This window comes from Artemia franciscana, chromosome 12 (genome assembly GCF_032884065.1).
Source record: "Artemia franciscana chromosome 12, ASM3288406v1, whole genome shotgun sequence".
Lineage (NCBI taxonomy): Eukaryota > Metazoa > Arthropoda > Branchiopoda > Anostraca > Artemiidae > Artemia > Artemia franciscana.
Window position 1 is genome coordinate 25,658,175 of NC_088874.1, and position 72,089 is coordinate 25,730,263.

The window sequence follows — 72,089 nt, forward strand, 5'->3', positions numbered from 1 at the left end:
GGAAAAAACATACTGCATACGCAGACTTTTACTTGTCAAAGTAGGACATCGAGCAGAAACGAATTTATTTTGCATATAATACCAAGACTTCTGATGAAGTACCCAGTCCCAAAAGAACTCCACCACCTACAAACAAAATAAATTTTTAAATTGCATTTATTGCTTTTAAATTGCATTAAATGAGATCAAATATAGCTGTAGCAGCACATTGCAAGACCAACGCAATGACCTTCAGTAGTCAAAGACCGTCGTTAATTTGATGCAATACAATACAATTACATGATAAGAAAAAAAAAATATTTTGCTGTTTTTCCTCGTGATTCATAAACTTAAAATTGAAATTTGTAGTTGCACTTTAAATTAAACCAAAGTAACCTGCTTCGGAAACTAAACTAATAAAATTAAGATGCTTTAAATTGAATTCGTATAATTGCATTCGTTAAATTGTATTATTTTTTTTCAAAACTATAGTCTTATTGCCGTTGCTCCAAAATTTCTCGTGAATATCTTGACAGCTGCTTAAATTTACGAAAAATGTATAAGCTTTAAGAGGAAAAATGACGTCTTGATTATGTTATAAGCAAAAGATTAAAACTTAAAACCTAATAGCTAAAATGAGTTTTACGACAAACTCATTGGATACTATTATCAAAATTTAGAGCGCCATTTGGTCCAAGATGCAAGATGGTAGGACTGAACATGAAATCGCAAGTACTTTGGAAGTTTTCCTTGATGAATTATTTCAGACATTTCTTGATAAGAGGAGTTTAATAACATGGTTAGATATATGTGTTCCGCAAAATAGAAACTCCATCATGAGCTACAATATAAAGAACGAATTGTACAAAAATCCACAAGTTGAGAGAATCACTGTGAAATATTGTGAGTCAGGACACTCTCTTATTCAAAAAGTAGATAGAATACACACTGTTATTGAGAGAGCGCTTAAGAGCCAGGAAGTCAACTTCCCTCTAAACCTAGTCAAAAAATTTATCAACGTAAAGTGTCAAAATCCATATGTGACCATTAAGTTTCACAAATCATATTTTACGAATTTTCATTTTACGAAAACCTATAAAACATATTCCGAACTGTCTTTCTCAAAAGTCAAATGGCTGAAATTCCGCCAGGATTTCTGCAAAAAAAGAGTATGGTACAAATAGCGTTTTGTATATGATCAATGTAAAGTTGTCTAAATTGCTCCAAAGATAACCATTCAGAGAGTAAAAGAGCAAAGGTATGCAAGAGGTAAAGGTAGTTGAGAATATCGCGGTTCCAAAGCCTGTCATTTGGGTCATGAACTTGACCGACGGCAAGATTGAGGATATATTATCTCATGCGATTCACGCCAGTTGTCGATACAAATTACTACCGAGCCCACTGCTGCGCAGAGAATATTGAAGTGCCAACTTTTGTAATTATAACACCATGTGAAGTTTTTGTTATCCCTGTATCAGATTCGCACTCTCAATGCAAAAGTAAGCCTTTATCTAGATCAATTGAAATCGCCTCATAACAGTATCATTCTCGAGGTTGCTCTTTTACGCCCCTCTAAGCCTAATACCTTTTAACCCATCCCTGCAAAACCATCATTAGCTGTTGTCCTTGTTGTCTTCACAATCAAAAAGAAATCTAAGCTTGATTATAAAAGTAAATTGCACCTTGCTCGTTTAAATACGTGAGACAGTCCTAAGGATAAACCTTCATGGAAAAATGTAATTAATAGTGAAAAGTGTTCTCTGGATGTTGCTTGTAATTTGAGTTTACAGGATTTTTATAGTCATTATGTCTCTTTGTTTAGTGCTATTAAGAATAAATTACTGGCCGCTTTTTTGGATCAATTAAGACTGTTTTTACCGTACCACATTCGACAATCTCAAATTTGACCTGTGTCTTTAGATGATATTCGGTCTGCCTTTAAAAACGTTAAACGGTCTCCAACTATGGATAGCGATGGGATCTGTTTTCATTACTTTTCTTATGATTACATTGCTATTATTTTCCATTTACAATTACTATTCCAATCATCCCTTGCCGAATGAATTGTCCCGGATAGTTTTTTAGTGGGTTTTTTCCTCTATCCCGAAGCGAGGAAAAGACCGTAAAAATTTTAGTAATTATCGACCAAATACTGTTTTATATTTTCTTAGTAATTTGTTTGAGCATTTATTAATACCCAAAATTAATTCGTTGTGTGATTTCACATCTCTGCAGTTCGGGTTCTGCAAAGGGTTCAGCTGCTCCCAGGCTCATCATATTTTTATCTGTCTTATGAAAGATGCTATAAAGACTAAGTCTTGTTCACTGTGTTACGGTTGCTATTTTGGACACTTTTGATAATTTTGTGCACTCAAATGTATTTTATTGCTTGGCTACTTCTGGGGTTAGTATGCAATCCCAAACCTCTTGAAATAGTGTCAAAAATGAGAAGTATAATATTAAAATCGCCATTTTTGGAAACGTTGTGAAGAAAACTTATGACCCACCAGCTTGAGTAACAAGGAAAAATACTTCCTTTAAAAACTGAACGCTGATATGTCCACTTTTTTTTACTTTTGTCTTCCATAAAAAGGAAAAGGAAAGAAGAGGGCGACAAAAGCCACAAATCACTAATTTAAGGCTAATAAGAAAAGCAAGATAAAAAAAAATGACGCTACAACCCGATAAGAAAAGCTTTGAACACAAAAAAAGGGTTTAAACCCGGTACATGTGTCCACTTTCTTACTTTTTCTTCTGAAAAAAAGGAAAGAAAAGAAGAGAACAGCAAATAACATGAATCACTAATTTAAGGCTAATAAGAACAGCAAGATAAAAAAAAATGGCCATTACAACCCTAAGAAAAGCTTTGAATACAGAAAAGTGTTCAAACCCAGTATGTGTGTCTGCTTTTTTTAGTTTTTTCTTTCTTAAAAAGAAAAGAAAAGAAGAGAACAGCATAAAACACAAATCATAAATCTAAGCACAAAATGGCAGCTACAACCTAAAAAAAAAGATTCGAATAAAGAAAATGGTTCAAACTGATTCTTTGTGTCCCCTTTTTTTACTTTTACCTCCTGAAAAAGGAATGAAAAGAAGAGAGCGGCAAACAACATAAATCACAATCGCCATGACCGCCATAAATGACCGCCATGACTGCATAAAAAAGTTTTGAACACAGAAACAGGTTCGAATCCGATACGTGTGTCCACTTTTTTCTTTCGAAAAAAGGAATTGAAAATATGAAAACAGCAAAAAACATAAATCGGCAATTTAAGGCTAATAAGAAAAGCAATGAAAAGAGATGGACGCCAAGACCCGATAAAATGCATCAAACACAGAAAAGGGTTGGAGCCCAGTATGTGTGTTAGTTTTATTTTCTTTTTTTCCCAAAAAAGGAAAGAAAAGAAGAGAACGGAAAAAATATAAATCACCAATTGAAGGCTAATAAGAAAAGCGAGATGAAAAAAAAATGGATGCTTTGCTCCGATAAAAAACTTCGAACACAGAAAAGGGTTCGAACCAGGTACATGTGTCCATTTCTTTTTACTTTTTTCTCCCTAAAAAAGGAAAGAAAAGAAGAGAAGGGCAAAAACAATAAATCACTAATTTTAGGCTATAAAGGAAAGCAAGATTTAAAAAAACGGCTGCTATGACCCGATAAAAAAGCTTTGATAATAGAAAAGAGTCCAAACCCGGGACGTGTGTCCACTTTTTTTCTAACTTTATTTCTTCAAAAAAGGAATGGAAAACAAAAAACGGCAAAAAATATAAGTCACTAGTTTAAGGCTATTAAAAAAGCTATAAAAAAAGATGGTCACTAAGACGTGATAAAAAAGTTTCGAACACAAAAAAGGGTTCAAACCCAGAATGCTTGTCTACTTTTTAATTTTTTTCTTCTGAACAAAGAAAAGGAGAAGAAGATAACGACAAAAATATAAATCAATAATTTAAGGCCAATATGAAGAGCAAAATAAACAAAAGAAAGAAAAAAAAGGTGCTATTACCCGATGAAAAAAACTTCAAACACAGAAAAAGATCTGAAAAGCAAGTTTTAGTGATTAATTGGCATATTCTAATTTTGTTATATACAACAAATGTAGCCCAAATATAGATTTTTTTAAGCATCTTTTACTATTACATCTATGCAAACAAATCTTGAACAATACAGGGGTGTCAACTAGGGGAGATGGTGGAAAAATATAGGTGGTGCTGATAAGGGAGGGGGGGGTGTATTGAAAAATATAGGGGTGCCCGTAGATTTAAAAAAAAATTCTTGGTTCTATTAAATACATATTTTCTATTTTATTTTGGGTTACTGATGGTTTCGCCCCTTCTCCCTTCTACGTTTTTGTGAATTGGTACCACTGGTACCTCAAACCAATCAACTATCAGAAAGCAAATTTTCTTCCTTAAGTAGATTTACCACGAGAAACTGTTGATTAGAACTTAACCACATTATATTCAAAACACATCAGTCTACTATCCTCCCTAGCCAGCAACTTTCAAATCAACATGGTCTTAAGTGACCATTGGAAACTGGTAATCACAGTAGGGGGGAAAATATAGGGGTGCCCGTAGATTAAAAAAAAAGCTTCTTGGTTTTATTAATTGCCTATTTTCTATTTTAGTATGGATTACTGATTGTTTTACCCCCCCCCCCTCTACGTTTTTGTGAATCAATGCTACTGGTACCTCAAGCCAATTAACCATCAGAAAGCAAATTTTATACCTTAAGTAGATTTACCACGAGAAACGGGTGATTAGAATTTAACCACATTATATTTAAAACAGAGCAGTCTACTATCATCACTAACCAGCAACTTTTAAATGATTATGGTCTTAAGTGACCATTGGAAACTGATAATAACAATAGGGCTACTGCTATACATTCATCAAAAATTTGTATACGGCTTGACGAGGCTTCAAAAATAGTAAATTACTTGAAGAAAGAAATGAAAACTATTGTTCACATCTACAAAACTGGACAAAAACTCAGACAAATGAGCCAACAGTTAGAAACAAGATACTTCAATTAGAGGACACTTGCTAGCACAACATCTCTAATCACCAAGGAAAATAGTAAGCCAAAAACAAGACTGAAAGAGAGCTGACATCACAACTAGTAATCAGAAATGGGATAAAATGCTGCAACCAAGATATCTAGGACCTGCCATACATATGTATGAAACTTGGCGGCCCTAAGCTGTTCTCCAAAGGTAATAAAGAAAATCCAAGTGAAGAACTACCAAAACATGGGTATACCAATGAACTATGAAATCTTAATGCAACCTTACTACCAAAAAGGGAGGATGTGCTGGCTGGACCAAGCCTGAGGACAGACTGATATCACTTATGGCACCCTAATTACCACTGAAACCACAAGAAGATATTTTGTAATAGGCTCAGATCTAGAACAGTTTTTTTGGAGGGGGGAGGGGCAATGTTAAAAGGCTGTCAATGAGCAAAGTTTTTTTTTTGGGGGGGGGGGAATGTTACAAAGGTGCCAACAATTGATCAAATTTACCAATTTATTCTAAAAAAGACTAGCATTAAAGAAAAACCAGGGTAAGGGGGAACCAGAAAAATCTGGAGTACCCAGAGTCCTTCCCCCGAAGCCTCTGGATCCGTTGGCGTAAGTAAACGTCTAAATAAAAGGAACAGATGGGAATAGAAATACATAATATTCAGAAAATACAGTGTAGGACTAAAGTAGAAATCAAAAAGGTAATACATCCTAAGATTGGGTTAACAAAGCCATTAAAAGAATAGACAAAATTGGTACTTTTATGTATGGCCTAGAGCAAAATATGTTCCCAAAGGTGGGCTGGGTGGTTGTAGGATGGAATTATTATATTTGGAAGTTGTATTTATGAAAAGTTTTTTGTAGATCTTTTTCAATTCTTGCCCTATAGCCTACTATAAGCTCTCCATGTTCTAATTTGTGAAAGTTTACTACCAAAGTAACCCTTGATTGAAGATAGGTGCAACACTTTCTTGACTCAAGGAGCTGTGCTTAAAATTAAGTTTAGCAAAGCTTAGCAATTAAGTTTAAAATTGAAAGTCATAGAAAAAAGCTAGGAATATAGGTGAAGCTATAAGGAAGAGTTTAACTGAACATTATTATGTCCATGAATTTATGAGAAAAAATTCAATTTAAATAAAATGCTCGGTGACGGCACGCCACTGGTGTACTTAAACATTTTTTCGTTATGTCGCCAAAAACTGATTGGTGGCACGCCGTTAATTCATTGGCGTTTCTTCTATTTTTGGTTTGTTTTGCTTTTTTTAATTCCAAAGACTAAATTGACAAGGATGTATCCAGTGGGAGTGGAAAGGGAATGCTAAACCTTCCCCATATTCCCAAGTTAATTTCTGTCCAGCTAAAAAAAAAGTAACAAATTTTAATATAAATAATTTTGAAGCGTTTTTAAAGTTTTTTTAAACCTCCTATCTTTTAAACAAAATCTTGGAACCGTTTTTGTAAATTGTTATAAGTTGTTTTCGGAAGCCCTTCAAAGCAAAATTTTTTGGGGTCTATAATTTCTTTTTATCTTCGTTATCATAACCAAACATCGGACAAAATAAGGACGAAACATGAATCTTAACTTCTCTCTACCATAATTTTAATCCAAATGATTGACAATGAGACTTTAAACTACCTAAAAATTTAAATAATCTAACAAAAGCAAATTTAAAATTTACTTGAATTTTAAGTCCTAAAATCAAATTTAAAACAAATTTTTTGCCCTAACATCTGGTTTAAGAGAACTCAAGGGAATCTTTTGTATACATCTTGTTCCATGTCGGGATTTCCAGGTCTTGGAAATCCTGACATGGGATTTCTTTGACTTTGACTACCCCAAACCTTTTTTGCAATTCCTTGATATCTCCTCCCATCATTACAATACTCTAAAAAACAGTATGTCCATTTTATCGTTGTCTCCCCTTCAATGCCATCGCAACAAAAACTAAAGGTGAAGGTAAAGAATACAACAATGGACTTTATAGCTCCTACTTGCGGTGCTGATCTCCATTTCATGACCTTTGAGCTAAAAGGCGCAAAGGGAGCGGGCCTGGGGGGTAGCTACCCTTTACTCTCACACAACCTTCCTCTTTATCTTCCCAAAATTTCACCAGATACCCATTTAGAGCTGATTTAACTTTGGCTAAGCGTATAGAATCACGCCACTGGGCCCCTTTTCAAAGTAAATAACCAGCAACACCAGGATTTGGACCCATCTTCTAACTCAAAAGAGATTATACGTGTAATGCACTAATTTTGACCTAACTTTGGAAGCAAATTAGGGGATAGCTAATTGACTTAGACTTCTGAAAAGCTGTATGAAAATTGTCCTAGTCTTAAAGTTCGCTTTGCCACATCAAGCCGCACTTGCCTCCAAACACTAAGTTAAGCAGTCCAAACATAAAAGAGGGATAGTTATCCACTATTTCATTACTGAAAGGAAATTTTAGGAAAGTTGAGAATTTCATTCTTTTTTAAATTTCATTTCTTTGTGAAAAGGGATTCCGAAAACTCACAAATTTATAGTTTTTAGGGCCAAATTTAGTGAAGTGAAATACTATGTGGTGAAATGATTTATTTACAGTATATTGTTAGGCGACTTTTTGTAAATCGCATTATTTTGATAGGATCCTATTTGGTTAATATTTTTCTAAGTTTTGTTTTTGCCCTTACCCAGTCGTCTATAATAATTGGAAGTCGAACATAAACCAGTTTTGTAACTTTTCAGGAGAGTTGTTTAAAATCGAATGTTTGTGGGTATCAAGCCATGGCTAATAGTAGAAAAAGCCAACACGTAGAGTCCAATTGAGTGAGAGGCAAATCCGGCTTTAACCCCCCCCCCCCTATTAGGATTGTACAAAGTTGATATCAGGCCATTTGTTAATAGATTGGTCCATCTATTATCCGTCCATGTGTCATTCTTAAGGCAGAAGAACTAAGGTAGATAGTCATAGAACTAAGATAGTCATAGATGTGGGACATTTATAAAAAAAAACTGAAAAATTTTGTCTGTTGTGGTCGTTCTGAAAGACGAAGCAAATAGCAATACCTGATAAAAAAAAGAAACATACACCACTTAGAGACTTATGTATCGTTTTATATTAGTAAAGGTACGATATAATACTATTCTGAGCGCACTTTTCAATTGATCGTGCTTAGTTTAGCCTTGACACATAGATAACTCATTTCCGACCAAAATATCCTATGTTGCACTTTTAATTATCACAGCTGCAGTAACAATTTTTTTTTCAGTGAGTCCTCTAAAAATACAAACAAAAGAACCTGAGGCTGAAGAAAAAGTTCTAATCTCAGGTGCTCTCAATGGATCAGCTACCTTGATCGGTTGTTTGAATCTTGTCAATGTGTTTTCTCAAAGCAACTCTAAATTTCCTCAAGAGGCATGACCACAAATCAAAGAAAGGAGTCTGATTGATTTGATAACTTCAGGGCAATGAGGATGCAGATGAAGACGAAACTAATAATTTTGGCATTTAAGGCCCACCTTTAAAATGATATTAAGAGAACTGGCTTTTTAGGGGCTTTTTTTTCATTTTTAAATCATTGTAAATGCAAAAGTTAAACTTTAGCGTAAAAGCGAAAGGTGGATTAGAATGAGTGTGATAGAGAAAATGAATAGAAATGAAATATACATAAGATTTTTATGAAGCAGAAAACTACATTAGAACATAAAATAAGTATTCCATCTACATAATAAGAGGGTGGATATTTCCGAACATTTTACTATCTACCGTCTACAGTTGACTGGAAATGAAAAAAGCTAGTGCCCATTTTAATATTCAAAAGTGATTGGAAGGTAAAAAGCCCCTGACACCCATCATTTCCATAAGAACATACCTTCAAAATTTTGAGATAGCCATTTTGTTCAAGATAGTTAGACAATCCGAAAATTATGTCTTTGAGGATACACCTCCCTAGATCCCTCAGGGAAAGAGCTATAAGTTATACCTCGGTTGTATAATAGTTGTCTTATAAAAATTTTTAGTGGTCTTATAAAATTTGAAAGGGTTGTGTTCGATTGCAACTTGAAAGTTCTAGTGGCCTTTTTAATAGTTGTTAGTGATTTGAGGGCAACCTCTAATCATTAAAAACCCCGAAAACCCCATGCATATCATTCTTCCTAACCCCTCCAATGAAAATTTTGAAACAGTGATTTTCTTCAGCATAGTTTAAACGTCTTGTAACTAAGTCTTTAAGGAGGACGATCCTGTCCAAAGCTCTCAGGGAAAATATGTAAGTTATGCTCCTGGGTTTTGTAAAAACTCCATGTAAAGGGATGTCGTATACACTTCCGAAACTGCTGACAGGATTAGAAATCTAAAGTTCTAATGACATTTTAAAGATTCAAAGTGATGGAGGGTGATTAGCCCCCCCCCACGTCTAGACACCATTTTTCATAAATGCATCTGATAACAACTGGCACATCGCCATTTTGTTTGAAATAGCCCAAAGGGCATTTAACAATAACACCAGGGTTGAAATAACCCACCAGATCCCTGGGGCAAAAATTTATGTTATACCCTTTTTGCAAATAAGGCTCTTATGAAAGAAATGATTATATAAACTTCAGATCGGGAATTTCATTGGAAATCGTAAGTTCTCCTTTGTAAGAGTCAAAAATGATTTCAGGGCATTAAGTCGCTCCCCCTCTGCATCCATCATTTCCCAAAAATAACATTTTATCAAAAGTTTGAGACATCAATTTTGTCAACATTTAGTTTCAGTTAAAGATGACATTAGGGACAGTTAATTTCTTATATAGGGATTTTAGACAAAATGGTTTTAATAGTGTACTTCTTTTTTTGATTTGACTCTAGTTTCAGGAATAATGGGAGATTTTGTTTTTTACTATGGGACGAGATCGCTTTTTATTAGGTTGTTAGCAACCGCTGCGACCCAGATATCTAATTAAAACTCCAATCATTCTCTAAATTCTCTTAATTGGAATTGAAACCCCTATTATCTGCAGATAATGTCTTATTCTTTAAGTTTTTGGATTTATGTCTTAAAATATCAAAGTGTTTGTGTTAATTGACTGTAAGAATGAAGCTACAAGGCCCAATAGTAAACGAAACTCTAGAAACAAAATTTTATTATCAATGGATATGTCATCGACTGATCAGGTTGATTCCAAATATATAAGACTTTTTAGACTTAGTTTAATCCATAAATGGCTAAGAATCTGCAAAAATTTGCCTGGTTTTGAAAGAAGGAGGAAGCACGCACTAATAGTCAAAGATATTCAAATTAAAATCAAACCATTAGATCATGCGTATCAGAGAACCTTACAGTAGAGGGTTCAAGCCCCCACAAGTTTCTAAGTTTTGATTTGTAAATTCTTCCAAAACTCTTTGAAGATGTAATGTCCTTGCGTCTTTCACTTTCAATCGACATAACTGCTAAACTAATTAATCTTTCTGATTTATTGTTGATTTTAGATAGTTTTTATTTGTTTTAGATAGGAAAATGAATATTTCAGAACTTTCAAATTTTGTTTATTCTGATGGCAGCAAGGGGTCTTTACAAATGCGGAGCCCGATTGGCTCCAATCATTCCAATCGCTCTTTAGCCGACCCTGATTTTTAAAATCCTGAAGTTTGTGCTGTTTCATATATATTAGGTGAGAACACTAAGTTTCTTATGTATAAAGTTACAACTGAGCAATATATCGTGAGCACACTGAGTAAGGTAAAACATAAAAGAACAAAATCCTGAAAGGATGATTTTTATCTTGTTTTCTATCAATATTTTCATTTAAGCATTCACTATCTTAGAAATCCCTCTTAGGGTTGCCACCCCCCAGTCATCTATCACTATTTCTTGTAATTGTTTATCTTGCTGGGTGATTTTCTTCTAGCTAGTTATTTATGATTTTTGTTCTAAAACTAATTTTTTGTTCTAAAACAAAATTTTGAAAAAAAATAAAATCCTGATTTTTGTTCTAAAACTAGTGATGTCATCAAAATTGAGAAATTTTTCTCAATATAGCTCCTAGATTCATAATTCAATCGAATAAATCATACAAGAAGATAACTATTTAAGAAAATGCAAAATTGTGATTCACAACAGTTCTTAGTATATTCCAGATTTGCATTTACGCAAATATACTGCCTTTGAAACTTTTAACTTCCAACCATACATTCATAGCAGATATAGACCCCAGAGTGTTATCATCAAGATAGTAGGTGTAACTATTTAATCATTATATTGCAAAATTTTGTCTATATTTCCTATTTCACAACATTTGCTCGGGTTGAATTTTTGTCTTCGTATGAGTGTTTTTTCTCTGTAAAGTATCACTTCTAAATTAGATTTTCTTCTGTTGAAACCTTTGAAATAGGAATAATTGATGGATGAAAATACACCCTCTATATCTGCAAATAGAAGAGAATTGGAATCATTGAAATATAAGATACGATTTATACATTTAATATAATTTTCTAAATGAAAAAAGAAATCATTGAAAAAGAAAATAGCACTTGGTACTTTTTATAATAGGATTTGTAATATAATCGGATAGATTAAATCAATCGTAGTTTGACATCTAAAGCCGGTTGAGAGTAAGGAGTAGGGGCTTTCCGCCGAAAATGGTATAATTATTTTAATTTTTACCACTAATACTAAGAGACATGATCTTCTCTTACTAGGTTGCTAGCTTCCGCTAAAAACCAGATTTTTATTTTTTTTTTTCGTTTTAGTATATTTACCTCCAAATGTTATCTTTGTAAAACCAATTCTTTACTTAGAATTTTTACTTACATAGGTTAGATAAAACATTTAAATGAAAAAAAAACTGTATTATATTATTTTTTCGAAGGATAAGTGTGTCATATCATCACACATATAATGATTTATTTTTGTAAAAATTGCATTTTATTTTAATATTTCACTTAATATGGACTAGAGTTCATCTTTTGCAATAATTAGAGACAAACTTCCGAGAATCAGGCAATTAACTAAGTTGGATATGTGCCAGAGTTGGTTCTTCACTAGGTTTCAGCTATCTCTACAGCCATGATACGGATGAAACTTAGATAATCCCTATTTATTTATATATATAAAGATGTAGTGTCCGTTACATTACCATCTATATATATACAAATGTAGTTTCCGTTACATTACCGTTATTACCGTTACACGAGCTCAAAAAATTTAGGCTCTTTTTAAGTTTTGTTAAATTTCTTAAAATATAAAAACTGGTGATTGCACAAATATTTCAATATATTTTGACAATGGATTACAGCAAATCGAAAACCATAAAACAGAAAACCAAATGTTTGGAATTTAGTAGAAATTGTTGAAATTTAGAATGCTTGCTGCTCAAAGAAAATTTTAAAAGTGTCAATTAACGTCAAAAAGAAATTATTATTAAATTGCTTAAAATGTACAAAATTGCTGGGGCCCGAGTTTAATTTTGTTTGTTAATTTTTTGTTTTTTCTAGGCGTAATTGAATTGAGTCCACGGTCCTAGAACTTTGGAAGAGGGCTCATTTCAATGGAAACTAAATTTCTGGTGTCCTTTTTATTTAACCTAAACGATTGGACTGCTACAAGCCACCCCCCACCCTTCTACGTCCTTTTTTCCTCAAAAATGTTGTTAGATCAAAGGTGTCAGATAGCTGTTTTTGTAAAGCTTAGTTGAAAGGTTCCAAAACTATACCTTCAGATTTAACATGGCCCATGCTGCCCCTGAGGATAGGTTTGGGGATGAAAGTTTTCTAAGGATAATTTGCTAAGTATAATAAGGATGATGTACGATCTATGAAAACCAGCTCATTGCCACCAAGACAAATAACGGGTGACGGAATGCATTGGACTTGTTTTCTTTGGGCTATATATGTGTATATTTGGGGGCTTGCGTAAATTTTGGGTTATATTAAATTACCTCGACACCACTTAATGTGCAAATATACAGAGCAAATTATATTAGTATATAAACTAAAGTATTATATTTTCATCATATTTGGCTTATTTCATTAGGATTAACATAACTTTACTTCTTGGGTGTGTTCCTTATAAGTAACAAGTACCTCATTTTTTAAAGAAGTAACCTAACCTGTGCTTATCGAAATCTGTGAAGAGTGAGGCACATTTAATTCATGAAAATATAAAAGTGCCGTTTGCAAAATTGTCAATAGTGTCTCAATAATTATACTACCTCAAATAGAGGAAAAAAGAAAATAATTTTCGATAATTTTTGGGATAAAAACTGTGGTTTTGGGTCGATAAGAAAAAAAAATTAAAAAGCAAAATAATTATTTCGATTAGATCCCTAATAACCAATTTTCAGTGAGCGGGGTATAAGCCAAGGGTATTAGATAAGGAAAATGCAGGGAGGAAGCAGGGATTTTGTTTAAAAGATGCAAAAGGGTGCTTTTCAAAATTTCAAGGGTAATTTTCGCTTGAGAAAAAACAAAAGATATATCTAGATATTTTTCCAAACCTGGGGGTAATTTTACCCCCTTCCTGTAGATGCTTATGTATAAAATATAGTACGGATACAAAAAATCGATTAATTACAATCATAAAAAATTATAATTATAGTAATCTCTAGTCAATTATCAAGCGATTTACACGCTGGTTTAGGGATTTTTATTTTAATCTCTAGTAATTTTTTAACCCAGAGACAACCCTAATCTCCCTCGACGTGGAATGCATCCTGTTTTCAAAATGGAAGAAAGCATGGAAACTAGAATAATTAAGAAAGAAAGATTGGGAGGACTTTGGAGTTGTTTACCAGAAGAGGTTAGAGATGTGAAAAATTCTACTTTTGGCTATCTTGGAAAGGGGTTAGGCTAGGAAAATGAAACTTTCAGGGATGGGCCTACAGGGTAAGCTTGCCTATTTTGAAGTATCTAGGTTACCTCCGCTCCTTCTCCTCTAGAGGGTCCTGACCGTTGATGACATTTATAAATCTGTTATTTATAAAAACAAAACCTTGCAAAATAGATCTTTTGCTTAAATGATGTACAACATCATTGTTTTGTACTTAATTGTACATAGTTGTAAAACTTCGCTGAATTTACAGGGTTTTAATGATTACAAGGATAATTGATTACAATGATTACGTTAAACCTTTACAAGGTTAAGGCAAATGCTTTTCTTAAAATTTTTTCAAAAAACATTAATAAATTCTACTCAATTAGTAGGTAGGCTATTGCATTTTCAGAACTAGAGCCAAAGAAAAAGAAACTGCTAATTGAAAATTAAGGTAGAATGTTGTTCTTCATAATTTCAAGGTAAATTTATGACTGTCCATAGCCTATTATTGGCTTACCAATAAAGTGAACATACCACTTGATGCCTTTTTTATGCTCTTTACAAATATTATAATTGCCTCTATTGCAAATTCAAATTTAAGCACTTTATGATCTAACCTAAGCCTTATTATAAACAAATTTGTGGTAAATATTTAGTTTCATCACAAGATGTGTAAAGTGTGTATTACTACATATAGCAAGATTCTGATGATTTTATATTGTTTCTTTGTCAATATTAAAGAAGCACATCCATTTTTTAGCTTTCTAACCCCCCCCCGCCAATGAGATAAAAATGCATTAAGTGGGATTGCTTACAGGTAACATTACCTATAGAGCAAAGTGTATTAATCTAAAGCCCTGCAGGCAGTAGGACAAGGTCTATATTCTTTGTCTGTATGGTCTGTTTTCTCTGTCAAGGTCTATATCCAAAGTGATAAAATCAAAAAAAATATATTAATAAACCTCAGTAAAATTATGATAGTTCATATAACTGACATACCAATAAAGTGAACATACCACTCAAAGCCCTTTTTTATGTTCTTTACAAATATAAAAATTGCTTCTACTGAAAATTCAAATTTATGCACTTTTAACCTAACCAAAACTAACCCTTTTATAAATAATTTTAGCCCTGAGAAAATGTAGTATTATTTTTCAGAAAAGTGTATCAGAAAATACATTAATGTTTTGTAAAAAATAATTGATAACTCATAGGCTACTTTAATTGAAAATTTGTCATTTTTAAGAGTTCAAAAAATGCTTAAATTTGAATTTGCAGTAGAAGCAATTATTCTATTCTATCCATAAAGGATGAAAACGTATGTTTACAAATATTATATTTGATAATTATTTTGCTTTGGCAGTGGAGTATCTAAAGCTTTATCTTTCTTCAATTATTGTCATTTCTTTATTTAAGAGGTTTAGCACCTTTCAGATATTTGAAGTTCCTAGACTTATGTCTAAGCCAGATCCACCAGATCCCTATCTAGAGGGGAGCCATGCTAAGAATAATAATGCCATGTCTCCTTCTCAAGTCACTAAGCCTGCAAATAATGATAATGATAAAACTGAAAAGGCCACGGCTAGACAGCCATCAAGACCATCTACATCTAATGATGGCACAATGATTTCTGTGGGTTCACCTCAGTGGAGTGAACCAAACTGTCAATTACCAGATGATGAGAACCATCTGGCATGGGATGACTTCCAAGTTGTTCAAAAACTCAAGAAAAAGAATAACAAAAAGAGAAAGGTTGACGGTCCCAATCTTTCTGTACCAACAGATGAGTCAACAGCTCCAACCCCCAGTTATGAATTATCCATTCCAATGTTTGCTGTTGTAATCTCACCCATCCAGAAAAATACCAGTTTCAAACCCCAAAAATTTGAACCAAAAAAACATATTGACTTTTTGAGGATGAACATTTTCAAGAAGTTAAGAAAGGAATTTGACCTATTCAACAGAAATGGAGAAGCTGAAGTATTTGCCAATGATGCAGCTTATCTGATCTCTCTGCTGGACTTGACATATATTGGTAATATGGAAGTAACTTGTAAGCCAAAAGAACAACTAATTCAAAAAGAAACTAGACTGGTCATTTATAATATACCCAGTTTATATACAGACAATGACATCCAAGAAGGTCTTACTGATAGTTCCCTTTTATCTTACCCTCTGAAATCAATAACAAAACTAAAAAACAAGAAATGAAAACAATCTGTTAGTAGCAAGTAACTCTGTTCTTTGTGCATTTGAAGGAGATTATTCACCAGAAAAGTTATTCTTGTTTGGTGGATGAGTTGCCTTTAGACTCTAACATCAAACCTCCAACACCCACAATCTTAGTTGGTAATCAACTAAGAAACTTGACAAAATTTATTATTACCCAGGAGCTTATTTGATCATCAAATTATGACACACAAATGAAAAACGAACTATGTGAGAAAACACTAGTAAAGCACTTTCCAGAGTCATTGCTGAAAGAAGTTACAGATGAATTTAAGGAACTAATTGCTATTGTTGCAGCCAAAAATATTCAAGTTCCCAATGATTATAAAACAAACCCCCCAACTAATTAACAATGTTAGTGATATAGATAAACTGATAGTGTTACAGTGGAACGTATTTTCACTTAATAATACAAAAATGATGGAACTTGGCTTGTATATTAATGAAGAAAAAGTGGATGTAATTTGTCTCCAAGAAACACATTTAAATAATCTGAAAAAAGTGTCCATACCAGGATACAAATGCTATCGAAAAGATAGAGATTCTGGCAGAAAAGGGGGTAAAGTGCTCATTTTTATAGCTGAGAAAATAGTTCACTATCCATTACCATTAAAGCAACATGACCAGGAAATAGATGTGGTAGGAGTTTCAATCACTTTAAGCTCAGGAGACACTTTAATAATTAAATCTATGTATAACCCAAAGGGGGATACTGATATATATAATATTTTATCAACAGAAGCAGAGGGTCACAAGTCCTTTATTTTTGGTGACCTAAATGCTTATAGCCCTCATTGGGAAGACATTGAACAATCAAACTGAGCTGGGAAAAATGTTGAAAGATTACTGTTAGAAAATAATCATATAGCAGTTCTAACACCATATAATTTGCATACATATTATAATATAAAAAATAAAAAAATTTCAACCATTGATATTCAACTAGGTCCTGCTGCTGTTGTTGACCAGGTTTCATTTAGTAGAGTAACAGATCTACAAAGTGACCATTGTGCTATTAAGACTACAATCTCTAATATGACTCACCAAACTAAACCTGGAAAAAGGAAGTTTATCAACAAGAAAGGTAATTGGCCAATGTTCTGACAAATCCTGCAAGAAGCCAATTATAATTTACTTGAAGATTTTTCCCAAATTTATGATAAAGTAAAAATAGCCTACTTATCAAAATTATGATGTATGCTGCTCACAAAGCAATTCCCAAGACAAGCCCCAACACTTGGGCTCCGACTGGCAATAAGAGAATTAAAAATTGGTGGAATGAACTATGCTCTACTGCAGTGGAAGCTAAGAACATAGCAAAAAAGGCATTTCAAAGACATCCATCAGTGAGCACTGCAATTGAATATAAACGTAGCTCAGCAAAAGTAAAAAAAAACATGTTTACAGGCAAAAAGAGAGGCATGGGAAAAATTTATGACAAACATAGATCATCAAACTGCAGTATCTAAGATTCACCAATACGTAAACAAGATGAACGGCAAGAGAATGACACTTGACGATTGCAAATATGATATAAAACACCAGGGTCAACTAGTAACTTCTGATTTTCTAAAAGCTGATATTTTTGCAAATACATTCATGAAAAAACCTCTAGACACTGTTTTGCCAAATCCACCTGTATGTCCTCCCTTCCATAGTACAACATAAGAAGTTGTTAATATTACCTTTTTTGTTATCTGAGTTACAGACAGCTATTGAAAAATGCAACTTAAATTCAGCCCCAGGATATGATGAGATACACATCAAGTGGTTGATTGAAACACCTGACATTTTTCGAGCTAAACTCCTGGAAGTATGTAATAACGCATGGAGAGAAGGGAAATTTCCTACCCCTGGAAAATTGCACTTATTAACCCAATCGTCAAACCTGGAAAACCACCAGAAGATCCTGTATCTTACAGACCAATATCAGTTCTCCCCACAATGGGCAAAATATTTGAGCAAATGATTTTAAGGAGATTAGAATGGTTTGCAGAGGTAAATCAAATAATACCCCAATCTCAGACATGTTTTAGAAAGAGTCATAGTGCAATGGACAACATAACCAGAATAGATACAGATATGACAGATGCTTTACAGGAGGGCGAAGTTGGTATTGCTGTATTGTTTGATTGGACAGATGCATATGGGAATGTAAAATGCAAAAAGCTACGAGAAATTATGCATAATAAAAATTTTCCACCTCTGGTGATCTCAATTATAAAGGATTTATTATATGATTGTTCTTTTCAAATACAGATTAATGAAACACTGTCTGTAAGAAAGCAAGTTGAAGATGGTCTCCCACAAGGAACTGTCATAAGCCCTCTTTTATTTACATTATATATTTCTGAACTAAAACTTAGAAGCCAGTCAAAACATGGAGAATTTGCTGACGATCTTCTTGTGTGGAACAGACATAAGAATATAACTTTACTCCAAAACATCATACAGGAAGACATATATGATGTCTGCTTGTTTTTTAAAGCTTTTGGACTGCCCATTTCTATACCAAAAACAAAAGCAATTGTGTTCCATAAACGACAAGTAACCCCTCCCAAACCCTTAAGGATAGAGGAGAGTGAGATAGTCTATGAGCCATCAGTTTGGCTACTGGGCATGATTCTTGTTTAAAATGGCAACCATATTTAATGATGTTGAGAGTAACAATTTTAAAGCAGCTAACCATCCTAAAACAACTTGCAGGATCTAAATGGGGATCTTCACCAAAATTAATTATTGACTTTTACAAAACGTATATTCGATCTAAATTGGAATATGGTATTCAATTTCTTACAAACATTCCGGTTACTTTGTTTAATACCCTTGAGACACTCCAAAATTCAGCCATCAGAATTGCTTTGGGGCTCCACAAATTTACTGCAGTGGTTAAGCTCAAAGAACTTTCTGGACTACCTGCTCTGAAAGACAGGGCTACTATGCAGAGAAACTGCTACTTCACAAAAATACAAACATATGGCAAAATTCATGCAGTTTTTCCCTCCACTTTTGGAAATCCTGTTAAGCCCCAACACCTACTATCTTATTTTAGCCATTATCTAAAAGATTACCCAAATTGGAAAAGTGAACATGTGGATAGTTACCCTTTTCCAAAACCTCCACCATGGGAAATGGTGGCTCCTGAATGTCATCTTCAGTTAATTTCTAAAGACAAGTCACATTATTCAGATCAGTATGTCTGTCAAATCTTTGCTAATAAGATATCCTCACTCTCTCCTGAACATATTCTAGCCTTCACGGATGGTTCAGTAAAAGGATCAAGAGCAGGAGCAGGGGTGTGTATTCCTCATGTTTCCTTGAATATATCAGCAACTCTTCCATCCCACACTTCAATTCTATCATCAGAGTGATTTGCTATATATAAAGCACTAGAAACTATGGCCAGACAAAACCTTTCGTCAAAGAAAGTGTTAATCCTTACAGATTCAAATTCTGCAATTCAATTAATAAGAAAAATAAATTATGAGGCTGTTGATTCAGATTTAAAATTAATAAGAGATGATCTACAAAGATTAAATAAATGTGGTGTTTTTGTTTCGTTCCTGCATATTCCTATTCATAAAGGACTGATTCATAACGTGACTGCTGATAGGCTAGCAAATGAAGCAGCAAATATTTACCCCCAACCAGAATCAAGATTGGGGAACCTACGAGATAATATGAAATGCCGTGGACAAATAAAGTGTCTACCATTTCGAAATTCCCCATTTCGTTCTAGAGAAGACACAGTATGGTACTAATGACTGAAATCAGGATATCTTTTTCTGAATTCTGTCCAATTTCAATGGAATTTATATCATTCACCACTGTGCAGGTGGTGTTTAACAACAGAGGAAACTCCCCAACACATATTTTTTGATTGCCATATACTTGCACTCGAAACTAATAAGATTAAGATAATTAAAAAAAACTAAAGATTGAAGAAATGTTTGTCTCCATCATCAGCTTACAACTACCTCCTAATACTGAAAGGCAGATTTATATGGTGATGATCCAAATTATGAAAAAGACAATGGAAAACGAGCTAATTTATCAATGAAGATCTACTGTGCAGAAGAGAGTGAGAGTGAGTAGGAAGAGCCGTATTGGTACCAGCCAGCCTCTTGGCCTTAAACTGCTGGGGACAGGTAGCTCAAGTACTCGCACTTCCCACAAACCAAATAGAAGGGAACAGAGTATGAAAAAGAAGGATTGCTAGTGCCATCTCGAAGTCAAAGGGGTGAAAGGACTGTATGCAGTCTGTATACCCTCATACAAATTCTGGAATTGGAATTCTATTCATAAAGAACATAAAAAAGGTAAAAAGTGGTATATTCAGTTTATTGGTTGGCCAGTTATATGAACTGTCATAATTTTACCAAAACCTCAAACAAGGTTTATTAAATAAATATAGAATACAGACCTCACCCTGCTGCCTGCAGGGCTCATGGACTAATACAATTTGCTCTATAGGTGATATTACCTGTAAGAAAGTCCACTAAATACATTTTTAGTTTGCCCCATGGAGGAGGAGGGTCAACCAGAAATGGATGTGCTGCTAGATTTATAAGCATTTATATGTACTAGAGTATAGAAACTATGCTACTTTGCAGCATAGTTTCCAGTTTAGACAGCTTGTGACAAAACTTGACAAAAGTTAGCTCTACACTCTAGTTTATATTAATACTGTACTAATTATTGTGTTTCACAGCACTTGTCTTAGAATAAGTGCATCCAATGTCAACTGTGTCTGTCATTAGGGTATGTTGTTCTAATTGTAAGATCCTGTGTCAAAGATTAGACTACATTTTCAAAGATTTGTTTCAGATTTAAATGTGCAGCCAAGATTAGGCTCCTGTGTTGATACAATATTCAAGCTAATCACATACTTAATTTTTTTTTTACACCTCTAATGGTAGAACAATCCACTTTCTAAGTGTAATGATTAAGCTATGATTTAGCTAGTAAAGAGAAGATTAGCTAGCTGACCATTGGGTATCTTACCCTTATTAGCTTTTAACCAACTCTTTAACTATTAAATGTAAAAATCTAAAACTAAAAACTAATCTAAAAACTATCTAAAAACTAAAGTTACCTTTTGAGGCTTATATTTAGGCTGTATGTTCAGGTTTAGTTTATTTAGGCTGTATATTCATCCAACAACTACAAAAGTGAAACATGAGGAAATAGGTTTTTGCTCAGATAAATAACCTGATAAAAGTATGAAGTTGCCAAGTTACTGTACTAAAAGCACACTATTACCAGGCTGCAAAACAAATTCTCCAATCAGGTAGTCAGCCTATAGAATTCCCTTATTAAAGAGAGCACCCTGGGAAAAGAGATCATCTTCTGCTCAGATGTTCTCTTGAAGGAGGCAGGCAAAAAGGAATGGTTTAATTTGTGATAATTTTGTTCTCATTTTCCTGATGGTGCAATATCATATATAGTCATACAATATAGGCATATAGTCAATCAAACTAAAAACAAGACATTTTTAGTTTATGATATACAACATCTTTGAGTCAATTTGATTATAGTATTTTTATTATTATTTGCATTATTGACAATTTTAAGATATTGTTTTTTTCTAATCCAAATTTTAAGCATAATTACTCAGGTTAAAATGTATATCTTGGGTCTACATAGAATAATTGGTTTTATGTCAGAACAAAGCTATTGGTTCTATCAACCAACAGAACAGAAAACAAGCATATGTTATTAGGACTGCAAATGTCCAAAATGACTTCTTTGGAAAGAAGCGTACACTAAAAATCTAATGGTTTTATTTTTATTGTAAACAATAAGTAAAGTAAACATAATTTTTGTTACAGAAAATGATTGAAAAATAGAGTAACAAAACCATAAATGCTAACATTTTTATAGGCAGACCTGTTCCTAGGGTTGGTTGTGTGTTGGGCAAAATTAGTCGCAACAACTCCCACCCAATTTAAATAGATACAAAGAAAGCCAAATCAAATAGGACAGCCCCCTGAGTGACAGCATTCAGGGCAGCTGACCCAGTTGCCCCCCTACCCTTGGAACAGCCCTGCCCATAGGTCTATTTTATTCTGAGCAATAAAGCGCTTTTTAGCTACATTCCCATAGACCTGGCAGTGGTATATTCCCTTAGACCTGTCTCATGACAAAGAACAATAGCACTTCTTAGAAAAGTATAAAAAATTGCAATTAATAAAAGAAACAGTAAATAAACTAACAGGTATTGAAAATCTGAATGTTGATTGGAACCATAAACAATAAATTTCACAAGCTTATAATATAACAAAAACAAACAGATACATCATGATTAGCAATAAAGATACTCTTAGCAGTCCCCTTAAGGGGTACTAAGTAAAGAACACCTCTCTAAGATCATATATATTCTAGTTTTCCTTTTGAAAAGAGGTTTTAACCACAGCTGTTTTAAAAGCTGTAATATTGTTTGTTAAAACAGGATTGTTTAGCGACATATCCAATGATTTAGCCTTTTTGTCAGATTTCATGTTGCTACCAACACATCCCAATAATGCTATCAACTAGCCCAAGAACTAAGAATAATTGTTCTAATAATAATAGAATAATAATAATAATAATAATAGCAGAATAATAAGCAACATCTCTAAGAATAATAAGCAGCATCTTAGAATAATAGCTTTGTTGGGATGCTTGAACATGTACTGAATCACCTACTGCAAGTGGAGACAGTGCTTTAGCCTATCTGTCATAGTGAGACTTCTGCTGCTGCTGCCTCTCTGCATGGGAGTTCAGAAATTCCTTTTCTGGGACTACTTCCCTTTGTAAATGGTTGGTTGTGTGTGGTAGGATTGATTGTAGCTGGCGGTTCATCAGGAGTTGAGCTGGTGCAGCTAGGCCATCTACAGGTATGTTCCTGTACTCTAAGAGTCCCAGATAGGGGTTGTCACCATTTTCGGATGTCTTGTACATCAGGCTCTTGGCTGTCTGTACTGATTTCTTGATGTCTGTTAGATTGCGGATAGATTGAAATTGATGTGAGGTGCCTGAATCCCCATGCCTTTGCAAGTCCCTGGAATTCCGTTGAGGCATCCTGTCTACCATTATCAGATATGAATACCACTGGTATTCCATATTGAGCGAAAGGTTTTCAGTTTGGTAATCACTGCCTTTGACGTGAGGGTACTCAGTTTATCAAATTTGAAAAATTGACTGGGATAATCTGCAGTGATCAAAAAATTGGTTCTATTCCACTTGAAGAGGTCAGATGCAACCTTTTGCTATGTCAGAGGTGGGACAGAATGGTTGATCATGGGCTCTTTTTGGTTTAAAGGCATGTTTTTGGCAAAAGTTCTGCACTTCCAGACATACTACTTAATGTCTCTATTCAGACTTTGGCAGTAGACAAGCATGCATGTCCATTGCTTGGTTGTATCCACACCAAGGTGGGCAGCATGTAGTTGCGTCAGTATCTCAGGTTTTAAAGCTTGGGGTATCACAAGTCTCTCTCCTTTAAAGTGTTTATGCTGGATGCTCCAAAACATGACAATATTTGACTTGCATCTTTTCCTGCAGCTTGACCATCCATTTTCTATAGCCTCGAGGAATCCTTCAGTTAGGGGTCTTTGTTGGTTTCATCCTTGATTGCTGTTAACCTGCTATCACTCACAGGTGTGTTTGCTGATTTGGTGCACATAAATATGAAGTTCTTTATGTAGTTTTTCATCTATATTAGGTAGGTGCAGCCTGAACAGACCATCAGCCACAGGAATTTCTGATCCAGGTCAAAACTGCAAGTGGAGATTATAAGGCTGAAGGTGCAGCATGAATCTGGACTTGAGGAGGGGCTTCATCGACTGGCTTGGCAACTATTGTCTCCATTGGCTGAAGATTTGTTATGACTGTAACACGTCTTCCATACAAATAGTGTTGAAAATGTTTACAACCGTATACAACTCCTTTTCAAGTTGTGAGTATTTTTGTTCTGTCTTGTTCAGTGCCCGTGATGCATATGCTACCACTTCCCCATCAACATATTTGGTGTGTATTTTGCCAGGTAGTTCAGCATGTCTTAGAGAGTGAGGAGCTCTTTGTTTGTTTGGGGACTGGGCATTTGATGAATGGCTTTCTGTTTTTCCAGATCTGGCTTTATGCCTTTTGCTCCAGTGATGTGTCCAAAGTAGCAAACATTGTTAACACCAAACTGGCACTTGTCTCTGTTAAATCTCACCCCCTTTTGCAGCACTCACTCTAGGAGTGCTTTCTGACTCTCATTGTGCTCTTCCATGGTTCTACCAAATTCCAGAATGACCATTTTTCAACATGACCATTGAGTTAACCCACTCAGTAGGTTCAGTTACTTTTTTGATTATTCCATCCTTCTCCATCATATTATTAGCTCCTGTAAGAGTTTATTCTTTAATGCTTCAGGTACTCTTCTAGCAGGGTAGGTGGTAAGTACTAACCCATCCTTCAGATGAATATTGCACTCACCTTCCAGTCGACTGATTCCATCAAAGACTTATTTGCACTGATCTTGTATACACGCCTGGGGTTCTCCTGAGTTCACATTGAGGATCAGCTTAATTAAGTCCAAACTGATGCTAGATTGGTAGCTTATGATGGGAGCAGATGGTGAGTCAACAATATAGAATTTTTGCTTCACTGCAGAGCTGGTTTTGTGGCTACATTTTAGGTCACAGGTTCCAAGAACTGGTATCTCGGCACCACAGTAGCTAGTGAGTCTTTGGTTAGTTGACTAGAGTTTGGGTTTTGGGTTGAGCTGATCAAAGACTGATTTGGGAATGATGTTAGCTTGGGCCTCTGTATCCAGTTTTGAAGCCAACTGGAAGCTGATTGTTTAATATGAAAGTATGAATGGCTTTGTCTTTTCCATTGTCCTGATTGACGACGTCCAGGAATACTGTCTCATCTTCTTCTGGAGTTGCTACTGTTTGCTTGTTTTCTTCATCTATTACACTCACAGTCCTGCTTTAACAAAAAGTTTAGCAAAACGATTTAACTTCCTAAACTGTGAGCATATTTTACCTTTTGCTGGGCAAACATGTTTGGGCGTAGTATGCCCCACCTTAAAAGTAGCATTCTTTACTTTTTGGAACATTACTTACCAACTCTCTCTGACTTCAAAAGTTATTTTGAGGTGAGCTGCGTGTAACTGGATCTATTTCCTGCTTAAGTGGTATGAAGTCGCTTCCACCAAATGATTTTAACTAAGCCTGGGTCATCTCGTGGGTTCTGCATCTTGCAACAGCATTTTTTTAGTGTCAATGAGTCACCTTCAGCCAGTAGTTTCTCCCTGACTGCCTGGTTTTTGATTCCACAGACAATTCTATCCCGGATCATCTCATCGTGTTCCTTATGCATACATGGTTTAGCTAATGTCTAAGTCTGTAATGTACTTTTCGACACTTTAACCTTCCAACTGGTCCTGTTTTTGGAAGAGGAACCCTGCAAAGAAATTATTTTTCTTTGGACTGGCGTATTTCCAGAAGTGTTCTAGGAGAGGTTCTGTTTTGTGAGCTTTGACATCCTTAAGATCAAAGGTATTGTATATTTCTCTGTCATTTTCCCCAGTCCAGATCAGAAGATAAGCACACATGGAATTCTCAGTTCTTTCTGTAAGGGGTCTAATGAACATCAGCTGGACATGCTGTTCAAAGTGACTCCATTCTTCAGTAAGGGAGCCATCTTCCCAGTTTATGGTTGGTTGCTGGACCTCCATGGTGATTTATGGATCCCACTTCTGACACCATGCTATGCTTGTATTAATAAGGTTTATTGACCGAGGCTGACTATGAAATAAAGCAACGGATAAGAACAGCACAAGCATTACGTAAGCGAAGCATAGTATAGGCAAAGCAGGAAATAAAGAAGTAACATAGCAGAAATCAACCAACAGAAGAAATCATTTGAAGCCATTACTACCAGAAGTCTTGATTGTTCAGTTGTGGTGTATTGAAGTTTAAAAATATATATGCTAGGTTATGTGTTTCTGTGAAAGCTCCTACCCACAATGATTTTGTTATCTAAAAAACTTAAGTACCAGTTTGAAAGGAATCTGTCAGAGTGGGGTAATCCCCCCCCTCAAAAAAAAAGAAGAAAAAAAATATTGATTGATTTATGTAAAAGAAATGTATTTTCATTTACATTTTTAGGTTTTTGTTGGTTATATATTAAAGAAAAGCTACCAAAGGGATGGATGGGTAACAAAAATTGAATTATGCAGGAATTCTTTTCCTTCTGATTACCGCTGCTGATTTCGTTTTAAAATGAAAATGAATGTTCATTGAAAATCTTTTAGTAAATTATCTCTTTCATGTCAAATCCTCTATGTCTCTATTGAAAGTCTGTTCACCTGTTTGAGAAACATTGGTGAACCTGGGGTGAAGTATGTCCTTTTAAAATAGAAATCTCTTGAGTCTTAAAGTTAAAATGACAATTTTTATTATTATTGATTGACTGCCCTCTCCACTTTTGAATGCTAGTATCATTTATTTATTTTTGAGAGGGAGGTCTAAGTGTCCATAGTAAATACAAAGTTGGTGTCCATTTAAAAAAAAATACCTAAAATCTCTCTTTAAATTATGATGTCAGTGGCAGTACATTGATATTATTGCTGTTATGACTAGTATAATGAAGAAAATGATTTCAATTGTTATGATCACTGTTGGGGTTTATTTTTACTCACAGCCTCTCCCCCAAGCCAAAATTTGAGGTTGACTTGACCCCTCAACAGCTCACTAAAGTTTCAGCTTGATCTCCCTAGCTGTTCCTTTGATGCTGCTGATATTTTAGTTGGTGGATACCCTTGACTGAAGGATTTTTGGGTATTCATTGCAAGCAAATATAAAAAAACCCTTTGAATTTCAAGCCAAGGGGAGACCCAAGATGGAACCTTATCTTTTTATCCTATCAAAATCTTCAAATTTTACCCAGTCAAATGAGCCCTCTTTGATGTTTCTAGGGTCACCTTTTCCAGATAAATTGGGCAAAAGGAAAAATATATAAAAAGAAAACATCTAAAAGGTATATAGCTCTTTACTGTAAAAGTACTTAAAGAGGAATGAATGTACTGCTAGCAATAACACCACTTGTTGTGTTATTGCTAAATAGTGTATATAATATATGATTAAAATATGTGACGTTTTCAAATGTAAGTGGTAGGTGGCATAGATCGCTCACCTTTCTGAGGGCTAATTGTTAACATTCATTCAACAAAAAAAGTAAAGCGCCCATTGCATCCAAATTCTTTGTTGTAATATATACCATTCTAGGTTATATGCACATTCTATGAATACCTAAACTTCAGAGATGTACAAGCCGCCAGTCAGACATGTAGAAGCTGGTATGCAGCATTTATCAACAACAGTAAGATTCATAACAATGTTGAATTTGTAATCCACCAAAACCATAGTCAGGCTCTTGTGGCCTTATCAAGATATCCTAGTCGCTGCAAAAGGATTACAATTGAGGTAAAGTACTTTAATTGGAAGTTTTACTGGACATATAACACAGGACAATAGTGGAGTAATCCCCTTTAAGGATTGGCCAAAAATCCTTCTCTCCTAAACTCTAGAACTGGTTCAGGACAGAAACTTATGCTGTTTTACACTATATGCAGTTTTTTGTAGTAAACCTACTAAAAAAGGTGTTTTTTGAAATTAAGAGGGGTTGGGTAACCTCTATTTGTGCTCTTTCAAATAAGTTTGAATATTTTTATATGCAAGTTTGATGTAGAAATCTGAAAATAAAGCACTATATTTCAAACTGAGCTTGCTTGAGTTTATTGGAGAATAAAATTGTATTGTATAATCTATTGATATCATGGCTCGTCAATGATATTAGTTTCATTTTCTCAGGTTACCTAAGAATTTTTCCTGCTCCTAATCCTGTTTTGCTGTCAGTTCAGAATTCGACTAACTTAGGAAAATATCGACTCAGTTTATTTGAAACATATTTTCAAAAACTGGTTGCATAAACTGCTAAGCAGTTATTTTTGTTCGTCGTAAGTTTCAAATTTGCTCTTTACTTCCCTCAGAAAAACTAGGTTAAAAAAAGTTTTTTCACGTAAAAAAAAGCACAAAATTAGCCACTATAAAAAGATCCTTTCCCACCTGACGAGCCGTTTTCGTTGCTCTACAAATTCTTGTATACCATAGTTAGTTTTAAAATGTTCCCCGTTTGTTATATGCTTAGTGATTAATGATTTATGAAAAAATAATAATGATAGAGGATTAATGATTAAAAAAAAAATTGGTTTACAGGGGAAAATTACCAAAGGAGGATTGTTCATCGGACTCTAAGGGCGTTCGACCCTGGAGACGACGATGGTATCCGATTTTTTCTTCCTACCTTATCTACCTCTGACAAAATACCCAAAGTACATGTTTTGGGTTCCATGTGAGACATTGAGATGGTGTTATCCCATCATTAGGTTAAATTTTAAAAATAAGATGCAATAAAATTTGTGGTCAAATAATCCCTTAAATAGCTCTCAATGATGTTCCAGTACCCCACGAGCAGTGACGAAAAAGAGGGCACATGACTTCCCTCAGTAAAGTGATTTTCAATGTTGTTCAAGGTGGGGAACTGTAATTTACCTATATTGAGTTTTGCTCAATGGCAATTCTAGTGCTGCACTTTTCAATCCATAGTTTTTGATGGGTTTCAGGCTCTTTTAATATTCATGTGAAGTTGTTTTCAAAATAACATTTTGCTATTCAAAAATAATCCAAGTAATAGCTATCACGTCTGAATCAGCTACAAATGAAAACAGTTATTTTGTAGTAAACCTACTAAAAAGGGTGTTCTTTGATATTAAGAGGGGTTAGGTACATTCCCCCTACTAATTGAGACCACTAGCTCTAGAAGACTGCAGACAAAATATCAAATTCATTGGAAAACTTACAGTTTTACGCTAAAATTGGTATGGAAAATACGTAAATAAAAAGAAAATTTAGGGTTCAAAATTTAACTGTGGCCTATTCTATTCTTGGAAAAAGTAAATAATTCAAGGAAATTTCTCAATTGTCATATTAACTTTGATTTATGTTCATTTTGTATAACCCCTTCTTGTGCAACTTGTCTTAAAAGCCATAGCAAGTCATATAAGTTAATTTAAAATTTACTATGCCAGAAAGAGGGAAGGAGGGGTTCAACTCACAGAACCAAGTTTAAGGTTTACTTGAAAATGAAAAAAAAAAAAAAAAAGAAAATGTAATGATAGTTTTGATACAACCACCCTCTGAAAAATAAAAATTCTTTTTAAAGTTTTGACCTGCTTAGATCGTTTTGTGGCCAAAAATGTCAATATACCAATTTTAAGAAAAAAAAAAAAAAAAACAATTATGTAGCCAATTTCGAGGCTGGACCCTGACACTTGGCAAGTTGCAGGCTTGCATATATTGATTCTTGTTAAAAGTAGCGATCTCCAATCAAATCACATTTATTTGCTACTCTTTCCTTGGGAAAATGGAGGGCTTGCTAGGGAATACATATAAGGTTGAAGGTTCCCAATGACTTTCAATCAAAAGTTGCGTAATTTATGGTATATTTATAGGTTTGTGCTAGGTTTTACGCCACGTTTTGTTGGCGTTGAAGATTTTGACAGTGTTGTTCTTCTAACGTATTATTTTTTCTCACTTTTATTTTTCGCTTGTTCTGATTTTCGTTGTTGCTTGTCTTCTAACAGCACAACTCTAAGTTCTTCACTTCACTTTTATAACGTTCTGATCCTTGCTTTCTTGCTATCGCTTGTTATACTGGCTGCCACTTATCTTCTATTCTCATATTTCTTTGTTCTTGCTGTGGCATATCTTTTTAGGCGCCTATTTGTTTGTTCTTCACTTTCATTTTTAATTCTCTCTACTCCTTGTTGTTGCATGTCTTGTAACCGCATATTTCTTTGTACTTCACTTTTGTTTTTGAATCGTGTTAGTTCTTGCTGCTGTTTATCTTTGAACCGAATTGTTCTTGCTGCCGCAAGTATTCTGACTGTATAATTCTTTGTTCATCATTTTCGTTTGTCATTACTTTATTGACGTTTTTTCATACTATTTACCTTTGCTACTCATAAATATGACTTTAATCTTACGGTTTTTCTTGTCAATCATATGTATCTTGTGTTATTTTGCCTGAATCATAGACACTAAAAAAGATACAACCACTACAGAGGCAAAGGCTCTTAACGAATCTCCTTAAACTCGTTACTTAAATATATCGTTTTTTTAGGCCAGTATATCCAAAATTGTCAATTTTTTTATAAATACCCAATTATTGCTCGTTTAACGAGATAAAATATATATAGATATTTTGAATAATATCAGATATATAGTAATAATTTTGAATTCACCAAGTTAAAAAGAGAAATTTTTTAAAATAAATTTTGTTTTCAGTATATTGCTAATTATACTCTTGTTTTAAGAAGACGTGGGGGGCGTCTGTACTTCTTGTCTTAGTTTTTGTTCGTTTTTAGTTTGACTCGGTTATTTATTGTAATTTCTCTTCCTTTTGGCTTTATTTGTTATGTAATTTGTGTTAGTTTTACGCTTGGAAAATTATTTTACTTTATTACAGGGCTTTTTTGTAAGGTTCCTCTTGACGTTTTTTTGAAAAACATCATCTATTGAACATATTTTGAAATTATTTTCTGTTCATTTTTTATTGACGTAGTCTTTTTTATTGCTTAAAAACCTATTCTAAACCTTTTTGTTGTTTCTTTTCTTTAAGAATCCATATTTTGGCATATTTTGGCTTACTATTTGGACAACTATTTTTGACAATTATCAGTAATATCCGCCATTTAAAAATCTGGAGTCACATAATATCCTTTGATTTAGTCTTACATTTTGAGTTTCCATGAAAAATGAAACATAATACCCTTTCTAAAATGTTGTATCCATGGTATTTCAACCTGGATGCACTTTCATGATTTGATTTAGTGCAATCGTAAGAGCAGAAGTAGTAATAGTTGTACACTTGAGAGTTTCAACTTAATACCCTCAGTCGCTCTTGAGACATTGGTGAGGCATCTTAGTGATAACCAGAATACACATATTGCTTTTTGATTCACTTTTAAAGCACATAAACTTTCTTTGAAAGTTTCAACTTTATACTCTATACAGCTCCTAAGATATCTCGCCTGTATATCTTGACAATGAGGAATGCACTTCGCCCTCACTGTTCTCTGACAGTTTAAATAATACCTTTAGCATTAGCAATGATAGTACGTATAGTAGCAGAAGTTATATTTAGAGCAATAGGAGTAGTATTAGAGATACCAGTGGTAGTGTCAGTAGTAAGCAGTAATAGTGTTTGTTTGTGCCCTTGGGTGTAGGTCAACATTCCTCCCTCATCTCTTGATAGTTTCAACTTAACAATTTAAGCCTCTCTTGTAATGGTACTTTTACTTCCTGTTTTTTTTTTTATCTAGTTCAATATCCTCTCAAAATTCCCTGAAAGTTCTATATTAATACCATTAGGCCAATATCAGCTTCCCCCTTATTATTTCATGAAACTTTTACCATAATATCCACAGTATAAGCTGTAGTCGCAATAGAATTAGTTGTTGTTTTATCAGTCAGAAGGGCTCTTACTGATGCATGGGGCTTTTCCTTCTCAGTACCCATTTCGCATGTAATTTGTTTTGCGGTAATAAGAGCTGAAGGAAAGCCATTGTCCTGATATTTCTTAAGCTAAGTAAATAACCATTCAACTTGCTATGCTGCTATGTCAAGCTGTATGTCAGCGGCTTTAACGTTTTGCTGATGGTATTTACAGCAAACAGGATGTCATACCAAACAACTGTAGCCAGAATAAACTCAATATTCCCTTGGTTATTGTTAGCTAACGAGTCCGCTTTGCTTCTTACTTTGGAAGGTTTTTTCTCGTCAGCCACTGTCAAAAGTGCTTCTTTCATATTATTTGGTTGATATTTTAGTGCCTTTACGCTTTCCACGCGCTAACGTGTTGTAACCAAATTATACAGAATAACCGATCTAAGAACTCTCCGCAGACAAAAGTTAAAAATCATCTTATCACCCTAGCTGACCGTTCCACGGTTTTTTCTGTAAAGCCCCTTGCGGAGTCCCAAAATCACTCACGTGATTGTAATTCGTAACATTTTTGGCGCTGTCAGCGCGGGACCCCGATAGACCTGGGACCAGTCGCGGTCCCACCACCTGTCACTCCCAGAGATTAGCTTTGGTAGAAGCAGTAGTTGTTATAGCAGTACTAGTAGTAGTGGCAGTAGAATTAGTACGAGTAGCAGTAGTAGCTTGCACCTATTGCCAGTTGTATTGGTTCAACACATCCGGACGTCGCCTCTTATTGCTGCCATCTACGTTCCTTTAGTCAATTTGTTTACTATGTTCCTCCCAGTGCCTCTACATGTCTCTTTACCCCCTATATTTAGCCAATACAGGTGCTACAATCGCTCCATTTCTCAATTTGTCATTTCCGGCAGATGCTACTGGTGCAATTTAAAAAAAGACCTCTAATATTTTTTCTTTACGAAATATTTGACTGCCTTAGGATTGATATCTGAGTCCCACTCATAAATAGATGAGACGCTAACTAGAATAGCTGTCAATCCGTTGTTATGGAATTGCTCTAAGTAATAAATTTCAAAGGTTTTTAAAAGTTTTAGCATAGAATTATGCAAGATCGGATTACATCTACGATTATTTTTCCAAGTAAAGTGCAGTTTAGTTTCAGTTTTTAAATTAATAAATTGTAGAGGCTGTCCTTTGCAAGCTTTTTTTCTTATATGTATAATGTCAGGTCAATCATTTTAGATTCAACTAGTCTAAAATAAATGGAAGGAAAATTGAATTTTCTATGTTACTGTAAATTTTTGCTAACCGTAATTTGTTCGGACTGTTTTGAATTGAACCTTCTCTGTTAGATGTTTTTCATCTTCAGTGTCCTACCTTGTCTAATTTTTTCTCTATGTGTAGGACTTCGGTCTGGATACTACAGAAACAGAATGGGAACAAGTATTGGATTGTTGGAAGCTTTTTTCAGATCACGTAAATCATCTAAGGTTCTACAAGTGTAAAATAACTGAAAGACAAATTGAGAGTTTCCTTTGTTCCTGTATTTCCTTAGTGAGCCTCACTGTGGATTGTTGTGATCGTGTTGATAGTGACACGGATTCAGATTGTGATTTAATAAACTTGGTAAGCGTAACTCATCTAGAAATAAAGGATACTGATAATGAGTATAGTCCTTATTCCACTGATAAATCACTAATAAAATTGACCAATTTCATGACAAACCTAGTTCACCTTTCTCTGTCTTTGACGGGCGGTGATAGCGTACCTGAATATGACGTAGAAGGTCGACTGCTACCTAGACCCAAATACAACCTAGTACGACGTATAGTTGAACCGAAATTTGCCACCATCGTTTCACTTTGTGTTGATCAAAACTGTATTAGCAAAGATCAATTGGTTTGTTTGTTAAAAGTACCAGATTTGCGACTAACATCATTGAACCTATATCAGTATGGCCTTGTTGATGACGCTGTAATCAACGCAATCGCTACTCACCAAACCGAAATAGTCCATCTATTTATTAACATCTGGTATATTTCTACTGAACATTTCGACTTGCTCTGTCGTCACTTGGAAAAATTAGTAACAATCCATTTCTATGGTTCCTATGACAGAGAAGTCTTTTTTCCTTTCCCCATGTAGTACTACTGAGATTTCTAGTATTATTTCTCAACTTCCAAGTAGTTGTTCAGTTGATAGTTTTGGTTTGAGTAATAATGTCCTTAAAAAAATCAGTCAGTTCGTTTCTCATCCCATCTCACACATAACTAACCTCTCTCTTTCTTCTGGTGTTTTTCCTCATTTATTTAAAGTTGCTACCATTGTACCCTTGCATAAAAAAGGTGATTCTTCTCTAATTTCAAATTACAGACCTATTTCTCTTCTTCCCGTCATCTCAAAGGTTGTTGAAAAAGTAGTGTATCGTCGACTCTCTTCATTTGTATTTAGTACTAATTCGACTGCTGGAAATCCTCTCATCACTAACCATCAGTATGGTTTTCGTCCCTCATTCTCTACCTTGCACGCACTTTCTGATGCAACTGAGTTTGTGCGTGTTAATCTGGACAAGGGCTTGTGTGTTTTGGGTCTATTTCTCGACTTTTCTAAGGCCTTTGATATGGTTGACCACAATGTTCTTCTGTCTAAACTATCTTTATTTGGAGTGCATGGAGTCCCACTAGAATGGTTTAGGTCCTACCTCTCAGAGAGATCTCAGTATGTTTTGGTTAACTGTACTTCTTCCTCTACTTTGCCTGTATTGAAAGGTGTCCCACAAGGCTCTGTGCTTGGACCACTTTTATTTCTAATTTACATCAATGATCTTGTTGATGGTCTTCATCCCCATGTTCACCCTGTTCTTTTTGCTGATGACAGTAACTTTTTCATTGCTGCGGTGGACCTGCCATCTGCCACTTCTATGGCTCAAGGTCTTCTTGATAAAGTAAAGGATTGGTGCTGGTCAAATGGTATGGCTCTTAACAGCCGAAAGAGTGCCATTGTCAACTTCAGGACCCCTTACCGTATGCGAGACGTACAGGAGCCAATCACCCTGACTTTTGGGAATGATATTATACCACAAGCTACTGTGGTGAAATTTCTTGGTGTGTATCTTGACTGTTTTCTTTCTTTCAAACCGCATATAACTCACACCCGTTCCTTAATCCTCCGCCAGTCTTCAATGTTGCACCGGATTAACTCATTTCTTCCTCCTGATATTATGGTTTCTCTTTATTATGCTTTTATTTATCCTTACCTTTCTTATTGCTGCTCTGTCTGGGGTAATACTAATAAATCTCTTCTCTGCTCACTTCAAAGAGCCCAAAATAGGGCAGTGAAGGCTACTTTTCTTCTCCCTCGGCTTTACCCTTCCTCTGATCTTTATAATGATACTGGAATAGCTCCGCTGGATCATATTATAGGTAAAAGTACTCTTTATTTTGCGCATTCTGCTTTTCTAGGTACTCTCCCACCGCCCCTACAGCAGTTTTTCTCACGGACAGGCTCAGGTAGGTACTTTTCTTCTTTACGTAATTCTCCTCGACGATTTATTTTACCAAAACGATCTTCTACAGCAGGCCAGAGGTCTCCAGTATATCAATCAATTCTATTATGGAACTCCATCCCTTCGGATGTCCGTCTTTTTCTTTCTGCAAAGGCATTATTTCGTCGGGTATTTCCAATTCAATAATTTTTCTCTCTTTATTAATCCTTTCCTAATTTGTATGTCTCTTCTCTTCTTTTAAAATCATTTTCAGCTATTTGTTAAATCTCCTTCTAAATCTTCTATCTGTTAAATATCCTATCTATTCAATGTCCTTGTCTTGTTCCAGTGTTTTTTTTTTTTTTTTTTTTTTTTTTTTTTTTTTTTTTTTTTTTTTTTTTTTTTTGTTCTTTTGTTTTTTTTTTGTATGTATTTTATAATAGTGTTTTATTCTTGTTCTCTGTGGTCCATTACAAGCAAAGCTTCTTGGGCCTAGTAACCACTTTACTTTTGTAATAGTTTTTTCTTTTAGTATCAATAAATTGATTGATTGATTGATTGATTGATGGTACATTATCGGATTCTTGTTGGCTAGAGTCTTTAACGTACTTCAAGGAACTTAGAACTCTTATAATAAAAGATTATTATTTACATGATTTCAGCAATTTTCCAGAGCCAACAATTTTACAAAGATTGTTAGACAAACCACGGGATATACAGTTGACACATTTAGACATAGACTTTGGTTTTCTTGATGACCTCTCCCAACCCACTCTAAACATTGCCAAGATGTGCCTCCGATTTGTTGCCTCACGACTCCTAAAATTGACATTTCTTCGTTTATCGTTGTGCCCTTTGGATGAAAACTTGTTTAGAGAAATAACTACTAAACTGATCAATTTGGTTGTTCTAAGAGTGGAAAACTGTGATATAAGTGACGATGCCTTAACCGGACTCAAAAATATAGAAATTGACGCCTCCAGACCTCCGCTTCGCCATTTGAAAAGTACGTATATTCATTTTTTATTGTAGTTTAGCGAAAGTGAGTGCAGATCATATGCAGGTTTTTTGTCTGTCATGCCGAAGCAACATTCACGGTAAAGTCACGTCGATTGCCTTATACCCTGACCAATGAAGCTATTGGTTTTTTTTACGATCATCTATCTAAATTAGGAAAAGAGATAAGAGCTACAAACAATTATCTTATCAGTTAAAGTCAAAGCATGGGTATTAACTCAAAAAAGAGCCAAGTGCTAATTACAGTTTGTTCTGGACATATCGTATTGAAAAGTTTGCTGTAGAAACATCTGTAGCGGGTACATTTGATTTGAATTGAAATTGTTAGTATCCCTTGGCAGCTGAGTTCCCTTACCCCTGTGCTACCCATTGCAGTAGGCCAACATGTACCGATTCTTGTTTTTCTCAGAATAGAGAAAAACTATTATATATATATTTTTAACTGTATATTTTTATGTATACTATAGGTATATATATATATATATATATATATATATATATATATATATATATATATATATATATATATATATATATATATATATATATATATATATATATACATATATATATATATAAAACTGTATATTTTGTTTTTCTCATAAATTCTACAATTTTTCTTTAAAAAAAAATGATTTAATCGAAAAAGACCGCTACGTTTAAATTTTATTGGCTTGAATTTTTCAAGGATTGCTCTTTAGCACACAAGTAGATCATATTTTATTAAGGCAGGAATAACTTTATGAAGGCCCATAATAGTTAAAAACAAAGCTTTATCTCTAATCAGTGTGAAACTTAGAACCAAGACACCTTTGCACAAACTAGTCCTATTGAACATCAGGCAAAACTCTCTATTTATTTCGTGCGAAAGAACCAGGACGAAACCTCTTTTTTAATTATTGTAAAATTTAAATCATTATGTTTCCGAGTCAAGAGGGTCTGGAACAAATTGAAAAAAGATGGTTTCTGCGGAAACGGACGTGAAAGAGGTCCACACAAACAACTTTTTCTTTGCGAACAGCATGAAAGAAAGTTTCAAAACCACTTGATGCTTAGAACATTCGACTTATTGAAAGGAAAACCATAATACCAGTATTGATATAACTTAGGACCCCAAAGAAGATGGGCTTAAAACCTGTATCTTTAAATCTAGGGATTCCAATGCCAGAAAAAGAAAATCTAAGCATCATGTGTATTGCAATAGTGCCGCATATGAGAAAAGGGGTAAGATTATGAAAAGAGGGGTCAATATGCTGTTATTTGTTTTCCCAGGCTACTTCGTATGATTTGCCAATGACACTTCAAAGAGGGCTTATTAAATGGAAATCAATGAAGTTGTAGCTCCCATTTTAAGAGTTGAAAGCGTTTGGAGGACAGTAACCCTATTTCCACCCCCTTTTTAGCTGCGGTCTCCTGAAAAGACCTTTTATCAAAATTTTGAGATAATAGTTTTTTTCCGGCTTTGTTAAAGGTCAATAGTGACGAAGACCGCACTGCTTTTCCATATCAAAAACCATATTGTTTTAAAAAGTTTGTTTCTTAATTTTAAGTTTTAATTTACATTTTGATATAAGTTCTTATAAATATTTTTTTCTGGTGTTGTGCTGAAGATGGCCTTTGGACATAAGGCCGAAATATCCACTGAATTCAATACCACTGTCTGGAAAAAAAAAATACCTATTATTTCTAAGTTGTTGTTTTTTGGTTAACCATTCCTAATAACTATATTTCTAATAAGCCGTCGTAAACTTAAAAGTGAAAGTATGTGAAATCTAATTAGTTATTTTCAAGTGATCACCATCAATCAGAATTCATCAGAGAAATACATTCTTGCCCTTATGGGTTTTTCAGTTTAAAATTCCTGACCCAAAGTGGCGCGCTTACCAAAAGCTTTTGAATATACAATCGCTGTGATAGGTTAATCTCGTGAAATATATGCATGCAAAAGGAGATTTGATGAATCCCTGTTAGGAGCCAACTAATGCATGAGCCCAAAAAACTTTTTAGAATAGACCTATGTTCAACAAACCCAGGATGGCTTAAAAGATAAATTGATTTATTAGTTCTTGAAACTCTTGTAATTGAAACTCTTTACAATGGATATAGGTTGTTTTTGCCTTGAGTAATAGCTTGGATTACTAATGAGTAATAGCCGAAAGTTTGCTTTTTAGTCTGTGCTTTGCCTGACTTAGTCTGACTAGCTGTGCTTTTTATACGAAGTCAAGACAGTTCTTGTTTTTTCAACTGTTTTTCTGAGGTGCCACTCCTTGGATTATTTTGCGGTTGTTTTTTTCTCCCAAGTCAGGGCTTACCTCATTTTTGCTGCGACTCAGGCTTTTTTATTTGAGAATTAGCTTAATTTGTTTTCGCTTAGACATACATACTTTTTGCGTGTAATCAGGGTTTAGCCTTTTTTGCCCAATCGGTTAGCTAAAAAGTTTTCTTGTTTTTGTGCCAAATTTACAGAAAAACGATAATATGCTTTTTCTGTGTGAACAAGTTTACTTTTTCATATAGTCTGGACTTTGTTTGTTTCTGTGCCAAAAATAGAAAAAAAAAAACAAGCTTTCTACTAAAAGGGAAAATATCAAAACTGAAAATGAACAGAAATTTGTACGTCTTTTAGGGGGGTTGCCCCCTCTTTAACACATCAGTTTTCATGCTTAAGTTTTTTGTTCTTTTATAGAAGCTTCTAATTGAGTAACCCTTGTCTTTCAGGAGTTGTTTTAAAAAAATTAGGACATACTTCAAACTAGCAAAAGAGTGAGGAAAGAAATAGGAAGAAAAGAGTTGTCGAAGAAAATAAGAAATTGTTGGATTAACTGTAAAGATATCTAAATTTTGAGGGTGGCATATTGTGTTGAAGCAGCATAGCTCCTCTTTTTTCATATCTGAAGCGCTGGAACATCGTCGGAACCTTTTTTTTCAAATTACAATTTACTCTACATGTTTTTAGGCAATTTTTCCAGTAAAAAAAAAAATAAAAAATTACATAATTTTTTATAGCTTTAGTTGTTTTTGTATGACTCTCTTTGTTGGTGTGTTTTTTGTCTTTTTTTAAAATCTATTTCTTTTCTCTTTGCAGGGCTGACTGAGTTAGACCTCAGTAATTGCTTTAAAGTGACTGACGTATCTTTGGAGTCAGCATTTACGTCCTGTTCTTTAAAGAAACTTTCCTTAAGAAACTGCTCTCAGGTTTGTAATTCTCTATTTGCGTAGATACATAATGCATACATATTGATTACATATACTCTCAAAACCTCAAAAAATTTATTATTTTGCTAAACATTCATCTAGACCGCTCAAATCCTTAGTATAATTTAAGTCTAGGATAGTTCAACTTTTTCATTTAGTTCCCTGCTTCTCTGTAGCTTTTGCTCTGTTCTTTAGGATAAAGTTCATCAAAATTATCTATATAAATGGGGATAGAACGCACCGCTGCTCAGCTCCTGTTCAGTTCAAAACTAGCCACTAGTGGCCTTGCCAGTGGCCTTGCTTAACCTTTGCAATTTTATTTTTGGAAATATCTTTTATCAGTTTTGCACTTATCACTTTAATATTTATATTTGGTATTCCATGCAGGGATAGAACCTTCTTTAAAGATCTTCTGGTGGCTGAAGTAAACGCTTGCTCATAGTATAATAAACTGATGACTAAAGAGGTTTGATAACACAGACACCTCTCGCTCATTAATATAAAGCGGACATTTGGCCTTTGGGACATGGCCTCTTCCTAAAGCGACGCTGTTTTTCTCTTAAAGCTTTATCCCAGAACTTTTAGTCACAATGGCATCATCATGTGGCAGATCTTTACTTGCGATTCATTTTTCCTATATAGGCGTTTAGTTGAAGTTTTCTAAAATTGCTATTTACTTTCCTGTTTTCAAAAAAAAAATGTCACTATGTTCAGTAATTTATCTGTAGCTTTGCAACCACCATATTCAAAAGACTCATTTACTAGACTAACAGTGCCATATTGATTATTGTTTTAATTCTCTAAGTAATGTGTTTAATCCTTCTTCACAAAATAATTCTCCTTTCACTTCCATTGTGTCAAATACTTTAGCAGGATGTGCTGTTCTGACAAATAGCGAAAGCTTCCAAAAGGCATAAAAAAGGAACTTGATCACTATATACTTCAATGTATAGAATTTATTTATCAGATTATATAATGATAAATGATGATAAAATATCATCTTTTGAACTGTTTATTGTTTTCTGTCGGTCTTTTATATTATTACATAGTATATGAGTTTTGTTAAAAGTACATAGGGCAGAAATACCCTATAATTTACTGTGTAAAGAACAATAAACCTTTTTTAATCTATTCTTACGCATTCTTTTCATTTTCTGTAATTTAATTTTGACCGGTTTTAGATATAAATTCATTGATGATGTTTGAATTTTTTCGAAATTTCTTCTAATTCTAGATTACTGACTGTGGTCTTGTGAACCTTGCAGCTCAACCAGAATCATTCAAGCGATCTATAGAAGAATTGAATTTGAGTGGCTGCTACAAAGTTACTGACTGGGGTTTGTCTAAACTCCTTCCGGAATTAAAAAGACTACGCGTCCTCAACTTGAAGGTAATTTTTAGTTGGTTGTTCCCATTTTTCAGGATTTTTTTTCAATAGATTGTATCTTCGACATTGATGCATTATTTTATAGGTAGCCTTTACTTATTTAAAACTTCTGTTTATTTACTTTTTATAACTTTTATCTAGTTATAGAGAACAAAGACAGAGTACCAAATAGAGAAAAAGACTTAAAACGGGGAATATCAAAAAAGACATCATAGTATTTGTCAAACCGTTGATGAAGGTCACATATTAAACTCTGAACAACTGTTGCATACATAACACTTTAAATATCACTGTATAAGAAGAGTGTGCCACAAATGAAACTGACTTCATGAAACTTTTATACTGTTTAGCAAGGATTATTTTGTTGAAACTTTTTTATTTTATTTCGATACTTAAGACAGACAATGCTTTCTTTCAAGATGGGAAATAAGAAGCAAACAGGTTTTTTTTTCATCGTCTAATGGAATGTCCAAGGTAAAGATGTTGTTGTACTGGCTTTATGAAAGAAACACCCCATATGGACCAACGAAGTGGGACGAATGGTTCTTTTGACCAATTGGTGACCATTTGTTGACCAATTTGACCGAATTGTTCATTGACCAACGAAGCGGGACAAATTCGAAGTGGGACGAATTCGAATTGTTCAACGAATTGTTCCATTTTAAAGGAAGAAGCTCAGATTTTCCACAGTTAAACTCACTACCCAATTTAAAATATTCATTCTCGAGTAAAATTTTAGTTTAGAAATTTTAGAATGCTCTACAAATAATAATAATAATAATAATAATTTATTACAAACCCGCTTATAAAAAAGAAGCATGAAAAAGCGGAGCAAAACAAAAGAAAAGAGAAAATAAAGACGAAAACAAATCAACCGAACATAATAATCTACTAAATACAAACAAATCACACTTCAACTATCAAGCAAGAAAGTCGCTGGGAAATCAAATAATAGTGCCCTGTGTTTCACGAGAGCTTGTTTTTCAAAATTCGGCATGAACTCAACAGGATCAGGTATATGATACTTTTCTAGCAGACCAGTGTTACGGAGGTAAAGTGGCAGACCAAGCAGAAACTTTAAATATTTGCAAAAGCCTGAACGGATTCGCAACATATCCGAATTCGATAGCCAATGCCAAACGGGTGAGATGTAGTGAGCAAAGGGAAGAGCGACGGCACGATACAACCTAGCAAGGATATGCTTATTAAATTTAAACTTCAGAGCTGCAAGTTTAGCATACCCAGACCGAAAACCCGACAGAACCTGGTCAACAAAAAGAGCACGCGAGCTTCTGAGGTCGCTTCCATATGTGATACCTAGGTACTTCAACTTGCGGCTTGGAAGTACTACTTGCCCTGCAACGGTAACACAGGTAGCCTCGCGACGGGCAACTTCAGACGGCGCACGCGGGGGTTCAAATACAAGAAATTCTGTTTTAGCAGGGTTAATAACCAGACCAATATTAGTATAACCTCGACTTAGGAGATCGATATTAGCTTGAAGGTTACAAAGCGATGTGCTCACCAGTAGTATGTCGTCGGCGTAGCACAGTAGGCTCACATCCATACATTCAGTGTTAAAACCACCGTTAATCTTTTTTGTTACCGACGAGGTTAGTGAATTGAAGAGTACAGGGCTTAAAACCGACCCTTGACGCAGTCCCCGGTGAAGCTTAATCGGTTTCGACAGGAGTTCACTACTCAACTTAACACGGATAAGGCTACTCGAATACCAGTGCCATAGGACGGCCGCTACATGTGGGTTCACACCTTGGTGCAGCAGGTTCAAAATTAACTTTGAATGAATTACCGAATCGAACGCCGCGGACACATCTACTGCACAAATTAAAAGAGTCCGTGATTGATTCTGAGCTTTCGATACTATACGCGTAAGAAGGCGATGTGCAAATGCACAACCGAGGTGGCGACGGAACCCGAATTGTCGATTGTCAATTTTACACTTTCGTAACAGCTCAGGTAACAGAAGTCTCTCTAACACTTTGCTTAATGTACTAGAAACTGTTATAGGCCTATAGCTAGAGCAGAGGTTACGATTCTTTCCCTTCTTCAAGACGTTAGACACAATACCTAGGGCAAACGACTTAGGGACTGCACCAGAATCAAGGCACATTTGATATAGCAGCGTCAAGTGCTCAATGAGCAGAGGTGAGCCACAGCGGAGGTGTTCAGTCACAATTCCGTCGTGCCCGGGAGCCTTGCCCTTTCTCAGCTGCTTAATAACCTGGAGCACTTCGCCTATTGAGACGGTAAAATAGTTCCGTTGGCTCAAGAGGGACGCAAAAGCTCGTGAGAGCTCACTATCACTTTCGGTTGTTAGTTGGGCATGTTTGATCCCAAAAACTTCACTATAGTGTTTTACCCACTGCTCCTCAGGTATGTTACTAGCAGGGTTTGTCACTGGTTTAGACTGTCTAAAAGACTTCCACATAGATACAGGATTATTTGCTGCTTCTTGGGAAGCAAGTTCGGCTTCGGCAGCTTTAAGATCACTTACAGACTTATTATAAGTTTTTTTCGTGTTGCGGAACTGCTCAAACACTACACCTGACCTAGGCCTCTCGCAATCGCGCCATAATCTCAGCCAAAACTTAGCACGAGCTTTGGCTTGCCTTACTTTAGGAGAGCGACTCCAGCCATGCTTGCTGATTCCAGGTTTAAAACGGCGAGTGGGTACAGAAGCCTGCTCAGCCGTTTTCATTGCATGTATAATCTCAGTACAATAAATGTCTAGTGCTACCAAATCACTCGAGCCATGCATCAAGAGCTGAAAGGGAACTTTTATCTTTCCGAGAATCTCATCACATGTCTGTTTATACTGGTCGGCGTTTATTTTATTCCACTCAGTCTTGGTAGCATAAATTTGGGGCTTATTCGGCCTACACGGGAAGAAGTTAGCCTTAAAGCACAAGCCAAGGTGATCACTTACTGTGTGCTCAGAGTCCACGGTGACTGGAGCACCTAGAGAGAAGTTACATAGCACATGGTCAATGTTTGTCGTTGAACCGGAATTATGGATGTACGTATATGCGTCAGTCTTTTCACAGAGATCATACCCAGCTGGGATTACTGAGAAGAAGATTTCGGAGAGCTTATTTGATGGGTTCGTTAAGTCGCACTGAAAGTCACCGCAGACTAGCACTCTTCGATTGCCCAGCCTAATAAGTAAGCGCGAGAGGCGGCCACAAGCTTCCGAGAACCGTTTTTCGGAAGAGAGGGTGTTTAGGTTTGTTGGTAGATAAACCGTGATCAGAACAAAACCCCCGGGGCCAGGAAAATCTACAGCGAGGAAGAACTCACACGATTCCAGCTTTTGACATTCAAGCGAACTGTCCGTTATGATAGCAGTGCCCCCACTAGGTCGACCGCGGACTGAGGACCTTTTTGCTTCATGCATGAACACAGTTTTTTGATTCAACTGTTCGAAAAGACCAAAATTTTCGGAGGTGAGTAAATGTTCTTGTAAGCACACAACATTAAATTGACGGCATAGTTCTTTAACGTAGTCTAGTTTGACTGAATTGTGCCCATAGATATTTCGGCAAATGATGGAGAGAGAAGTCATTTCGTTGTAGTAGGCTTTTTCATAGCATTTCTAACTAGTGGGCATCTCATGCTGTATGAGGGGTGGGTGTTGTGGCCTTCTGGGCATAGAGCACATTTAACTGTGGTGGACGTGCATGGGGACGTCCGTGATGCGACGTGGGCACCGGCGCACTTAGAGCACTTCGGAGCGTTGCTGCAGGCACTAGAGAGGTGCTCGAAAGATTGACAGTTAAAACATCTCTTGGGGAGCTCTTTATAGGCCTCAACCCGGAAGTGGGTGTAGTCTACAAATATTCCGCGTTTAATTGTCTGATCTCGCGCGAACGAGTCTTTAAATACAAGTTTCACTGTGCCAGAGGTGCCGAACCGGTGGACTTCCGTAACTTCGGAATTCGCAGCAATAATTTCTTCCTCTGTGGTTGCCGGAGGAACGAATCTTGCCACCGCTAAAAACTTTGGTTTCCGGTAAGAAACCTTGACATCACGGACATTTTCTTTCAACATGTCTGCGAGGATTTGAGCTGAATCCGCCGTATCGAGAAAGGCAACTAACCCACCTTTTCGTTGAGTGATCTGGCGAATATGTCCTTTTCCACCGTTCTTTTCGATAAATTCCTTCTGTTTGGCACATGATTCAAGGCTTTCCGCCGGCACATTCGCTATCACTACAGGATTCTCAAGTCTTTCTGGTTTCGGTAGCGGGGGCCAGACAGTAGGGCCTGACGGAAGGTAGATCTTACACTGATCGATTAGTCCCTCTATTTTCTCTGTGCACTCGTTAACTCTAATTGAAAGAGAAGTCAGCACATCTTGCGGTATTCTAGGCACTTCGCCAATTTTCCAGATAGTAAATCTATAGGTGAAATTGGCTGAGTTTTCTGCATTCTTGATAGCATCGTATAAATCACCCATGAAAACATCACTCTGCAAACCAGCTCGGCGGTCCTTCATTACATATTCATCTCCAAGTTGCCGCAAAATATCGTTCAGTTTGCAATGCGCAGCGTACAGAATGTCTTTTCCGTAAAATTTACTTCCCGTAGCAACCACCGCGTCACGGGAAATATCGGCATATCGCAAACTTGTCTGAGCGAAATTCAGGACAGGCGCGTATATATATTCGTAAATAGTCTCTTGTGTCATACCAACGAACTTCACTGCTCGAGAGCTGAAAGTAGTCCAGAATCTTGAACGTTTTATTTTCTTTCGCACACAATACACCTTCACGCGTCGAGCGCTGAATGAACGCCTACTGAAATCACCCAGGAACAAGGGAAGCGTAAGTACCCCCTCACCTTTTCCCCGCAATTTTCGGGTAACTGAATACCAGCGGGTACAGTACGGCGCTTGCGGGGGGTTCCTTCCCCTCTTCTGCTTGCTCCCAGTAGAAATCAGCACCTTAATGATATGGGAGAAATTGTCTTTATAGATGGCGCCCCAATCAACTTATGAAAAAAGATGGCGCTGGTGAGGATGTCCGAAAAGAAAGACCTATTCTAGGGATTGGAGAATATCACTCAATTTAACTTAACTGTAAAATTGTCTATTAAAGGGTACAAATCAATATGAAAACAACCTCAAAGTAGTGCAATAACTTTATCCCATTAACAGCAAACAAGCAAACTCAGGCACATACAATCTGGAAATAATACAGATGGCGATGCTAAGAGACACTATCCTGTCTCTTAGCATTTCGTCTTTGTCTGCGTAACCGCATGGTTTCACTAAGATTTTCAAATCGGTAATGTATTTGTCCATGCTCTCCTGCTTTTGGAAGATGTATCATGAGAAGATTTGATTTTTCTTTGGGGCTGCATATTCTCTGAATTTTGTGAAGTGTGTATCAACGTCTTCCTTTTCAGTGTCAGTTTAGTCAAATGTGCTGAAAATTTCTTGCCCTTGTTTGCCTGCCCAGATGAGAAGGTATGCAGATCGCTGTTTTGCTACAGTTGTAGTATTAGTACTAGTAGTAATTGTATTGGTATTAACAATATTAGAAACTTGTACTAGTAGCAGCAGTTGTATTAACATATTGCCTTTTGGTCAGTTGAACATATCCTTCATGAAGTACTGGAAGTTTCTACTTAATACAATTAGCCATTGCTATGACGCTGCTGATATATATTCTTCTCAAAACTTCCATCTTAATGCTCTTAACCTTACATGCAGTTGCAATAGAAGTAGTAGTTGGATTAATAGTAGTAGTAGAACTACTAAATGTAGCAGTGGTAGTAGTATTGCTAGTAGTGTGAGAGTTTGAGAGTACTCTTTTGACAATCTCAATTTTAATTTTAGTATTTAATTTAGTTCAAATTTGCTCTCAATATTCTCTAATATTTTCACCTCCATAGACTTAGCCTTAGTAGTACTAGTAACGCAGTAGATATGGTGCCTGTAGGAAAAGTTGTAGCTGTAGTAGTGTATTATTATTAGTCTTAATTATAGTAGTAGCAGTAGTATCAACAGGAGTAGTAGCATGAATGTGTTGCCTTTTGGTCAGTTGAATATCCCCTTCATAATGCCCCGAAATTTTCACTTTGATGCGGTAAGCCCATCGAAAAACATTGCTGATGTGCCCTTTGGACTCAATTAAATATTTTTTTGACTTGAATATTCAAAGGCTTACAAGTTGTTGCAATGGAAGTAGTGGCTTGAGTAGTTTAGTAGCAGTAATATCAGTAAAAGTAGCAGTGTTAGTAGTGGGCATGCACATGTTTGTGAAATGATTTTACCATAAAAGTAATCTCTATAGTTTAATATCCAAGTTAAGACTCCATCAAATACGCTTTATTACAAACATGCATGCACATTGTGTGTATTGATTTTGTTCAAATTTCCCTCTTAATATGCATAGCCTTAATTTTACTAGTGTCATAGCAGTAATGGTAGTAGTAGGAACAGTAGTAGCAGCAGCATTAATAGCAGTATTAGCAGACACACGTTGCCTTTCGGTCAGTTGAACATCCCACCCATGATGCCCCAGAAGTGTCGTATGGATACGGTAAGCCGTTCCAAAAATATTGCTAATACGATTGTATCAGCAATATGTATCCTCAAAGCATGTTTTGATTTAGTTAAACTTTGCCTTCAATATTCTCCTAGCCTTAAATTTTCTCCTAGTATTTTCTCATATCCTTAATTGTACAGTATCATAGTAGGGGTGGTAATAGTAGGAACAGCTGTGGCAGTACTACTACTACTGCTAACTACTCACCACAGCACCAATCCACCTAAGGCCAATACAGCTACGAACGCTCCTCTTCCACCCTAATCTACGCAAAGCCTCCCTCTTTACACCCTCCCTTGAAGTTCCAATTTCTCTTAAATCTTTCTTTACGACATCTTCCTACTCAAACTGTGGATGACCTGCTTTTCCGTTTGGCCGAACAGGAAGATCTTTGGCAATTTGTAATAGTGTATTATTAGTAGTAAGAGTAACTGTAATGGCAGCAATAGTAGGTGTACGTTGTGTTTTGGTCCGTTGAATATCCCACTCATAATGCTCCAAAATTTCCTCTTGATACCGTAAGCTGTTACAAAAATACTGATCATACGCCCGTATCAGCCATCGGTATGCAGATAGTATGTTTTGATTTAATGCAACTTTCCCCTCAACCATCCCTAAAATGTTTATTTCGATATCCATAGCCTTTGTAGTTCTTTCTTCAGAAGCAGTAGTTTCAGTGAGCAGTACTAGTAGTAGCATTGAATTTACCTGTTGAAGTAGTGGTATTTGTAGTTGTAATAGCGTATAAACGTTGCCTTTTTGGTGAATTGATCATCTTGCTTATCATCTCCTGTAAGTTTCAAATTAGTATACTAAGGCATTCTTTAGTTACGCCCTTTTGACAACCCGTATGCACATAGCGTGTATTAATGTTGCTCAAAATCTTCCTCGATATTCTCTGAAAGTCACTGGAATGCCTTTTGTCTTTTGAAAGGAAAGATCAAATATGCCCACATTTCTCAATAACATATTCATATGTAAACAATTAACGATTTCCCTAACTTACAGCCCTTGTCCTGATAGCTGTGCGGGTTTTGACATCTCCAAATGCATAATTACTGAATCTTTCAACAATGTTGAACATCATAGTTGTCTCTAAATTTTGATTGAATATGTTTTGAGAAATGATGAGCGGGGATGGTGTTTGGGGCTTATTGCCTTCCAATCACTTTTAATACTTATACAGGGCAATATAATTTCAATTTTTCTAGTCAAATGAGCCCTACTTGAGGTTTATACGACCACCCATAAACTTTTTATGCCAGGGTTGGATCTAGAAAAAATATCTGATGGGGCCACTGAACCAAGGGTGCCGTTGTGATTCTAAATTTTTGGTTCAACCTGCCTAAGACCATAGGTAGGCGTGCCTTGTTTACCTCTCATCCCAGGTAATCTAAAGGTCCTAGGTCAATTTAAATTCTTGGTCAACCTGCCTGAGACTCTAGGCGGGCGTGCCTTTCAAAAAGCTAACAAACAAGTATTGGTCCAATAAGAGAGTCATACTTACTCCCGCTGTGCCCTGCAAAGTTTAATTGTCTCCTCAGTGCTTGTAAATAATTCACGGTTTTGGTGTATTTGTTTAATTCTTTCAGAGTTCAAGGCATTCCTGACATCTTGATCCTCTGGCTTGAATGAAGCTAAAAACGCTTCAGCTCTACACGGGTAATTCATATAATACTGTGACTTGGCATATTGTGTAAGTGCACCATCTTTACCCCAAGAAATAGCCAACTACCCTCCGCCGCTATTGGAGGTTCTTATTATGACACAAACACTACACCAAAGACCCTCGTGTTCTTGGTGACGGCTCACCACATCCAGGGAAACCGGGCAAGAAGCTCAGTGTTAAGTCGACGAGTAACTTCATCCCACTTTCGTCTTTGTATTGAAGTCAGAACTTCGCCTTGGTTCTTTGCCTTCCATATTTTGTTAAGAAAAAACGTAATATCCAGATATTAGTTGGTTTGTTTCTTTTAGAATCACTGTGAAACCGAAGTCAGAGTTTCGGCGTGATGCCGGTGTGGAGCGAGGAGAGTGTACTGCTACTTGGGTGTGTCTCTCCATCTGCTGCATCTTGGTTTTTGTATCATCTCTCGATCCTTCTGGTAGCTGATCAGAATGTTTCACTTCAATGTTTGTGTCGGAATCTTGGGAAAAAGTCGGCGGTGACAGTTCGTTATCCTTGGCCAAGTTGGTAGGCAGTGTCTCTGTAGTCAACTCTGTGTGAGAATTAGAGGCAACGGGTAACGGCAAACTTGAAGTTGTCGTCAGAGTCTTTGAATTTAATGAGCATCCTGAACTGAAGGAAACAACAGACTTGTGGCATCTGAAAGAAATTTTGCGACTCAAAATAATCGATATTTTTCTCAACAATCGTCGACCGTAAATCCACAGTGTCTAAGTAAATTTGTTTTTTTGAGTTCGCTTTTTTCTAAACGAATTTATTAGGCTTCATTAATTCTGTCTGATCAGTATATTGACCTCTAGTGCTCAATCAAGTCCTTAATTATCAATCTGAGCATTCCTCTTGTTACAACCACCGAGGTAATTTTTTCTTTGTAAAATTCCCCGTGAAGCAGTAAAAAATAAGAAAAATATTCTCAAAAATGCACCCTAAGTAGAGATACAGAATTTTCTTATGATGATATTGTTCACTTCAGAAATGGATGGTCTTGGATTGTTTGTTTTGTCGAAACACGGTCAAAACGCTGTTTTTACACGTGTATTAATAATTTACATCTTAACTCATTAGTGCCCAACTGGGAACACCTTACTTTAAAAATTTTATGACTAACACGGTAGCATCTAGGGCAAATTTTAAGCGTCCCTTAAACTTCCATAAAAATCAGAGAAGTTCTCAAATTTTTTTGGACTTGGATTTGGTTTAGTTTCGTTCTCTGGATTTTTTTTTTTAAATATGGGAAAAAGTATGTCTTTGAAAGCTATCGGTTTCTAATGGAGTACCAGGGAATGCAAGTGGTTGAAACCTCTTGTTTTAGCGTTTTGTTCTTCTATAATTACCACTCTTCGAATCTATGAAATTATTGCACCAAAATATCTACAAATGGAGAATGCATTTAACGGAATGTACTCCCACCTGGTAAAGTTGGGTGTTTCGCAGACCTAAAATTTTTCACCTGCTTCTTTGCAGGCCATGACTTTTGTTTTGCCGATGGGTCCCAACAAATGTACTTCTATCAAAGAAGCTTTATGGTAATAATACAAAATATGGGGGTTTTATCAGGGTAGTCAATGACGAAAGGAAGGGAGACAAGGGCAACAAAAAAAATCTGATTAGTCTCCCAAGTTGTCTTGCAGGGACGATAGAGCTTGAGATAATTGATCCTTGTAAATCAGCCAGTCTACGTCGACCTTGTCAATTTGGTTAGTTTCCAACTTTCAAATTATGTTAAGATGACACAGACGACGTTCCAATAGGACTTCGTCGTAGGATGATGGTATTCTATCCTGTATCTTACTACAGTAAGGAAACTCAATGAGATAGAGCATGTGAATTAACTCTCCCAAATCCCACTCGGCAAACTGAAATATCCAACACCTTTTCCAAAACCCTGTTTATAATGCGTCTCCTCTCCTGGGATCCATCCTCACACCTCTATCAATAACTCCCGGAAACCGTACCCTAACGGGCTCTTCAGAAAGAGAATCGAAAAAAATGTGCCAAAAAATAAAAAATAAAACACAATCTGAAGTTGAAGATCTGCCCTCAGAATCAGTACTTCAACTTGCAAGCAAGTTTAATTCTATGAATAATTTTCCTCGAAAACGAGGTTTTTCTTATAATTTTATGACGAAATGATTCGTAAACTGATTGTTCGAGTTGTTTCATGTCCAAATCTCTAACAGATAAAGCGCAAAATCTTGGGTGAGGGGGCCACTGGACCAAGGGTGCCAATGTGACTCGAGGTGGGCACTAAGTTGACAAGTTTATATTATAAAAGATTTAAAAAAGAAAAAAGAACGGAATAAGAGTACCAGAAATATCTTGGGGGAGGGTCGCCCCCTCTGACCCCGTGGAACTGTTCAAATTGCTTTTAACTCTTTCATTCATCTAAATTCAACCAAATTAGCTATGTAATTAAAATAAATAGATGGATAGATTTATTCACACGAAAGCCCTATTAGGCCATGCGCTATTTAATTAGTCACAAAACTTAAATTAAGGATTTATTTGAGGAGGGAGGGGGTTTATTATAGCCAAAACTTACCTTTCGATTTCCGGATATTTTATTAAAATGTCCGGAAATATCCTTCGATCCCCTTGCACATTCAGCCATCAGTCTTCGTCTGTTATCCGTTCTATGCTCCTATCCAGATTGTTTCTTTTTATCCATTTTGAAATCTTGGGGGTCCAGGCCCTCCCCCTGGCCCCCTGGATCCACCCTTCGTATATGCCTCCGGAGCATAAACTTAAAAACCCTTGCCCCTGAGCCCTGGAGGATTTTGTCAACCTTGAAGGCACTGCTATATGTTCTTTGAACTTACTTTCGATACTTATATCTCCAAGAATCAATCAGATGCGTTTAGGTAAAAGAGAAATTCGGGGGAGGGGACGTTGGTTGGCTTCTATCTCTTTTGACTCTTAAAAAGGGAACCAGAACCTTTAGTTTCTAATCAAATGAGCATACTCTAAAGTTTATGCGACCACCCCTTCCACAGAAATCTTATATGCCCCTGGGCATGATTTACAACCATTTCTCCCATTCTCTGGGGTTTTCTAAACCACGAAGACCTTGTTATATGATCTAATGGCTATCTCAAAATTTCTATTTCATATATTTTGGTAAAAGAGGACAATGGGGCACTAGTTAGCCTCCGATAACTTTTAACTCTCAAAAAGGGCCTTAGAACTTCTTATTTCCAATCGAGCTTGTCCCTTCACCTGTTCCGCCAAAACCTTATATGTTGAGAATGGGCAACTAGTATAACTTATAGCCCCTGCCCTTGAGGGCTTAGGGGGTGGAGAAAGTTCTCAACCTCAAAGACTTAATTCCAAAAAGCCCAAAGACCTGTCAACCATGTTGAACAAAATGGCGATCTCAAAATTTTGTTTCGATATGTATGGGGAAATAGTGATCATGAGGGGGGGTTGATTGCCCTCAAATCGCTTTGACTCTAAAACAGAGCACATGAAGTTTCAATTTCAATCGAATGAGCGCCTTTCGAAGATTATATGACAATCCCTACTCTACGCTGTGCTTTGGTCAGAAGAAAAGATTACATTGTCCTAACATCGTTCTTTACTGAGGCAGGGCAATTGCTCTGCTGTAATTTTCGCTACTATTGATTTACTAATGGGAATAGTCAATTAACACTTAACATATCTTCAAAGGCATTGAAAAATGGAAAAACAAAGTTTTGAATATTGATTGTCAAATAAAAGAGTAAATGTGGTAAAAAATTAAAAATGAATACTTCATATTCCTGCTGTTAATTTTTTTACATATTATTTTACAATTTAATTGTTTTACATTTTCCACAAAAAAAAGAAAAGATAAAAAAGGTGAAAGCATTGAGAAGCATTTTAAATTAATGTCGATTTTGTTTAATTGCCATATAATTTTTGTCTCTTTTTTTGAAATCATGAGCTTAATTTTCTCTCCTTCTTTCCAGGGTTGTCATGAAGTGACTAGCAAAACGCTCGAAACTGTGAAGACATATTGTCCAAAGCTTCGATACCTAGGTATGTCAAATTTATCTGACTATATAGGCCTTTTTTCGCGTCAACCAGCTGGTTTAACCAATGACAGCTTTGGTTTAACCAGCTTGAATGTTTAACGCGAAAACGGAAAAAATTACATATGGTTGAGCTCAAACAAAACTGGTTCACGAAAACACATCTTTTTACTTGTCGGTTTGGGCAAAAAATTTCAAACATAAAACATCCGTATAGTGTTAAGAGTGTCATTCTATTATAATTAAATGATTTAGCACTGGCTTAATTTCCTCCGGATTTGACATATTTCACATTAGTTTGAGGTCAGAGAGAATTGAAAAATGATCTAGCATACTCTCTGGTATATTTGAAGAGATAGGAAGGGTCTGAATTAGTGGAATCTTTGGTTAAATTGTTCAGGTAATATATTGGAAAATGTTGTATTCATACTGTAAAAGCAAAATTATCTATAAAAAAGTCCTAAATGATAAGACTTTAGCTTTGTTGAGCTACCCTAAACAGAGGATAAAATTCTAGTTTAACTTCTTTTTGTTTTGATTTGGAATTCTACTAGCCTACCAGGCTATAGATTAAATTTCCACTCAAATTCCAGTTTAGCTACTTTTTGCTATCTTTGATTGGGGTTATGTTAGGTGAATGAAACTTTCAGTGATTAATCCATAGCTAAAAACATACTCTGAGAAGCTATTGCTAAGCTTATGTGATAACCCTCTTCTGTTTTTAAATCTGGGAATTTTGCATACTGGACTGGTCTGTAACTATTAAAATTTTGGTAAAACAACATCTTACCTTAATTTTCAGCAAGCAGTTTCTGTTTCTCTGGCTTTAGCTCTGAAAATGCAATTCTTGTTATTTGAGTAGAATTTTAAGCCATATCAGTGTTTTGTATTTAAATATAGGGAAATGTATATCCTGAAAGTTCCCAAATCTTGGAAACTTCATAAATTGAAATTGAGCAAAGTTATGACACTAAAAACGCTTTTTTCTTGTCATTTAAGTAGAAGATTTATTTTGCAAGGGTTTCACTTTTATAACACAAGCATTTTTAAGGGTGTGGACCAAATATTGAGATTTCCAACTGTCATCATCACTAACCAGCAATTCTACAGGATTTAATCTTTATTTCATTAGACAATGTGATTTAAGGTAATTTAAGGCAAACATTTTTAAGAGAGAGAAAGAGTAGAGTTGGATGCTCCAAAATACTTTCCCATGATATAGTTTCATCTCTAGACCCATCCCTAAAAGTTTCATTTTCCCAACCTAAACCTTTTTCAAGATAATACAAATTTATCTAAACTAGAATTTTACCAAACAGAAGTTTAACCTAATAATTTGTAATAACATATTGTTAAGGCTAGCCTTTGCAATCCCTACAAATTTTGACTCTTCACAATAAAGCACTATTACAGGCTTAGCCTAACAAAAGAAAATAGCAAACTGCTTAATCTTAATAAAAAAAAATCCAAAGGACTTTATATTTCTTCAATACAAAATATATATTAATTTTTGTTTTCAGTAGAATACTAGTTAAGTATAAACCAGCAAATGTTTAAGAATTTTTTGAGGGGGGACAGCTGCCTAAAATTAACAAAATATTTCTGATAAGCACAAAAATATAACAAATTAAGCTAAACTAGGAAAATAGTTTTTTTCTCACTGACAGTTACCATAACACATAATGTGTTGTAAGATTTTTGCAGTACTTGTGCATTATAGCCACCACATTCAAGTTCTATTGAGAAGTTTAGTTTGGCTAATGTTAATGACATAAAATAAAAAATGATGAATATATAAAACTTTATCAACAAAATTATGAAAACCACAACAAAGAATCCTGGAATTTGTAAATCAGCATCATATCTAAATATACTGTATCTTACATTGTGATAGATTGTTTTAACGCCCTACTGTACAGGGGTAAATATTTAAATTATGTATCATAGGCAATTATCTGAAGAGTAATCTATTAAAAGTCTCCTGAGCTAACTAGGGAAGTTTTTTCTTTCTTTTTTACTTGCTTTAGCCTGTATCCAGTTCCTGATTGCCATTTAAATTCCATATTCATAGTTAAATAACATAAGCCTTTGTATATAGACTATACCTTGTTGCTAATTTTTCTGGGCATAGAATGTTTGATTTGGTAAAGCCCTAGAGAAGGACCTGAAGAGAAAGAAACATAATAAAAAAAAAATTCATGCTTCATAATTTTTAGAATAATAGCTGGTAACACATTTTATATTCAACTTTGCTCTACTTTACCCCTCAATCCTCCCAATATAAAAATGTATTGCTGAAATTTCCTATTTTCCATTTGTTTTGTCAATCTGTCTCTCTAACTTCATCCCATGTAGCTGTAAATTAAACAAATGTGACAAACAATAACTAGAAAAACAGGTGACAGGAGGTTAAATGCATTGAAAATATGAAATTTGAGCCATATTTCTGCACATTGGGAGGGGGATTGAGATAAAGCATAGCCTAACTTAATGATTTTCTCTTGCTATGTAGGGTAATTGGAAGGTCACTTGTATATCATGCTGTCCTTTTCAGTTTTAGTTGGATAGAAAAAATCCAAAGAAAGTCCCCTTTGAAAAGATAGGAGCCACAAAGTGAGATTGTATTTGTCAAAGCTTGGAGGTTTGTCCCTTCTGTCTGTTTAAACAAAATAGAATCTTAATTGAAGCTTTGTTCATTTCTATCTTAAGGGTGCACAACAATTATGATATAAGGTACTTTTCTTTATTCAATTGTCTTCTTTGTTGTCTAAAAGACTTTTTTTTAATCTAGATGTTTCATAAATTGCTCATTTTTACCACAAGTTCATTTGACCTACTTTGAAATCCCTGGTCTTAAAATTACATTTGACTTTGTTAAAGCTAGGAGACATAGACCTTGTGTTTGTTTAAAGAAAGTGAATAAACATTAGTAATTTGTATTGCACTAAAGCCCTAGGGCCATCACAATTCCAAACAAAAAAGAAACTTCACTTTAGAATATTCAACATTGTCTAACATAACAGAAACAAAGAAGAAAAATTATAAAATTTTACTTCTGCACTCTACTGTCAACATGAGAAATTGTCCAAAATTTTAAAATCTTGCAAAACATTCATCCCTCATCACATTCACCAGCCATCTCTCATCAAACCTACACTTCATTTCTCATCTCACTCAATCCTACAAATGCATCAAATGACCCACTCTCTCATTAGTGCTTCCATAGATATGGTCAAAGTAAGAGCCATCTTGCTTACATTTTATTATATCTAGAAGTTTTCTGTAGCTAAGTCAGTACTTAAATATTTCATACACCTTTGTAAACAACCTTAAGATGGTAAAATAGGTTGGATTATCCAAATTTTTAGTTACCACAATATATTTCAATCATTATTGTAATATAAAGGGCAGCCAATAGTAAAGGACCTGAATAAATATTTTAAGGTAATTAAAAAGGTTTATTACTCAAAAACTTGATAAAACTAAAAGGGACTTCTTAATGATTGATTACTTTAAAATATCTACATTATACACAACAATAAACCTTTGCTATAAAGGAAAAGTCAGTAAGGCCCAAAAACTATTTGATACTAATTGTGGTTTGAGACAATTTGCTGAATGTCTAAATGATTTTAGATAGTAATGAAGATAAAATGTGGGCAAACTCAACACCAATATGCAAGTAAGTAAATATGGCAGCACTGACACATCAAGGTCTAAACTGGCAGTTCTAATTTCCACTTTGTGACCCTTTGGCCAAGAATTGCAATTAAGGGCTGGGGGCCAGAAATCTTGTGCTTTTGTACACCCTCCCTGCTTACCTTTTGCATATTTCTCCATTTGCCTATTTAGAGCTGGTTTAGATCTGTCTAACATCACTGACCCCCATTTAAATAAAATAAACAGACAATACTTGGAATCAAACCTGTACCCCATGGACAAATGATTTCTTACTAAGAGTGCTTTCCACTTAGCCAAGAACATTATTACAACCAGAGTAGAACAACTATTAAAAAAAAAAAATATTGAAAAAAAAAAAACAAGATGGATTTGCAGCCATTTTCACTAATCTTCAATACACATTGTATTTTACTTAGACAAGTTATTGTAAGGCAGGTGTCAACAAAGCTCCAGCAGGGATTGCTTTACTTAAGATGCAAACTAGCATGGTGAATACTTAGCTGGTAAAACCAAATACACTAGCAATGCCAGGAATTAAACCTGTACCCCTTGGACAAAGGATTCCCAAACCAGAGTGCCAACAACTTAGCAAGGAACACAAATGTGACCAGAGAACTATTATTTGAAAAAAGAAATATTGAAAAAAACTCAATTCATGGTTGTTGCCATTTTCTCTACTGTCCCATAAACAATATATTTTATTTAGACAAATTAATTTTAAGACAGGTATCAACAAAACTCCATCAGGGATTGTATTTACTTAAGATACAACAAGCAATGTGATTGCATAGCTTTGTGATATTCTAGTCTTAAATAATGATAAAAAAGCAAATTTACATTTGCTATTTGTTTTCCAAATCATTTTAAGCAAAACCATTTGCAACAGCAATACATCCATGGTTAGATTAGTGTCTATCTAAAATGCTTTACAACAGAAGGGACACATTTCTTGCAAAGCAAATACTCAGCTTTAATGCTATTCTGTGTCATCTCTAAAAAATTAAACTGTATCAGGTGTATTTTGATATAAGATACTTCTAAGACTCTTAGCAAGGGGGCAGGCATTTCTTCACAATTTATACAATGTGTAAAAGAGCACCAGGGGGTGAGAATCAAAAAAAACTTTCAGGGATGGGTCTAAAGGCTAGAGTATGTTCTGGGAAGGTCTGCTTACATGGAGTACAAAGAAACTGTTTCACAGCTTTCCTCAATCCACTTTATAAGGTTTTAAAGATATGCAAAGACATTTCCTAAATTTTGAAAAAAAAATATTGATATGGCTTAAAATGCTACTTAAATAAAAGGAATTGCATTTTAAAATGCTACTTAAATAAAAGGAATTGCATTTTAAGAGCTAAAGCCAGAGTAAAAGAAAGTGATAATTAAAAATTAAGGTAAATCTTGTTTTGTCAAAATTTCAATAGTATAGGTATAGACCTTTTGAGTAAGCAATTATCTAAGACTTAGAAATCAGAAAAGGGTTGACATAGAAGCCTGGCAGCACCTTCCCAGAGTGTTTTTGACCCTGGATTAATTACTGAGTTTCATTCTTGTAACCTATTCCCTTTCCAAGATAATGAAAATTAGCTAAACTAGAATTTTACGTATTTTTTGCTTTGGATTCATTATTGGAAGTTCTATTTTCCTGACTTAACCCATTTCTAAGATAGCAAACAGTAGCCAAACTAGAGTTTGACCTGAAAATTTATCCATGGCCCTATAGGGTAAGGCTGAAATGTAAAAAGTTCTGACAAAGATGCAACACATCTTGAAGCATCTAGTAAGAATAGTAATTGGATTAACAATGCTTTATAACCACTAGGGTCTTGCTTCATCAAGGTTTTATCTCTGAAGCCAAATTACCAAGCTAAGGTCAAGCCTAGGGCATCAAAAGGATGAAACAAAGATTTCCAAGTATCTACATAAGTTTTCAAAAGCATATTCAAACTCTTGACTTCCTGTCTTAAGGCCTATGTTAATCAAATTGCAGGATATAACCCAACATTTATCCAAATAGCCCTAATACGAAAAAAAAAACAAAATTAAACCTTACTTTTGCGAGGCTAGAATTCTATTTGTCAGCTTATAATTCTTATTTTATATAGACTTATTTATAGCCTACGAATTCTTCTTTTCGAAATCTACGCCTGAAAAGGTCAACCAACAATTATGAATGGTAGAACCCTACGGTTAAAAACAATGACAGTTCTGGTTAAATTAGAGTTCAACCAGTCAATTGTTTCACGCAAAATCACTTTTCATGACAACCTGGTTTGTCACTGTTTCACGCAAAAACAGCGGTTGAGCTCAACCACACCGAGTGGTTGAGCTCAAACAGTCTCTTTGGTTGACGCGAAAAAAGGCCTTATGTTAGATAAACCCAATTTATTGGATACTCTGCCGTTACTGAAATTGGATTCCGACCTTGATGATCCACTTTTTGAATCAATTTTGAGTCAATTGGGATACTATTTATCTTGATGATGAATATTTATCTTATTAAATTTATCTTATTGGGATAAACACAATTTATTGGATACTCTGCCGTTACTGAAATTACGTTACTGTTAACTATATGTTAGATAAACCCAATTTATTGGATACTCTGCCGTTACTGAAATTGGATTCCGACCTTGATGATGACTATTACAGTAATTACAGTGATGGTAATTCCTGGAACTCCGGCGATTCCTAAGATTACTGCAATATTATTACTCTGATGATGAAGATTACTTCAATATTTTTTTTTCTTGTAATTTTTTGTTGTCCAATAGCACTGTCTCGCAAGCTATGCTTTTGCTGTGCTATCAGTATGATATTTCATTGTTTTGATAATAAAATTTGCTCTACTGCTACTAATCAATAACCTGTATTATTTTTACTATATTCATTGTAACTTTAGCAGTGAAGGTAGTTTTTAGTTAAACGGTCTTTCAAGCTGATTCTGTCTTATTTGATTTTTATTCAACAATAAGTTGTAGCTGATCGTTTTATATAACTATCTTCTAAATTAATGTATGTTGTCCTTTTTTGTTTACATCACTACAAAAGAAAGTTGTGAATACGAGTAAATTGTTCGAATCATCAAAACTTTCTACAGTTTCCTGAAAAACCAAATAGAATTAAGATGCCTTAAGAAGCTACATAGGAAGTATTTTAATATAGAAAAAAAAAATCGAAACTCATCTCCTACAATCTGAAAAAAAAAATTGTTCAATAGCAGCCTTGCAGACAAAGGGTTTCCTGTGGTTGGTGTTGCCTGAAAAAATTTATTCTAGTGCCCCTTCCTGACTCAAGTATAAAGCAAAATTAAAGACAAAAATTTGATCAAAATGGGTAATCCTCCAGCCCCTCAAGTCACAGTGCACGGAGCAAATGTCCAGGTTTCCCCTTCCTCCACTTTTTGAACTGCTTGCAGATTATTCAAAATTACGAGTTACTGGAATAGTATCAGGGTGTATCAAATATATGTCAGTTTAGGAAATAAATTGTCAAATTGAAGACAACCATAAGTATATAAATGAATACCAAAATAAATTCTTATAAATAACTTATAAATAAATCAGATGTAGATCATCAGTTAACTTATGCACCAATCACTAAACAAGCCACAGGGGAAGTCAAATCTTCCTCTTCGTTTTGCTCGTTTATAGTTTCTGCTCCAGTTTTATTGTTGTTCCTCTTCGTTTTGGGTCTTATTTATTTGGTCATAATGATTTATGGCAGTTTTAAGCTTGAAAAATTATTTGACTATTTCTGCTCATCTTCGGATGAATTTAGTTCTTTAATTTGCTCTGAAAAAATTTGTGTTATGGATTTCAAAATTAACAAGTTTTGGTAATGGAGTCTTTTCTTTATTCAAATAATATTTTAAATCTTTTCTGTTTTTTCTATAAGAATCCGAATTTTTGCCTGCTATATTTGTGACTGACGAAAATTAAAAAAAAAATTCTAATAATATATGCCCCATAGAAAATTTGGATGACTTACTTGACTTAAGTCCCATCGGGCCTTGGTGGTCGTCTCAGGGCCTCTCTCCTCACAAGCGAATGTATTTGTCGCCTATACTGCTAGTGCCCCAAATCCTTTCAACACCAGTTACTGGAAGATAGGTTTTTGAGAGACCAATGATGTCCCATTTATATTGTTGATTTCTCTTACGAGTAGATCCTTCTTTCCTTCCTTAGCCAGGGTCCTTACATATAGAGTTCCTATTGCCCAAGTTGTTAAAGGGGTGGAGGGGGGGGGGGGTTGTCCGATTCAGGATTTGTTACGTTGGAAATTGTAGCTGCGGTGTAGCCGGTCGTCGGGCTATCAATAATCTTTCCAGCGGAGCCGGTCGTCACCTCGTCAGCTACTCCAGATGCGGTAACTGGTTCGTCGGTTTCCCGGACGCGGTAGAAGGTTCGTTGGTAGCCCCGGAAACGGTAGATGGTATCGCATGGTCGTCGGATGAAACCCCGGACGCGGTAGCATTGGTTCTTATATGTTTTCTTGTCTTCATCATTATATAATTCGAGAGCAATATCTAAGAAGAAAAATGCTCTGTGAAGAAAGGTGCCAGGTGCCTGAGGGAAGGTTTCCAGGAATCTGAACGAACATAGTATGTTTTTGTACAGTTTGACATCTCATTTTTCGCTGAAAAAAAAAGAAGAACAAAAAAAAAACTTTATTGAAGCCTAAAGTTTAACCTAAATGTGCATAGTGTGATTTGGTGTAGCGCAGCCACCTCCTCAAAATGCCCAGAAAGCCTCGGCTTCTCTAAATGTCCTTTAAATTGCTTGTGGGGGGTGTTGAATAAAATCAAAACGCTATATACTTGCAGATAGTCATAAGAATTTTTCAATAATGTCTCGGGAACAGCCTAATAAGTTATTAAGTTAAAACTTTTCAAGTATGTTGAGGGAGGTGTTAAAGTACTGTAAAAGTCATATGTACGCTACAGCTATTGCTAGTACTTCTACTAAATTTTCTTCTCTTCTCTTTTCTCCTCTTTTTCTGCGGATGCTCTTATTGAAACTAGAGGTATTAAGCTGAAACTTTTAGGCATTGTTTGGGGGGACGTTAAACTAAACCGAGACACATTATGTGTAGGCAGGTTATCAAAAAGGAACACCAGCAATATTCGAGGTTCACCTTAGGCTATTAAGTCAAAACTTCTGGAGGAAAGGGTGGGGGGTTGAACAAACCAAAGACATTGTTTGTATGCTACTGATACGACCTATTATTACTATTGTTTCTGCCAAGTGTAAGAGCGCCAGCATTATAGGTTATGAATATAGCGTTTCAAAAACATATTCTGTGTATTAGGTTGAAATTTTCAGTACATGTTGAGGGGAATGCTGAATTAATTAATAGGCACTATGTGTATACTGTTAATTGTACTATTACTTTTACAAAGGCGTAGGTTACAAAGGTTGCAACTTTCATTAAATCCTATAGTGATTGAACTAGATCAAAACTCAGGTTATCAATAGAACATAATAGTAATATCTTCAGAATGTTAACTTGTAACTTTCAGGACATGGTCAAGGGGAATATTGAAATAATCAAAAGGTAATATATGCATTCTATTGCTAATGCTACTACTGTTACTACTACTGTTACTAAGGCTAAAGTTACAAATGTGAAACTTTCATGAAACTCTGAGGTGGGTGTTTAGCTTAATAAAAACACTATGTTTATGCAGGCTATATTTAGAGTATACCATCAATATCGTATGAGCGACTTGGAGTGTTAGATGGAAACTGTTAGGATCTATTGATGGGGAATCGAGGTAACATAACAACAATAGCTTATGTGAATAATATTGCTACTACTACTGACTCTATTAGTACAACTGTAACTACTTTCGATATGGCTAATGGTAAAGGGGTAGAATTGCCAGGGATGTTCCAAAATTTGCTTACTCCTACTATTGCCACCACTACTACTCAATGGATATTAAGCCAATCAAAAGAGACTATGTGCATGCTGCTATTAGTAAGTAAGATAAGCATATTATTACTTCTGCTACGACTACTATTGAGGGTAAGGCTATAGGGGTGAAACATTCGGAGAATTTTGAGGATGATGGTAAAATAAATCAAATCACACCGGCATGCTGTTTGTCAAAATTGTGCATCAGCAATATCCATGAAACGGCTTAAGATATAAAGTTGAAGCTTTCAGACCCTGTTGAGAGGGATGTTGAACTAAACAAAAAATACTATTTGTAAGCTACTACTGCAACTACTAACTTCAACTACTGTCACCTCGACAACTTATAACTTTAATTACTCGCGACTGCGACTACTTGTGACTGTGACTGAATATTTGCAACAGCAACAACTTGTGACTAAGAATTTCACTACCTGTGTCTACGATTACTAAAAAGTTTGATTATATGCGACTACTAGTACATAATTATTTGCAGCTAAGAAATACACTATAGAATCGCAGAGCGTCTGACGATGAAACTAAGCTCATCACTCGTATAGTGGACTTGGAACCCCCTTTCACATTCTCTAGACGTCATTAGATCGTTTGAATAATTCGAGCGGCTAGATAATAATTACTCTACTGGCCAGTGGTTCAATTCTGGCATTAAATATCTTGTGTTTCATATTATTCGTCTTGGCTCTTTTCCTCACATTTCAAACGAAATTAAGTTCACTATGTGTTACTTGATAACGTGGCCTAACTTCATCTTAAAACATTTAAAAATGAGATTTTGTTTAGAAGCCAATGTAATTAATCGTACTATGGAGCGATATATCATGCTCTTATTAGGTATAAGCTTAAAAATTGTGTTATATTATTAAGAGTGAAGTTTAACATATTTTCGACAAACTATTGCGAAAAAATTGGCTCGTGATTTGTCTAGTTTTTAGAATTTGTAACACTAGCTTTTTGTGAAATACATGAAATTGATGCAACAGACCAATATTGTGATGAGAGAAAATTCCATAAATAGCAGTAAACAAAATTTTAGATAATTTATGAAGGTTTCAGCAGCCTTTTACCAGCCTTAAGAAAGAAAGAGAGAGAGAGAGAGAGATTTTATATGAGAGAGAGATAGGTTTATGTTAGGGTCAAATTTGATTATAATTTTACTTTCAATTTTCCATTTGCATGACTTTGATGACATAAAATAGTGGTAATCAGCCAAATAATACACGCAAAAACAAAATGAAGTTAAAATGAGAGAAACAGCATGACAATAAAAGAGCAGGGAATATTTTTGAAATAATGCATGTTTTGATTTTGGCTCTCAGCACATAAATAATTTAAACACAATTTGTATATTAATTTTTTTCGGCTAAATGGCTTTCTCAGAGTTTTAATCGGAAGATTCTGGGAAAAAAAGGAGTGGGGGAGGGGGTCTGGTTGCCCTCCAATTTTTGATTACTTAAAAAGGCGACTAAAACTTTGAATTTTTTACAAACGTTTTCATTAGTAAAAAATATAAATAACTTGCGTAACGAACTTATATTCGTATGTCTTTATTACGTATATGACGGGGCTCACCCCCTCGTCAATGTCTCGCTCTTTGCGCTAAAGCTTAAATGTTGTCCCAATTCTTGAAGAATGACCCCTGAATCACAAAAGCCGTAGAAAAAAAAAGTTGAAATTACAAAAAATGCTTTAGCGTCAAGTGCAAGGTATTACAAGGAGGTGAACCCCTCATATGTGTGATATTTTCAGTTCGTTTAAAGTTTTAATGCTGCTCCTTACTTTCAGTTAAAAAAAACTTTTCATATTTATTTTTTCATTGTATTTTTTAAATAATGCTAGAAAATCCTGCGCTACCTTCATTGAAGTTCTCTTCCCCCATGGCAAATTCCTCCATAGAAAGATCCTCCCACGTACCCAGCCCCCTCAACCCCCCCCCCAAACCAAAAAAATGATTATATGTAAACACTGGTCTAAGTTTGTATCTGTTAGCCCCTCCCACGGGGACTTTTGGGGAATAAGTCGTGCTCAATTTCATTGTTTTTAGGTTTTTTGACTATGGTGAATAAAATGGCTATCTCAGAATTTTGATTTGATGACCTTGGGAAAAAATGAGTGTGGTAAGGGGCCTAGGTGCCCTCAAATATATTTGGTCACTCAAAAAGGGTACTAGAACTTTTAATTCCCGCTAGAATGAGCCCTCTTGCAATATTCTACGACCACTGGGTCGATAGGACTACCCCTGGAAAAAAGAAGAAAAAATAAGCTGAATGCGATGGTGTGAATTTTATTAAGATTGTATGACTTTTAGGGGGTGTGTCCCCCTATTTTCTAAAACAAGAAAAATTTTCTTGGGCTTGTAACTTTTGATGGGTAAGACTAAACTTGAGGAAACTTATATATTCAAAATCAGCATTAAAATAAAATTCTTTTAATGTAACTATTGGTATCAAAATTCCATTTTTTAGAGTTTGGGTTACTAGTGAGCCGGGTCGCTCCTTCCTACAGTCCGTTACCACGAACTGTTTGACAGTTGCATAAGTTAACAAACAATCCTTATTCCGTCAAAAAACACCTAAATATTGAAGAAAACATTTGCAAAATAAACAGACATTTCCCATTACGTGACATACAGGTGTACTATAACATTACGTAAGAGCCACGTTTTCAGGGTTTTCCTTAAGGTTCACCCATTAAGGTGTTGTGGAATAGATTGGGCCTCCACTACTGCCAACAGACCATCGTTGGTTTATTGGGTTGCTGATTAAATGTTTACATCTACAGATTTGTCTTTTATTTTGGATATTTGTCAAAGGTAAGGAGCATTCTTTCCATAAAATACGTTTGAGCGAAATTATAAAAGACTATTGAAAAGATTTTATTTCAGTTTAATTATTTTGATACAATTATAAAAAGTATTATCTTTCTAGTAATACACGCAAGTAGTGTTTAGCTATATTCTAGGAGTCAATGGTCAGACTCTGGAGTAGTGCTCTTATTTGTGTTTTTTATTCAACAGAATCTATTTTATTGGCTTTTCTTTGTGCGTTAGTTTTTCAAAACATTACCGAATAATCAAAATAAGTCATATAATAATTAAGATAATTCGAAAGAACTTATAAAATAAACCACACACTTAATTTATAATCATAGAAGTTCTTGAAAATCACAGCAATTCAGCACTGTATTTAACTGAATTTTAAGTTTCAATATTGTAAATATAAAAATAAAATTGTTTTCTGTAACTCGCAAATGACAATGACCTTAGGCTTTCAAACTTATGGTAAGAGAAAAGGACAGCAGCCAAACACCTGTTTATGCTAATTTTCGTTCATTTTAAGCTTGGCTTGATTATTCATTTTAACTGGTTTATAATTTATTTATTCATCTTGTCACTAAATCTATTTATTTGATAAAATAAAAAAATAACTTAGAATTCCGTTTAGCCAAAAATAATCAAAAATAAAGTCAAATAATTTTCAAGCGTAAAACCACCACAATTTACCATTAATTAATAAAGAAAATCAAAATTAACAAACATTACAATAAATATCCGAGTCAAACTGAAAACTAGCAATAATTACATTGGTAGGGTTTACAAGCCCCATGCCTTCTCAAGATTGGAACATAATTTGTGCTTTACTGAAGAAAAAATAATAAAAGTATATTCTTATTACGTATATGAGGGGGTTTGCCCCCTCTTTAATACCTTGCTCTTTACACTAAAGCTTTAATTTTGTCCCAATTCTTTAAGAATGACCCCTGAATCACAAAGGCCGTAGAAGAAATAGATGAAATTACTAAAAATACTTTAGCGTAAAGAGTATGTATTTAGGAGGAGACAGACTCCTAATATGCGTAATAATTTCTGTTTGGTTTGTTTTAATGCTGCTCATTACAATTAGTTGAAAACACTTTCTCATATTTATCTTTCCATTGTTTTTTTTTTGTTTTAAATAACATTAGAAAATCCTGCGCCCCCTTCATGGAAATTCTCTCCTCCCATGAAAAATTCCTTCGTGGAAAGATCATCCCTTGTAACCCCCTCCCCTCAACTCCCTCTCTATCCCAGAAAAAACTCCTCTGAAAACTTCTGTACACTTCCCAATAGCCCTTACTATATGTAAACACTGGTCAAAGTTTGTAACTTGTAGCCCCTCCAATAGGGACTGAAAGGGAGTAAGTTGTCCCCACAGACATAATCATTAGGTTATTCGACTATGCTGAATAAAATGACTATCTCAGAATTTCGACCCATTGACTTTGGGAAAAGAATGAGCGTGGGAGGGGGTCTAGGTGCCTTCAAATATTTTTGGTCACTTAAAAGGCACTAGAACTTTTAATGTCTGTTAGAATGAACCCTCTCGTAACATTTTAGGAGCATTGGGTCGATACGATCACCCCTGGGGAAAAAAATTCGCACCCGTAGACAGAAGGAGAAAAGGAAGACTGTTTTCCTACATTAGTGATTAATATAGATCAGCCCTCTAATGAGGCCTTAACCCTACTCATCCATACAATCACATAGGTCAAACATCATAACCATGCACAATCAACCATAAAGAATAATCCATGGACAGGCAGTCATGTCGTCAGTAAGTATAAGTCGTCATTTACCAAACATTAAAAACAGTAAAAAAAATAAATAAAAAATTAAAAATAAAGGCAAATAATTCAGTGGCAACAACCCAAAACAAGGGCTCATCATAGAATACACACTTGCCTATAGGATTTCGGCACTTTAAATTCTCTACCCAGGCAAGTAGCATGCCTACCACAAATTCCCTATGGTATCCCCGTGTTAGGTATCACCCCCAAAATATATGCCTATGAAAAAACTGTAGAACAGCCAAGTAACACCAAAACAAGCTAATCCTACCTTAGTTCTGGCTCTCATGTATTTAAGTTACCAATTCACAATCTATATTAAAACTAAACAATTATTCAAAGTTTTTCACTATGTCAAAATGTCTCTATTAATGTAAAGATGACCTAGATAAAAATCAAGGAAATAAATGTAAAAAAGACCATTTAAAACGACAATATATATAAAATCCTCCGGAAATCTACTGTCAAAAATTAGGGACATGCCAAACTCAGTAACAAGGAAAATCAAAATTAACCAAAGATTTCGCTAAGTATTTGAAGATAATTCTTTTAGTATTTATTTTAAAAGTTCGTTATAATGAAAACAAATTTTTTAAATTGCGACTTAAGATATAAGTTAATTTATTTGCAGAAAAACCTCTTAAAATCAAATTTTGGCTTAAAATTTTACATCTATTTTTAAAATCAATATAATTGCTACAAATCCTTGCATATCTAAGTAACTGTGAGGAAAATGCCGAATATGTGATATTTGAGTGTATATTACTTTCAGGAAACGGGAAATTAATCACTTCAAAATCGAAATCATCCGTTTTATTATACATTTTAAAACTTAATTTATTATTATCAGAAATATTAATATTCAAATCTAAGAAATGATCTTCTAGACCAGTGCCATGACTAGATTCAAAAGTAAGCTCTGATGGATATATATTTTTAGAAATATCAATGAATTCCTTACAATTTAAAACCAAAAGTTCATCTAAATATCTTTTATTATTTGACAAAACATGTTTTAAATTACTTGGATTATTCTTATCTATCATATATTTATATTCGAGTTGACTTAAAAACAAGTCAGCTATAAAGGGGCTGGCATTCCCCCCCCCCATGGGAATTCCCACAATTTGCTTGTACAAATTACCATTAAATCTTATATAAGCATTATATAAAACAAATTCTAATAAATCAAAAGTCATACTTAAGCTGTAACATCTCGAGTTAACTGTAGTCTTAAAGCAGTTTGTCCATATAGCTTTCCTGTTATAAGTGTCTATATTTAAGAACCTCTTACTAGATAAGAGGAAAGATTTCTTGATAACCGTTTTTAAATTATTAAATTATTAGTATCTATTAGTATTAAAATCCCATTTTTTAGAGTTTCGTTTACTAGTGAGCCGGATCGGTCCTTACTACAGTTCGTTACCACGAACTGTTTGATTTTGGCAACCCTCTAGGCCTGGTAAAAAAAAATGACACTTTTGCTCTACCGATGCAAAAAAGTGATTTTCCTTCTTGCTGAAGGTGGAGAACTGTAGCTCCTTTATGCATGATTTTTTACATTGACAATGGTACACTCCTCATATTTATATAACACCATTTTTGGAGGTTTTTTAACCTGTTCTTTAAATCAATTTAAATATCTTTTTTCGTAATAAACTTTTACTTTTAAGATGAACCAAAGTAATAATTGCCGTTTCTGAATCACCATTATACGGCATTTTTATCATAAGGTAGCTTTTTTAACACATTTAATAACTCGTAGTCAGCATTGGCTATGATTACAGACAAAAGACTTTTGTAAATCTTAATAATAATTTTTGCTGGGGTATTTTAGAATAACGTTGTAACAATGGGGAAAACGTGATGCGGCCCTAACAGTAAAAAATTTTGAAAAGTACACTGCTCTAAGCCAATTAGCATAAAACACACTTTCTCTCTTCGTACCAACTGTAACTAACGACACTAAGTGTCGTTGAAAGAATTTCAAAGATTAAAAGTTTATAAATAAGGAATTCAGACGGATTTTCACACCAAAGTCATGCGTAAACGGTCTTGTAGAAAAGCTTTATTGATTTTTTTCCCATTTGGTTAATTAATCATCACGAAATTCCGGTTTCTTACTACTATTTTGATTTTTCCATACGACAAACTTATATAGGCTAGGGTAAAATTTAATGCAGAGCAAGAGTCTACCTAGCACTGCCAAATTTACCGACCGATTTTTTTTACGCTGCCGAATTCACTCCGTAAGATTGTAAACTCTTAATTTATGTTAGTGTGAGAGGTCCTGTGGCGTAATGTGAAAGAGGCATAATGAAAAAGCCATTTGTTTTACAGGTAAACTAGATTATACTTTTTATCCCAAAAAATATTAAAAACCGAAAGACGTGCTTTTAGTGTAAAAACACACTTCAATTCTCTGCTTCAAATTATTCCCTTGCTGGAAAACCTCTTCAGACAACGTCTAAGGCCTCCATGACAATCTTAGGGAAAGTACCACTAGAATTGCATAGCGAAAATCGTATCTAATGGCTCTTCTGTATTGAAAAGAAAAACCTAATTTAAGAGTACGTTGAAAATAATGCTCTTTGAGCTATAATGGACAGTGAAAATTAAATCTGAATGTTTAAATTTGTTAGACGGTAATTTAAATAACCACATAGGGGTTGAAAATTAAGAAAAACTCTTATTCTATTTTAAACTTTGAAACCTCCAATTGCGCTTATTCAATTTCTGTTCACAGCTTGCACCAAAAAAAAGAAGAGAAACATGGATGAAAAATCAGTAAATGAAAAGCTACAAGCAAATGGCCTCAAACAGCTTAAGAATGTATGCTTTGGAGGTGCAGATGTAGTTGACATTGAGATGTAGATGTTTTTGATGTGACATAAGATGTGTTTTATTAAAAGATATAATTATTGCTCTTTGAGAAATATGAAAATATATGAAATATTGAAATATGAAAATATTGCTATTTGAGCTATAAAGAACAGTGAAAATCAAATCTGACTGCTTTAATTTGTTAGGCCGTAATTTAAATAACCATATTGGGGTTGAAAATTAGGAAAAACACTAATTCCATTTTAAACTTTAAAACCTCCAATTGCGCTTATTCAGATTCTGTCAACAGCTTGCATCAAAAAAAAAAGAAGAGAAACCTGGATGAAAAATCAGTAAAAGAAAAGCGACAAGCAAATGGCCTCAAGCAGCTTAAGAATATATGCTTTGGATGTGTAGATGTAGTTGATTTTGAGATGTTGATATTATTGATGTAGATTTGATTTGATGTGTTATGAGATGCTTTTGACTAAAAGATATAGATATTTTAAATTACACGTAATATCTTCTTTTTATCATTCGTATGATGAGGCCTTTCAGCCTGACTATTTGCATGATAAAACTAGGGAAATTGTGACACACAAGTCCTTAGAAAAAGCAATTTCGGTCCCACTCAGCAGAGTTGCCAGACTATGTGTCACCTTTGCAAATTATAGATGATCCACTAATAGTTGAGTCGCTTGGTAAGGCCATTGTCGAACAGTCTGACTGTGCAGATGAAAAGGACTAGAAGAAGAGTCAAGACAGAAAGTCAATAGCTCAAGAAGAAATCAAAGTGGCAGTTAATTCCGGAAAAATTTATGTTGACCCTATTAAAAGTTAAAAGCACGGGAAAGAATGTCAGATAACGGCCAGCAAGTGTGGTTCAACATGTTTCTGCTCCTGTCACACAATCAGCCAAGAAGAGCAAAAAGAGATTTTTGAAGCGTTCTGGACTTTGTCAAAAGAGATGAAAAAAATTTATATCTTAAGACTACTAAATGCCTGGCAAACAGAGAAACAAAAAAGGAAACTAGGAGAAAGAACACCCTCTTTTATTACATGACAACCAAGGAAAAAACATACTGCATACGCAGACTTTTACCTGTCAGCGTAGGACATCGAGCAGAAACGGATTTATTTTGCATATAATACCAAGACTTCTGATGAAGTACCCAGTCCCAAAAAAACTCCACCACCTACAAAAAAAATAAATTACTTTTAAATTGCATTAAATGAGATCAAATATAGCTGTAGCAGCACATTGCAAGACCAACGCAAGGACCTTTAGTAGTCAAAGACCGTCGTTAATTTGATGCAATACAATACAATTACATGATAAGAAAAAAAAATATTTTGCTGTTTTTCCTCGTGATTCATAAACTTAAAATTGAAATTTGTAGTTGCACTTTCAATTAAACCAAAGTAACCTGCTTCGGAAACTAAAATAATAAAATTAAGATGCTTTAAATTGCATTCGTATAATTGCATTCGTTAAATTGCATTATTTTTTTTCAAAACTATAGTCTTATTGCCGTTGCTCCAAAATTTCTCGTGAATATCTTGACAGCTGCTTAAATTTACGAAAAATGTATGAGCTTTAAGAAGAAAAATGACGTCTTGATTATGTTATAAGCAAAAGATTAAAACTTACAACCTCATAGCTAAAATGAGTTTTACGACAAACTCATTGGATACTATTATCAAAGTTTAGAGCGCCATTTGGTCCGAGATGCAAAATGGTAGGACTGGATATGAAATCGCAAGTACTTTGGAAGTTTTCCTCGATGAAATATTTCAGACATTTCTTGATAATAGGAGTTTAATAACATGGTTAGATATATGTGTTCCGCAAAATAGAAACTCCATCATGAGCCACAATATAAAGAGCGAATTGTACAAAAATCCAAGAGTTTAGAGAATCACTGTGAAATATTGTGAGTCAGGACACTCTCTTATTCAAAGAGTAGATAGAATACACAGTGTTATTGAGAGTGCGCTTAAGAGCCAGGAAGTTAACTTCCCTCTAAACCTAGTCAAAAAATTTATCAACGTAAAGTGTCAAAATCCATATGTGACCATTAAGTTTCACAAATCACATTTTACGAATTTTCATTTTACGATAACCTTTAAAACATATTCCG

At 35.0% G+C, this 72,089-nt stretch overlaps 2 protein-coding genes across 3 annotated transcripts; both read left to right on the top strand.

The window, feature by feature from the left end:
* Positions 1-13,639: 13,639 nt before the first annotated feature.
* On the top strand, positions 13,640-35,424 carry LOC136033920 (uncharacterized). Of its 2 annotated transcripts, none has more exons than XM_065714938.1 (3): positions 13,640-13,765; positions 27,274-27,471; positions 32,956-35,424. In XM_065714938.1, exons 1-3 carry the CDS (start codon positions 13,673-13,675, stop codon positions 33,694-33,696), a joined length of 1,032 nt encoding a protein of 343 aa, XP_065571010.1. In that variant the 5' UTR covers positions 13,640-13,672; the 3' UTR covers positions 33,697-35,424. The 2 variants fall into 2 exon arrangements, with proteins under 2 accessions (XP_065571010.1, XP_065571009.1); XM_065714937.1 differs by having other exon boundaries at positions 13,641-13,774.
* A 28-nt stretch (positions 35,425-35,452) lies between these two features.
* On the top strand, positions 35,453-60,462 carry LOC136033921 (F-box and leucine-rich repeat protein 13-like). The gene is made up of 5 exons (XM_065714939.1): positions 35,453-36,041; positions 39,138-39,247; positions 40,482-40,637; positions 52,840-52,927; positions 59,154-60,462. The coding sequence occupies exons 1-5, from the start codon at positions 35,825-35,827 to the stop codon at positions 59,276-59,278; spliced, it is 696 nt and encodes a 231-aa protein (XP_065571011.1). The 5' UTR covers positions 35,453-35,824; the 3' UTR covers positions 59,279-60,462.
* Positions 60,463-72,089: the final 11,627 nt, after the last annotated feature.

Excerpts from the sequence above, each read along its gene's own strand:
- LOC136033921 (XM_065714939.1), top strand. The coding sequence starts at position 35,825 with ATGTGCCTCCGATTTGTTGCCTCACGACTCCTAAAATTGACATTTCTT. Across the intron at positions 40,638-52,839 it reads TACGCGTCCTCAACTTGAAG|GGTTGTCATGAAGTGACTAG; the intron begins GTAATTTTTAGT and ends CCTTCTTTCCAG. Across the intron at positions 52,928-59,153 it reads AGGTATGTCAAATTTATCTG|ACTATATGTTAGATAAACCC; the intron begins ACTATATAGGCC and ends ACGTTACTGTTA.
- LOC136033920 (XM_065714937.1), top strand. The coding sequence starts at position 13,673 with ATGCATCCTGTTTTCAAAATGGAAGAAAGCATGGAAACTAGAATAATT. Across the intron at positions 13,775-27,273 it reads TACCAGAAGAGGTTAGAGAT|GTTATATGCACATTCTATGA; the intron begins GTGAAAAATTCT and ends ATACCATTCTAG. Across the intron at positions 27,472-32,955 it reads GCAAAAGGATTACAATTGAG|GACTTCGGTCTGGATACTAC; the intron begins GTAAAGTACTTT and ends CTCTATGTGTAG.